This window comes from Plecotus auritus (genome assembly GCF_963455305.1).
Source record: "Plecotus auritus genome assembly, chromosome: X".
Lineage (NCBI taxonomy): Eukaryota > Metazoa > Chordata > Mammalia > Chiroptera > Vespertilionidae > Plecotus > Plecotus auritus.
The window spans coordinates 77,614,427-77,685,498 of record NC_137784.1 but is presented as its reverse complement, the minus strand read 5'-3'; the positions used below and the strand labels follow the sequence as shown (position 1 = coordinate 77,685,498).

Sequence of the window (71,072 nt, the reverse complement as noted above, 5' to 3'; positions counted from 1 at the left end):
TTAATCTCAAATATAATCAGTAACTAAGCTTTTTTGCTGCAATCATTACTTTAATTCCCAAACATGCTACAAGATAATTTTAATTTTTCCTAGAAGTGTTTGGTAGTTCTGACAATAAGACTGAATGCTATAAGGCAGCTTACTGCTAGTTACCAAGTTATCACACCTATTTTCTTGGCTTGCTTTTCAGGAAGACAGCATTGAGGTATGGGAACGCCCTCTCTCGAATTTAGCCTGGGCTGTGGCTGTGGTAAACCTGCAGGAGATTGGTGGACCTCGTTCTTACACCATCAGTCTTGCTTCCCTGGGTCAAGGAGTGGCCTGTAATCCTGCTTGTCATATCACAGAGCTCCTCCCTATGAAGACAAAGCTTGGGTTTTATGAATGGACTTCATATGTAAAAACTCGAATAAATCCCACAGGCACCGTTTTGCTTCAGCTAAAAATAAGCCAGACTACATTTTAAAACTTCGTTAAAAACTTTTATTGATTTTTCTTAGAGGGATAGAAAAAGAAACATCAAGTTGTTGTTCCACTCAATTATGCATTCATTGGTTGATTCTGGGCATATGCCCTGATGGGGATCAAACCCACAACCTTGGCTTATCTGGATGATGCTCTAGCCAACTGAGCTACCCTGCCAGGGCAAAAAATGCTTCCTTAAAAAATCGTATTTTGTTGCCAATGACAACCACACATCTGTCCTTTTCTTCCATTCTCACTTCAGCTATTCTTTAATTTACCTGAATAAAATTTCACTACAGCCCTGGCCAGTGTGGCTTAGTTGGTTGGGCATCCTCCCATGCACCAAAAGGTTGCTGGTTGGATTCCTGGTCAAGGCACATGCCCAGGTAAAAAATTTTACTACAGAAACCAACGGTGAAAAAGGCCTAAAGTATGTTTTAACAATTCCTTTGCCCGCCAAGTGATTAAAGTTGGAAGACTGTCCTGGCCAATGGCTCAGTTGGAGCATGGTCCCACATACCGAGGTTGCTGTTCATATTCTGTATGTGGTCAGGGCACATACAGAATATAAACAATTCATGTTCTGTCACATCGGTTTCACTCTAGGATCAGTGAGCATATCCTCAGGTGAGGATTTAAAAAAACATTGAAATTCTAATCATTGTCAGCTGATAAAAATTGCAATGAAATTGGTGAACCGTGACTCAGTCATCCAGATACATAAATTTGGAAGCAGCCCTAGCCAGTTTGGCTCAGTGGATTGTTAGCCTGAGGACTGAAGGGTCCCTGGTTTGATTCTGGTCAAGGGCACATGCCTGGGTTGCAGGCTAGATCCCCAGTAGGGCTCATGCAGGAGGCAGCTGATCAGTGATTCTCTCATCATTGATATTTCTATGTCCCTCTCCCTTCCTCTCTGAAATCAATAAAAATATATTTTAAAAACAAATATATAAATTTGGAAGCATATTGCTCCATCTCACTTGAGATGCCCTTCCAGTTACCAAAGTATGTAGCATATTTTGTCATCCAGTTTTACTGCACAAGTAAAACTCAGTAAGCTTTATTCTTTATTAAGGTATCACATGTGTCCTTATCCCCCCACCCCCTCCCACTGATGCCCTCACCCCCGCCCCTGGTGTCTGTGTTCATTGGTTAGGCTTATATGCATGCATACAAGTGCTTTGGTTGATCTCCCCTTACCCCCACCCTCCCCTACTTTCCCTGAGGTTTGATGATCTGATCAATGCTTCTCTGTCTCTGGATATCCTTTATTACTAAGAGTGGAATCTCAGTAATACACAAAGATGAAAGGGATTTGAATTTCGAAACCGTCAGGCAATTTAAAAAATGGATTATCACTGCTAGGTTCCATTTAGGATTTTAATTCACTAGGAATCATGTCCTTTGCATCATGAAAAGAATTTGTATAAATTTGAGATGGGGGGTGTGTGGGGGCAGACAGCATGGCTCAATGATTGATTCCTGGTTAGGCCATATGCCCGGGTTGCAGGTTCAATCCTGTTGAGACATGCACCAGGCACTGATGATTCATAACTGATGTTTCTATCTCTCCCTCTGAAATCAATAAAAAAAAGTTTGAAGGGGGTGGGTGTATCAAAATGTTTGGGTGGTATGAATAGTCTGAAGACATGTAATGCCTAGAGAACAGGGCCCAAATTCTATACAGGAAGCAAGTGGTGTTTTTCCTCTGAAGATCAATAAAAACATCCAAGGATTAAAAAAATGATTGAACTCAAAGGTATGAGACAAATTATTTCACTCTTGGTAAGCTCAACATTCACTATGGATACCAGTAATAACAGCAAAAGGGATCCCATGAAGCCCCAAGTGACTAAAGTGCCATCACAACATCTGTTTTGAGTTCAACCAAATTCAATCCAAAATTAGTCAAGTACCCAAAACCATTAAGCTTAAATTTCCCCTTGTGGGACACTAGTTTACTGCCTTCGCAAATAGACCAATTGCAACCACATGAAGTGAACATATCAAGATTTTATTGTCATATAATAAAACAAAATATGACGCTCTAGAACTGGATCACTTGACCCTGCAATAGAAAAGGGGGGGGGGGGGGAAGTGAGTTTTTCTCTTGCAAAGAACCTCTGTTCCATCAAGTGTCTACTGATAATTCTCATTCTCCCCCTTCCCACTCTGGTGTGGCTCAGTGGTTCAACTCCAGTCAGGGTACATGCCGGGGTTGCAGGCTTGGCCCCCTACTAGAGGTCTTTCAGGAGGCAGCCAATCAATGATTCTCATCACTGATATTTCTCTCTCCCTCTTTGAAATCAATTTAAAGAATATTTTTAAAAAATCTTGTAAATCTCATTCTCCCCTTCTTACTCATGCCAAACACCAAAAACCTTACACCTTCAGCTATGGATCAAGTATTTTGAAGGGAGTGCTCCTGATCTTGATGCCACAGTAAATGAGTGGGCAGAAATACCTCTCCAAATATAATAAAGCTATATAGAAAAGATTGCACCTCCCACCCCAAATTGTATACCTTTCTCTTCTTATCTCCTCCCAGTTCAAAATGCTTGCATCTCTTAATAGCCAGCATTCTCTTAGATCTGCAGTTGGGCTCAACGCATTCAAGCCTCAGCACAATCTTCTTTGTAGTTTTAGCCTGGAAAAAAATGAAGTGATATTCCTCATAAATCACTGCAAAAAATCTTTCTTCAAAAATATGACTACATCGGGTTAAATACTACCTTAATTTGTCTTGGGCTATAGAGAGAAAACATAAATGTGAAAACCAATGTATTTAAGAGAAAATGTAATCGCAAAGGTGGAAAGTTATCTAATAATTGCCATCAAGTTCTCCATTCACATCAGGCATCTTAGAGGACTTCTTATCAAAGAGGCACTCATGCCACCTTGAACTTGTGGCTGTTCAACAGCTTTCCATAGTTAAGTATTCTGGACAATCAAAAACAGGTCATCCTAATTCATGCACTATTAAATAAAAAGAACTTTTGCAATTCTTTAAAAAGGGTTAACTGTTACGTAAGATCTATCAAGTCTTTGGAGAATACCTACAATTACATCTAGAATTTGTGTATTCAACTGTATTATTTAACTCAAAGTACACTCCCCATAAACACTCAACTTTTTAAGCCTGCTCCTGTAGTCAGAATTCTGTTGCTAGTTTTGCAGTTCTCAAAAATTCCAAAACCTAGCTAGAACCTCCCCATCTTCTAATCAAGTTACCTAAATGTGAAAAGGCAACATTCCTTTCATCACTTTGCTATCAAATCACTTACTGCACCTAAATGAACACTAAAGTCATTTCTTAATACTCTGGAACCAGGCTAAATGGAAGAGCAAAGTGCCAAAACACTGTTTGTGGGAATGCTGTTCTAGGCCAGTGGTCGGCAAACTCGGTCAATAGAGCGGCAAACCGCGGCTCGCGAGCTGCAGTTTGCCAACCACTGTTCTAGGCAGTGTGTACTTTAAGGAATAGCCAAATCACCTGGAGTAAAAACAGAACACATTCAGCCTCAGAATTCAGTGGGAGTTCTAAATGGCGCTTTTTAAGAGGCTTATGACTTCATGAGATAAATAGCACTCATTGCAGGCTTTTGAGCCGAGAAGCAAAAGAACATTCTTACTGCCAACAAGAACTGAGGATTCACTAGGACCTGATGACAGACAGAAACAGCAAAGGATTTACTGGTATACTCAAACTTCAGTCCTTAGAAGGGGAGAAAACTTGCCTTAACTTGATGTCTGCCTCTTCAAAAAGGGAAGGGCAAAAAATATAAACACTGTAGCCCTGATCTGATGATAGCTCAGTTGGTTAGCATGTGGCCAGGATATGCCACGGTCAGGCTGGATCCCTGGTCAGGGCACATACAAAAATCAACCAATGGCCCTAGGACTCTCGAGTCCAATAATTACAGGCTGCTGTTGTTCCTTGTGATTAAGCCCCTATCCCAGTGATCGGCAAACTCATTAGTCAACAGAGCAGCAAACCTCGGCTCGTGAGCCGCAGTTTGCCGACCACTGCCCTAGCTGGTTTGGCTCAGTGGATAGACCATCGGCATGCAGACTGAAGGATTCCAGTCAAGGGCACATGCCCAGATTGTGGACTTATCCCCAGTGGGGGGCGTGCAGGAGGCAGCCAATCAATGATTCTCTCACATCATTGATGTTTCTATCTCTCCCTCTCCCTTCCTCTCTGAAATCAATAAAATATATATTTTTGTTTCGTTTTTTAATCCTCACCCAAAGATATTTTTCCATTGTTTTTTTTTTGTTTGTTTGTTTTTGTTGTTTTTTTTTAAGAGAGTGGGAGAGAGAGGGAAAGACAGAGAAACACCGATGTGAGAGAAACACATACGCATTTGCTCCAACCAGAACCTGGGGCAGGGAACCAGAGGTACATGCCCTTGACTGGAATCGAACCCAGGGGCCTTCTGTCCACAGGCTAACGTTCTATCCACTGAGCCAAACCAGCTAGGGCAATAAAAATATGTATTTAAAAAAATCAACCAATGGATGCAAAAGTAAGTGGAAAAAATAGATGTTTCTCTATCTCGCTCTCGAATCAAGAAATAAAATATATATTGCAATGGTGCAGTATTTTAGACAAACCTTAAGTTGTTGCACTCCCAGCTCCACTGTCTAATAGGTATGTCACGGCAGATGACTGAGATAACTTCGCTGAAACTATGAAAACACATACCTATATTGTAGAGGTGTGTGGGCTAACAACAAATGCAAGGTCTTTACCATAGTCAGTGGGAAATATGTCAAATAGTAATTACTACTCACCTTTTTTCGGAAAATAGGCTTAGTCTGCCCACCATAGCCACTTTGCTTCCTGTCATAACGCCGCTTTCCTGAGAGAAGTTACTTGTTACAGTATGCCAAAGTTAATAATTCACAACAGTCACATAAAAAAGTCTTACGGCTTTATCTTAGGTTTTCCAAAAGAAATATCAATGCCCAAGCGCTGGGGAGAGGGGGGTCTGGGCTTCTGTATTTATACTACACAAATGCCACATTCAAACCAAATTCCGTGCAAAAGACCATCTTACCCTGCGCATACAGAGAATCCTTGCCTTTCTTGTACTGTGTGACTTTGTGGGGTTGATGCTTGCCACACTTCTTACAGAAAGTTCGGCGGGTTTTAGGAACGTTCACCTAGTAAACCGTTCAGAACGTGCTGTTATCAGACGCCAACGGCACAATGGCGACCCAGTTCACACTAAAGCAACCGACGAGGACTCGACTCTCAAATTCCTGGCTAATACACCACTCACTAGAAGGTGGTCCAGTCCCATGTGCTTCACATACAGCTGCCTCCCTCTGCCCCCCCCCCAACCCGCAACCCCCGCTACGTCTACTTTGATCCCATCACTTCAATTCCTGGCCCCAAAGCCTGGTCCCTTCGGGGATCGATCCCAGCAACACTGAGTTTCTTTGGTACGAGTCCACACAGAGACCTGGATCCACCCTGGGATGGCACCTTTGACAGTGGAGAGAAGATTAAACTGGATGTTTTTCTGCCCCAAACCCAAAGTCCTACCATGTTTGTGAGCGCTATCAGCAGTGAAAGGAAGACTATAGGCCGGAAACGGAAGTATATAGGAGGTTCCTGGTCGTGCTTCCTCATGGGAGAGACCATAGAGTCTAAGACTCTGTGCGTGGCGCCGTCTGGCGGCTGAGAGGACTCTAGTCGGAGCTGCGGAAGGGAGCTTAAGGAAGAGCTTCCCCTTCCTCCCGCCCCCTAGCTTTGAGACTTTTCTTAATCATTTTTGGCAGACGCTGATTCCGTGCAGAATTAAGTGAAGGAAGCAGTGCTCTTTCAGACACTCTGGCCTCCATCTCCCTATCCCCAATGAAAGCCAGGACTAGGGTCAAGTGGAGGGGTCCTTCCCGTGAATGTCCCATTTCTGTTCCACCTCAAGGACACTGTGACCATCTTTTGCAGCCAACTTCTGGTTCACTGAGGGCTTGAAGGGAACCAATGCTCGCGAGCTGCAGTTTGCCGACCACTGCTCTAGTTCATCCATTACATGGCCAGTTCCAATGCGTTGGGCACAACAAATAATCATGCTCATAAATGTATAATTACAAACTAAGTACCTTATAAAAAAATAAAAGGAAAAGTGATCAGCGTTAAAGCACCCCTTTTTATTGAGGGAGCAAGTTGGCTGCCCTAAATTCTGAAATGTTAGGATGAAATTGTTCAGCTCATGCAATAGCAATAATCAGGCCAGGAGATAGAAAATATCCAGCAGTTCTTCCCTTCCCTGTATACCTGTATGAACAAAAAAGAGGCCATATACTAAACCTGACAAGCTCAATAACCAAAAGTAACCACAGGATGGTCAGAACATAAAAATTCCTAACTGGACTAATTTAAGTTAGGGGGAAATGTTCAAAACACTATTACCTGGTTTCTCTGCAGACTTACTTCTTCCCCAGTGGCCCACCAATGATATCACTCCAAGTCTCTATGATCTAGCTGTGTTAGATTCTCTCTCCCTTTGTTGTTGTTTATTTTGTTTCGTTTTTTGTTTTTTGTTTTTTGTTTTTTACATGCAGCACTATTCGTGGTTTCATTTTAGTCTCAGGTAGAGTTAACTGCAATCAGATTGTAGTAACATTTATCTGAACAAGAGTTGCTAATTTTAGGATTGGTTAAATGCTATGCCACTCACTATGTCTGGCTGTGTCCCAGAAAAAAAATGTATATACACACTTTGAATAATTATAAAGGCAGTGTTTATTAAAATACATTTCATTTTCAAAATTGAGCTATCAGCTGTTAAAGTGTGCATACATTTTTTGAGTACACCCTGTATTTTGGGACTTTGGTACACTTATTAAATGGCTTCCAGGATCTCCTTTTAATGCATCCCTTTAAGTGGTACCTGGAAACATTGCTACCCATTTCCATCTTCTCTACCTCTTATTTGACAGAGGACAGAATAATTGGATATATGTTCACCTTTATGGCTGCAATTATAGCTTTAAGTTTCTTTGAGTGAAATTGTTTAAGAGTGAGTAACCTCATATGCCAAAATCATCCTCTAGGTGCTGTTCAAGGTGGCTAGCATCTGCCCCAGGATGTGCTCACCTAGCCATTAGAATTCCTGGAGCAAAAAGAGTAGAAAACTCAGGGCAGGCAAAGCCAAGAGGAGGAAGCTTTTTTAAAAAAAATAATGGGACATATGTAATACTTTCAACAATAAGAATTTTTAAAAAGTACAAATTAACAGGTACAGAATAGTCATGGGGATGTAAAGTACAGCATAGAAAACATAGTCAATAATCCTATATAGCCCTGGCCAGTTTGGCTCAGTGGATAGAGCATCAGCCTGCAGACTCAAGGGTCCCAGGTTCGATTCTGGTCAAGGGCATGTACCTTGGTTGTGGGCACATCCCCAGTAGGGAGTGTGTAGGAGGTAACTGATCGACGTTTCTAACTCTCTATCCCTCTCCCTTCCTCTCTGTAAAAAATTAATAAAATATATAATAAAAAAATAATCCTATATAACTAAGAGGTAATAGTCAAATTGACCATTATGCCATCACAAGATGGCTGCCTACGACCAGGCCGGCAGGGGGGTTAGTGAGGGACAACCAAAGGACTGAACAGCAGGCTGTGTGGGACGACCAGGCCAGCAGGGGGGCTGTGAGGGGCAAGCAGGCTGGCAGGGGGGCAGTTGAGGGTCCAGGCCAGCAGGGGGAGAAGTTGGGGGCAAGCAGGCTGGCAGGGGGGCAGTTAGGGGTGACCAGGCCAGTGGGGAGGGTGCAGTTGAAGGCAACCAGGCCAGCAGGGAGGGGGCAGTTGGGGGCGACCTGGATGTCAGGGGAGGTAGTGAGGGGTGACTAGGCCGGCGGGGAGGCAGTTGGGGGTGACCAGGTGGTAGGGGGGGCAGTTAGGGGCTACCAGGCTGGTGGGGGGCAGTTGGGAATGATTAGGCTGGCAGGGGGGCAGTAAGGGGCGACCAGGCCAGCGGGGGGGGGGCAGTTAGGGGCAATCAAGCTGGCACGCAGAGGCAGTGAGGGGCGATCATGACAGCAGGGGGGGCAGTTAGGGGTAACCAGGCAGGCAGGCAGGCAAGTGAACGATTAGGAGGCAGCAGTCCAGGATTGTGAGAGGGATGTCCAACTACTGGTTTAGGCCCAATCCCCGGGATTGGGCCTAAACCGGCAGTCGGACATCCCCCAAGGGGTCCTGGATTGGAGAGGGTGCAGGCTGGGTTGAGGGGACCCCCCTGCATGCACGAATTTCTTATAACAGGCCTCTAGTCTATATATATAAAAGCCTAATATGCAAAGTGTTTCCTTGGGAGTTTGACCAACCGGGAGTTGGATTGCTTGCTATGACATGCATTGACCACCAGGGGGTGGCGTGAAACAAAGGAAGCCCCCGGCCAGCAGCTGGCAGCTGCTAGGGACCCTGCCCATGCACGAATTTCATGCACTGGGGCTCTAGTATTATGTATGATGTTAGATGATACGAGATTTATTGGAATGACCACTTTGTAAATTATATATAAAAAAAGTATACTGTACCTCAACTCCAATTCAAAAATATAAAAAAAAATTTTTTTAAATCCTTATCATATATATACACACAAAAATATTTTTATTGATTTCAGAGAGGAAGGAAGAGGGAGAGAGAGATAGAAACATCAATGATGAGAGAGAATCATGGATCAGCTGCCTCCTGCATGTCCCCTACTGGGGATCAAGCTTGCAACCGGGTATGTGACCTGACTGGGAATGAAACTATGACGTCCTGGTTCATGGGTTGACACTGAGCCACACCAGCCAGGCAGAGGAAGCTTTTATGGAGAGTGAAACTTTATGCCAAAACCAAGTTTCAGGAAAATAACTCTAGTTATTAGTGACACTTAGTTAACTGTTTTTAGTGACACTTTCTTCTGTTAGGTCCTGTGAGTTGTTTCTGCCCTTTATCTGGCACTATTAAGCTTTTCAAGGAATCTTTCTAGACATGCTGGTGTTTTGCAATCTGTGGTCACAGGGCTGGGACACTACAGTGACTGCCTCCAGCACAGATCTCCTTAACCAGTCAGTACCAATGCTGGGGTAGTATCTGCATATAGAAGGGTTCAGGAATCTGGAGAAGGGGCTGCAACATAAATTAATAAAGAAGCTAGAGAAAAAATATGAACTTGGAAGGCATTTTGTGGGGAGCCAGGGAGGCTTAGCTTTAGTAACTAAGTTCTCTGAGTCTCTGTACCCAGGGCTTTTTATTTACACATTTTACCCTATAGAAAAACAGATATACATATCAAAGGTAAGGCTTGGTAAGCAGTTAAAGATTTCAGGTTGGGGGAACTGCCTTCAGCTGTCTGGCAGTTCTTTGAGTCTCCGTCTCCATTACTGTCTTCTGTGACATGATAGCAATGATATCTGGATGATGGACAAACGGTGAGCAATGCAGGTCCAACCTTCTTTGGCTTGGTCCTGGACAACCTGCAGCGATGCACAGCTGCTGACTGCTAGCATGGCAAGGCGTCTTCACTATCCCCATCTCTGGACTGTGTCTCCTTTGTCTCCTCAGCGTGTTGCTTGGGGCCACCACCATCTGTGGCTGCATTAGTCTGGTTAGTTCCTCTCTCAGATTGTTGCAGGAATCCACATGGGCTTGGAGGAGTTTTCTGGAAATATACAAGCATATTCTCGACCAAAGGTTAATAAAGGAATCCTTTCTATAAACTAGACATGGGATCTTTTCATTTTTCCAAACCATTTTCCTTTGGCGTATTCTGACACCATGTGTGTCTTGCCATCAGCATTACAAGTGAAAAATAAATTTAAAGTAAAAAATTTAAGTATTTAAGGCTTGATATAATTTACTTACATGATATTTCTCCACTACCCCTTTTTTTTAAAAAAATGAATCTTTATTCAGGTTATTAAAATTGTTTCTCCTTTTCCCCCCCATAGCTCCCCTTCACCCGGTTCCCACCCCACCTTCTGCCCTTACCTCCCCTCCACTGTCCTCATCCATAGGTGTAGGATTTTTGTCCAGTCTCTTCCTGAACCCACCCATACCCCTTTCCCCCTGAGAATTATCAGTCCACTCCCTTTCTATGCCCCTGATTCTATTATATTCACCAGATTATTCTGTTCCTCAGGTTTTTAATTCACTTGATTTTTAGGTTCATTTGTTGATAGATATGTATTTGTTGTTCATAATTTTTATCTTTACTTTTTTCTTCTTCCTCTTCTTTAAGAATACCTTTCAGCATTTCATATAATACTGGTTTGGTGGTGATGAAATCCTTTAGCTTTTTCTTATCTGTGAAGCTCTTTATCTGACCTTCAATTCTGAATGATAGCTTTGCTGGGTAGAGTAATCTTGGTTGTAGGTTCTTGCTGTTCATCACTTTGAAAATTTCTTGCCACTCCCATCTGACCTGCATCGTTTCTGTTGAGAAATCAGCTGACAATCGTATGGGTGCTCCCTTGTGGGTAATTAACTGTTTTTCTCTTGCTGCTTTTAATATTCTCTCTTTGTCTTTTGCTCTTGGCATTTTAATTATGATGTGTATTGGTGTGGTCCTCTTTGGATTCCTTTTGTTTGGGGTCCTGTGCGCTTCCTGGACTTGTAAGTCTATTTCTTTCACTAGGTGGGGGAAGTTTTCAGTCATTATTTCCTCAAATAGGTTTTCAGTATCTTGCTCTCTCTCTTCTTCTGGCACCCCCATAATTCTGATGTTGGTACGCTTGAAGTTGTCCCAGAGGCTTCTTACACTATCTTCAACTTTTTGGATTTTTTTTTCTTTTTGCTTTTTCGGTTGAGTGTTTTTTGCTTCTTTGTATTTCAATTCTTTGACTTGATTCTTGTGTTCCTCTAGTCTGTTGTTGGGTCTCTGTATAATATTTTTTATTTCAGTCAGTGTATGTTTAATTTCTAGTTGGTCCTTTTTCATATCTTCGAGGGTCTCGTTATATTTATCGGCCTTTTCTAGGATATTCTTGAAAAGCCTTATAACCGTGGTTTTGAATTCTATATCCAGTCGTTTGTTTTCCTCAATTTCTTTAGTTTGTGATCTGTTTCTTTGACGCCGCATTTTCACTGCTTCCTTGAGTTGGTAGGGTAGATTTGTGTGCTAGGTTTTCTATATGGCCCAGTGGGTTGGCCTCCCCAGTTAACCTGAGGTGGGTATTCTTGGTGCACCCCTTTGTGGACTGTGTGTACAGCCTTGTTGTAGTTAAGTCTTGATTGTTGTTGGTATCACTGGGAGGAATTGACCTCCAGGCCAGTTGGCTGTAAGGATCAGCTGTGTCTACGCTGGGAGAAGTTCGGTGCTGAAGACAGCCTTATAGGATTAGACTTGCCAAATTGCAATAGCCTCTGTGCTCAGCTTGGATGGGGTGGAGTCTCAGGGCTGAACAGACAGACTTGGCTTCCAGTCAGCCTTGCCCTTGCGCGCGTGTGCGCTCCTCCAGACCCCTGCTTTCCCCGGCTCCCGAGTCTCTGCCCGAGAGTCCAGATTTCCCCCACAAGAGCGTGGGTCCCCAGGGGCTCGCCTGGAACTGGGGTTCAGTGCAGTCAGAGCTGGGGCTCAGTGCAGTCAGGAGCTTCTGACTCCCTTCCACTAGGGAAAGCCTGTGGCAACCTCCACAGCCTTTGTGCGCACTGGCAAGTGCACGCCTCTAGACCTCTGCCTTCCCCGGCTCCCGAGTCTCCGCCCAAGAATCCAGACTCCCCCCCGTAAGAGCGTGGGTCCCCAGGGGCTCGCCTGGAACTGGGGTTCAGTGCAGTCAGAACTGGGGCTCAGTGCAGTCAGCAGCTTCTGACTCCCTTCTGCTAGGGAAAGCCTGTGGCAACCTCCGCAGCCTTTGTGCACACTGGCGCGTGCGCCTCCAGACCCCTGCCTGCCGGGGCTCCGCCGGGTCTCCCCTGGCTCTCCGAGTCTCCGGGTGCCTTTCTCTCTACCTGACAGTCCAGACTCCCCCTGTATGAGCCTGGGTCCACGGGGTTTCCCCCGGAACTGGGGTTCAGTGCAGTCAGAACTGGGGTTCAATGTGGTTGGGGGCTTCCTTCCCCCTTCCACCAGAGAAAGTCAGCCAGGCTCTCAGCTGCCCTTCCTCTCTGCGCGCACAAAGACCCTTTGCCGTACCTCCAATTCTCTGTGAGCTTTCCTCTTTCCTTCTAGTTGTAGAATTTCCACTCAGCCATCTTTCCTGTGGTTCTGGATGGTGTCCGTTCTGTCTTTTAGTTGTAGTTCTTTTTTGAAATTGTTGTGCAAGGCAGCAGTTTAGGTGCTTACCTATGCCGCCATCTTGATTTCTCCCACTATCCCTCTTTTTTGTTTTAAATAATATCAAGAGTCTTTTGAAAATCCTGCAATGCCGTCTTGATAGCTTTTAATTCAATTCTTTGCACAGAAATATGACTGGTTTGGATTCATTGCATGTTAAGCAGCTTTACTATGAGATGAACCATCAGTAAAAAATTAGTTAATGCTTCAAGAATAGGTTCCTGCCTAGAAAAACTAAGTTCTCCTGAATATTCATTTATTTCAATTTGCCAATTTAAATTAGTCTGAAATAAGTCTTATTTTCTAACTCCATTTTTCCTTGGGTGTTGACAGTAAATAACACTAATTGAATTTCTGCTATTAGTCTTAGAGTAATTTTACATAAGCTTTGTTTAAGGAGGTAAAATGCAAATTATTTACTTTTTCTTTTTGAGGCCTAATACATTGATTTTTAATTACAGTTTTCCAGACATTTGAAGGAAACCTCCCTTTATTTCTTCCCAGAGTAATTCCTAGGCCACCTCTAGAGAGTTTCTTTTAAAAACCTTTTTATTGGAGAGAATCCAAGATGGCGGCATAGGTAAACACCTGAACTTGCTGCCTCGCACAACCACTTCAAACCTACAACTAAAAGACAAAACGGGTATCATCCAGAACCATAGGAAGGCTGGCTGAGTGGAAATTATATGACTAGAAGGAAAGAGAAAAGCACACTGAGACTCGGAGGAGGGGCGGAGGTGCAGAAATGAAGTGCGGAGATACGGAAGTGCACGTGCGGAAAGGGCTGGCAACTGAGTACACTGTTGTCTTTTTCAATTGGGCGGGAGATACAAGCTCCTGACTGCTCTGAACTCCAGTTCCAGGCGAGACTCTGGGGACCCAGATTCATATGGGGAGAAACTGGACTGTCTGGCATCGGGCCGGAACACGAGGGCAGCTTTCTCTCAGAGGTGCTTGCAGTGATCATTGTTCCTGCATGGTGCCATGGGACCTCTTCCAGGTAGGGCTGATGGGCAGCCATTGCTATTTGCTCCACCCCGGTGATTCTCTGAGACCCCGCCCCACCCAATTTGCAACCCCACCCAAGCTGTGTGCAGAGGCTTTTGCATATGAATGGCCTGGCCCTTTGCAATCTGAAACCTAACATACTGCAGCTGGGTCAAAGAGCCCCAGAGCCTCCAAAAGAAGACCCAAGGCTTGACAGCAGCTGGCATTGCTTCACAGCTGGGCCTCATCTGGGCATCTCCAAACCCTAAACAAAGAGAAGGAATCTGCAGATCTCTCTGTAGCTCCTGCTGGGTGGTCTCTCTCCTTGGAGAACCAAGAGCCAGTGTACCCAGTGGTCAGAGAGAGATCATCCAGACTACAACTCTTCAGATCCATAAGAGACACACTCAGGGGGCAGACTGAGTGAGCACCAAAGCCCCACTGCAGCAAGTCTGGCCCCATAAGGGTGTCTCCAACACAGAAGTTCTCCCATCATAGACACAACTGATCCTTACAGCCAATTGGCCTGGAGGTCAATTCCTCCCAGTGATACCAACAACAATCAAGGCTTAACTACAACAGGACTGTGCATACAGCCCACAAAGGGGTGCACCAAGAGTGTCCACCTCATGTAATTAGGGAGGCTGAGCCACTGGGCCCTATAGGACACCTAGCACACAAAACCACCCTATCAACACAGGTAAGCAACCAAAATGCAGAGACAAAGAAACAGGTCACAAATGAAAGAACTAGAGGAAAGCAAACTACTGGATACAGAGTTCAAAAGCACGGTTATAAGGTTACTCAAGAATCTTCTAGAAACCGCCGATAAATTTAGCGAGACCCTGGAGGATATGAAAAAGGACCAACTAGAAATTAAGCATACACTGACTGAGATAAAGAATAATATACAGAGATCCAACAGGACACTAGAGGATCCCAAGAATCAAGTCAAAGATTTGAAATATAAAGAAGCAAAAAACACCCAACCGGAAAAGCAAAAAGCAAAAAGAATCCAAAAATATGAAGATAATGTAAGGAGCCTCTGGGACAACTTCAAATGTACCAACATCCGAATTATGAGGGTGACAGAAGAAGAGAGAGAGCAAGATATTGAAAACCTATTTGAAGAAATAATGACAGAAAACTTCTACCTGGTGAAAGAAGTAGATTTACAAGTCCAGGAAGTGCACAGAACCCCAAACAAAAGGAATCCAAAGAGGACCACACCAAGACACACGATAATTAAAATGCCAAGGGCAAAAGACAAAGAGAGAATCTTGAAAGCAGCAAGAGAAGAAAAGTTAGTTACCTACAAGGGAGGACCCATACGACCTTCAGCTGATTTCTCAACAGAAACTATGCTGGTCAGATGGGAGTGGCAAGAAATATTCAAAGTGATGAACAGCAAGAACCTACAACCAAGATTACTCTACCCAGCAAAGCTATCATTCAGAATTGAAGGTCAGATAAAGAGCTTCACAGACAAGAAAAAGCTAAAGGAGTTCATCACCACCAAACCAGTATTATATGAAATGCTGAAGGGTATTCTTTAAGAAGAGGAAGAAGAAGAAAACGGTAAAGATAAAAATTATGAACAACAAAGTGACAACAAATACATATCTATCAACAAGTGAATCTAAAAATCAAGTGAATAAAAAATCCGATGAACAAAATAAACTGGTGAATATAATAGAATCAGGGGCATAGAAAGGAAGTGGACTGACAATACTTGGGGGGAAGGAGGTGTGAGTGGTGCAGGAAGAGATTGGACAAAAATCTTATACCAATGGATGAGGACAGTGGCGGGGGGTATGGGTATAGGGTGGGGTGGGAACCGGGGGAGGGGGGCAGGGCAGGGCAGAGGAGCATCTGTAATAATTTGAACAATAAAGATTTATTTAAAGAATAATTATAATAAAAATAAAAACCTTTTTCTTTCTTTTTTTTTCCTTTTTCTTTCTTTTTTTTTCTTTTAAATGCCAAGCAACCTACATGGCTGCTTTTTAGCTGCTGACTGATACTGCTGCCTACATATTAAGTGACTCACTTTATGTTCATGGTGACTTTATTTATGATCAGATTTAATGCTTGAATAATAACCTTCAGTTTACCCTGTAAATATTAGTGTAAGAGATTTTAAAATGTTAAAATTTATCCTTTTTATTAAGCTTAAAATTTACTTTTAAACAGCATTCCTTTTCACCAGTGCTCATTTGCATATACAGAGGGATTATGGGAGGTCTCAGGAATGCGAATTTTTATGTTGGTATTTGTTAAATCCAACTGCTTATAAAAACATTGGCTTCTCATTTAACCAAAATTATATGAGACCTTAATTATATTTTAAAAAACTAATTTATTAAGTAATTAAAGTAGGCATCTTTATTGAAAAAGCAAACTTACACATTTGACCTAGGACAGTGGTCGGCAAACTGCGTCTCATGAGCCACATGTGGCTCTTTGGCCCCTTGAGTGTGGCTCTTCCACAAAATACCATGGCCTGGGCGAGTCTATTTTGAAGAAGTGGCGTTAGAAGTTTAAGTTTAAAAAATTTGGCTCTCAAAAGAAATTTCATTCGTTGTACTGTTGATATTTGCCTCTGTTGACTAATGAGTTTACCAACCACTGGGAGGTACAAATTCCATCCCCTCCCCCCAGCCTGTCTGAAAGCAGGCTGCCTGGGGCTTTGTCTTTAAAGTTCCTTTGCTGAATCTTAACAAATATTTAGCTACTTTGTCTTGCCCTCCCTTAGAGGCCAAAACTCCCATGACATTTAAAATATATGTATATAAATAAAATATAGTCATTAATTTTTATTTGATAAAGCTTTCCATGTGATTTCAAGTATATTAGATTGGCCTAATTCAAAATTATTTCTTTTAAGAAGAGAGAATGAATCTTTGCATCACTCCAGGGCCTGTGAAATATTTCAAAGTTATCCCTTGATCAAAGTCTTGAAATTTAACTTGGAAAGACTATCAAATATATATATACTAGAGGCCTGGTGCATGAAAATTCATGCACTGGAGAGGGGTCCCTCAGCTCGGCCTGCCCCCTCTCACAGCCTGCCGCCCTGGTGGTGCTGAGGGGACAGGGCGCCACCATCTTGTGGCTGTGGGTGCTGCCTTCTTTGAGGGCGTGGCAGTCAATTAGCATATTCCCTCCTTATTGGCTGTGGGCGCCGTCATCTTTGCAATGGCATGAGGGTCAATTAGCATGTTCCCTCTTTATTAGATAGGATATATATATATATATATATATATATATCCCAAAGATTATATCATATACTTTTTATAATTATTCTAAAAGTTACCAATCAAATTTAAACTGTTTTTTTAAAAATATATTTTATTGATTTTTTACAGAGAGGAAGGGAGAGGGATAGAGAGTTAGAAATATCGATGAGAGCGAAACATCAATCAGCTGCCTCCTACGCACCCCTTACCGGGGATGTGCCTGCAACCAAGGTACATGCCCTTTACCGGAACCGAACCTGGGACCCATGAGTCCACAGGCCGATGCTCTCTCCACTGAGCCAAACTGGTTAGGGCTAAACTGGTTTTTATATTAAAAATTTGGTTGAGACCATAGAATTAATCCTATTTTTTAATTAGACCACATAAAATATTATATCTTAGGTTGAAATTTTACCACACTTGGTGCATCAATATATTTTATTTTATTTTTAATATATTTTATTGATTTTTTAAAGAGAGGAAGGGAGAAGGATAATTAGAAACATCGATCAGCTGCCTCCTGTACACTCCCTACTGGGTATGTGCCTGCAACCAAGGTACATGCCCTTGACCGGAATCGAACCTGGGACCCTTGAGTCCACAGGCCGACGCTCTATCCACTGAGCCAAACCAGTTAGGGCACATCAATATATTTTAAACTACTAATATCTCTAGAGAAAATACAAGAATTATTTTCTCAAAAATAAATTTCTATACTTTATGCATTTTGTTACCACAACTATATTATTTTTCCTAACTTAATTTGAACTTTAAACTCCCAGAAGCCTTAAAATTTAGCTGGAAAGTTAAATATTTAGCATTTCTGAGATTAATAATAACTTCACATTTTTTAAAAATACAAGACATGTTTAATTAATAGATTCAATTCTGTCCTCTAGATTTTTCTTTTTTTAAAATAAATCTTTATTGTTCAGATTATTATAATTGTTCCTCTTTTTTCCCCCCATAGCTCCCCTCCACCCAATTCCCACCCCACCCTCTGCCCTTACCTCCACCCCACTGTCCTCATCCACAGGTGTATGATTTTTGTCCAGTCTCTTCCTGAACCCCCCCATACCCCTTTCCCCCTGAGAATTATCAGTCCACTCCCTTTCTATGCCCCTGATTCTATTATATTCACCAGTTTATTCTGTTCATCAGATTTTTTATTCACTTGATTTTTAGATTCACTTGTTGATAGATATGTATTAGTTGTTCATAATTTTTATCTTTACCTTTTTCTTCTTCTTCCTCTTCTTAAAGAATACCTTTCAGCATTTCATATAATACTGGTTTGGTGGTGATGAACTCCTTTAGCTTTTTCTTGTCTGTGAAGCTCTTTACCTGACCTTCAATTCTGAATGATAGCTTTGCTGGGTAGAGTAATCTTGGTTGTAGGTTCTTGCTGTTCATCACTTTGAATATTTCTTGCCACTCCCATCTGACCTGCATAGTTTCTGTTGAGAAATCAGCTGACAATCATATGGGTGTTCCCTTGTAGGTAACTAACTGTTTTTCTCTTGCTGCTTTTAATATTCTCTCTTTGTCTTTTGCTCTTGGCATTTTAATTATGATGTGTCTTGGTGTGGTCCTCTTTGGATTCCTTTTATTTGGGGTTCTGTGCACTTCCTGGACTTGTAAGTCTATTTCTTTCACCAGGTGGGGGAAGTTTTTGGTCATTATTTCTTCAAATAGGTTTTCAGTATCTTGCTCTCTCTCTTCTTCTGGCACTCCCATAATTCTGATGTTGGTACGCTTGAAGTTTTACCACAGGCTCCTTACACTATCTTCAAAGTTTTGGAATCTTTTTGCTTTTTGCTTTTCCGGTTGGGTGTTTTTTGCTTCTTTGTATTTCAAATCTTTGACTTGATTCTTGTGGTCCTCTAGTCTGCTGTTATGTCTCTGTATAATATTTTTTATTTCAGTCAGTGTATGTTTAATTTCTAGTTGGTCCTTTTTCATATCCTCAAGGGTCTCGCTAAATTTATCAGCCTTTTCTAGGAGATTCTTCAGTAACCTTATAACCATGGTTTTGAACTCTATATCCAGTTGTTTGCTTTCCTCCATTTCTTTCATTTGTGATCTGTTTCTTCGTCTCCGCATTTTCTCTGCTTCCCTGAGTTGGTAGAGTAGCTTTGTGTGCGAGGTGTCCTATATGGCTCAGTGGCTCAGTGTCCCCAGTTACCTGAGGTGGACACTCTTGATGCACCCCTTTGTGGACTCTGTGTACAGCCTTGTTGTAGTTAAGTCTTGATTGTTGTTGGTATCACTGGGAGGAATTGACCTCCAGGCCAATTGGCTGTGAGGATCAGCTGTGTCTATGATGGGAGAACTTCTGTGCTGGAGACAGCCTTATGAGACAAGACTTGCAAAATTGCAAAAGCCTCTGTGCTCAGCTTGGATGGGGCGGAGTCTCAGGGCTGAGCAGACAGCCTTGGCTTCCCATCAGCTCTGCCCTATGAGGCCCCTGGGTCTCTGTGTCCCTCGGTAATCGCTGCAAGCACCTCTGAGAGAAAGTCACCTTAGAGTTTCACCCACTGCCAGACAGTCCAATTTCTCCCCCAATGAATCTGGATTCCCAGATTCTCTCCTGGAAATGGAGTTCAGCGCAGTTGGGAGCTTCCGTCTTCCTCTTGCTAGAGAAAGCCAGTGGCACACTTAGCAGTCAGTCCTCTCTGCACGCACTCGCGCACGCGCGCCTCCAGACCTCTGTCTTTCATGGCTCCCATGAGTTTCTGTGTGCTCCTCTCTTTTCCCGACAGTCCTGACTCCCCCTGTATGAGTCTGGGTCCCCAGGGTCTCACCTGGAACTGGGGTTCAGTGCAGTCTGAACTGGGGTTAAGTGCAGTTGGGAGCTTCGGTCTCTCTCCCACTAGAGAAAGCTAGCCAGGCACTCAGTTGCACATCCTCTCCACACACGTGTCTCCATACCTCAGCCTTTTACAGCTCCTCTGAGTCTCCATGTGCCCCTCTCTTTCCTTCTAGTTGTAGAATTTCCACTCAGCCAGCTATCCTGTGGTTCTGGATGATGTCCGTTCTGTCTTTTAGTTGTAGTTTTGAAATTGTTGTGCGAGGCAGCAGTTTAGGTGTTCACCTATGCCGCCATCTTGGTTTCCGCCTGTCCTCTAGATTTTTCATGTGAGGCAAACTCAGATTAATATTTCAGTATTTTGTTATTTCAAAATACCTATATATTCAACAAGTTTTTTATAATTTAATTCAGTAAACTTCCAAAGTTTTAAGTTGCCAACTAAAGTACTCTGGAAGCAAGCCCGTAGCCATTTAAGTGTAAAATAGCCTCATTCTTTCTGCTGAGTTGCTACCACGGGAAAGAATACCAGCTTTTTTTCTCTGTTAAAGAGCAAAGCTAGTTTCCCCCGGGGTGACTGGACCTTCATAATTAATATATTATTTATCTATGTTTCAACCATTTTGAGATTCTAAAGCCAGTTATTATTATTTTTTAAAATATATTTTATTGATTTTTTAGAGAGGAAGGGAGAGGGATAGAGAGCCAGAAACATTGATGAGAGAGAAACATCAATCAGCTGCCTCCTGCACACCCCCCACCAGGGATGTGCCCGCAACCAAGGTACATGCCCTTGACCAGAATCGAACCTGGGACTCCTGAGTCCGCAGGCCGACTAAAGCCAGTTATTATTATCCAAGGCATTTACTTTGGTAAATTCTGTAACAGAGATAATTTACTGACTTTTTAGTGGCCTTAATGTTAACTTTGGAATGTGGTCCATTATTATCTAAAAACTACCCTTTATTATGGAAACACCAATCTTGTTGCTTAGAACCAGCCTGTATCTTTTTCTTCTTGGGTTATTTCTGCCATCTTTCTTTTTGAGAAAAAACTGTCTTGGGTTTTTCTATATGATCCACAAAGAGAGTTAAACTTAGCCTAAAACTATCTAAAATCCGAAATCAGATGGTGCATGCATTTGTCTTAAGCCAGCTTTCTCTCTTTATAAGTACAGATATCCCAGACGCATTCCTGAATTTTGAAAAATTTTTAAATGACGGACCGGGAAAAAACATGGCGGATATGAGATTTTTCTAATAGCACTCTTGGGAGTGGGCATCCATTTTACAGGATCACCACGTGTCTCCCTTCCCCCACAACCTATTTCCTCTGGGGAAATTCAGTAAATGATCTGGCCACACTTCTTTTCTTATTGAATTAAAAGCATGCTTAATAGGCTAACAATAAATACATTAAATCAAACAAAATGATAGATAAAACTACATTCAACGAATAACATATAGCCTTAATAAATCACAGTTCTTTTCCTGAATCTCTTCCTATTCTGCTCTCCACAGCATTGACTGGCCTTTAAAGTTATTTTTGCCAAATTCTGCCTGTCCCAAGGCGTCCTAAGGTAATTTTTAGACAAGGCATTAGAGAGTCTCGGTGAGAGAGCTGACAGCTTTAATCTCTTTAGCTGCCAAGTCTCTCTACTCCAGAGGCAGAGGATCGGGCGGCTTTTTAGAAATTACAGACTTTCAATCCCCAATATGAATTAGGAATTTTGCAATTTGAACAAGAAGCCACATAGTTAAAAATGACAATGGCACTCTTTTTCCTAGAGCCTGATTTAAAAGAGTACCTTTCGACATTTTAATTTCTTTATCCTTGAGCATGGAAGCTAAAAATTTACAATGATAGTTTTACCTTTAAACCGAATTCTTCCCCATTATAGTCTGACTTAAAACAAAAGACTTTCCCGCCCATTCTGGTTTGCAAAATCCAAAGTTTGGTACAGGCTTTATGCGCAGTGACCCCACCTTTACCGGTGATTAACTTCTTTTCTTCACTCAGGTGAAATCTTCTCCAGATGTCCTTGTCTTGGGCACCATTAATGCTGGGGTAGTATCCACATCTAGAAGGGTTCAGGAATCTGGAGAAGGGATTGTGACATAAATTAATAAAGAGGCTAGAGAAAAATACGAATTTGGAAGGCATTTTTGGGGGAAGCCAGGGAGGCTTAGCTTTAGTAACTAAGTTCTCTGAGTCTCTGTACCCAGGGCTTTTTATTTACACATTTTTCCCTATAGCAAGGCAGATATACACATCAAAGGTAAGGTTTGGTAAGCAGTTAAAGATTTCAGGTTGGGGGAACTGCCTTCAGCTGTCTGGCAGCAGGCAATAATATATGCAGATTTTCAGCCCTGCTGAATCCCCAAGTTCCATCAACCTTTTGATGAACTTCTTACATTTATGACCTGCTGGAATTAGCCTCCAGCATACCAACATCATTCTTTATCCAGAAGACTAAAGGCACTGCACCTTTAAACATTTCAGTCTGTTTACTGAGGCACCTGCAAGTCCCAGGGCTAACACAGAACCTTCCCTAGAGGGATTACTGGAGTTAGCTGGGTATGAAGGTGGGTCAAAGGAAGTATCAGTGAGTGGGTGGAAGAATGAACAAAATGGCAGTGCTTCTTTGGCTCAGACTCCTAGGTTGCTTTACAGGACAGAGTTTTGGGAAAGAACATCATCTCATCATAGTTACTTTATTCACTTTTGTTATATATGTATTTATTAGATCATTTGAGTATTGGTACCTTTTATTAAAAGTGTCAATGTGGTGTTTTGCTGTTGGAAAGAAAAGTTCCTAACTGAGCAGGTCATGGGGAGTAGTCATGTCACAGACATATAGCTTCCTCAGTAAAGGTCAGTCTTTAACTTAAGCAAGCCCTGTCCATTGTTCTTCTGCATCTAGGATAACATAAATCTGAAATATCAGAGTAATTTTCTTTTCTTTTTTTTTTTTCAAATTTTTATTAAGGTATTATAAAATTTTCTTTTCTAGATGCCTTGAAGGCACAGCCACAAGCACCAGAGCACAAGACCACTAAAGCATGAACAGAACCCTTAATTGTTATCTTATTCCCTAAATACCATCTCTATGTGCTATAAATTTTAATTAACTATCCTGTAACCACCAATGTAAAAGAAGTATGTGTTTCTCCATTTTGCTTTTTTAAAAATTATTTTTATTGATTTCAGAGAGGAAAGGAGAGGTAGAAAGAGATAGAAACATCAATGATGAGAGAGAATCGTGATCGGCTGTATCCCCCTACTGGGGATTGAGCCACCAGCCTGGGGATGTGCACTGACCGGGAATCGAACTGTGACCACTTGGTTCCTAGGTTGATGCTCAACCACTGAGCCATGCCAGCTGGCTGGACTCTCCATTTTGCTTTTTATCCAATCCTAGAAATTTCCCCACTTTGCTTTCTCCCACCTCCTTATCAACCACCATGTACCTTCCTTACGTTCTCTCCTTTGATTCTAAATGCGTAAAAAGAAATGCAAAACTGCTATTCTCTGGAGCATTTTCTTAATCCATTGACATCTTGCTTCTACACATGTCCTCAAAATTATAGCTCAAATAACTCTTATGAAACTTTCATATGGGTTTGGACATTCTTTTGTTGACACCTGGAAACAGGCATGTGCTAGGTTTCAAAAAAGTAAGTCCAGACCGGCTGGTGTGGCTCAGTAATTGAGCATCAACCCATGCACCAGGAAGTCACTGGGTTTGATTCCCAGTCAGGGCACATCCCCAGGCTGGGGGCTCAATCCCCAGCAGGGGGCATGCAGGAGGCAGCAGATGGATGTTGATGTTTTTCTCTCATCAATGTTTCTATCTCTCCCTCTCTCTCTAAAATCAATAAAAAGACATATTTTTTTAAAGTGAGTCCAGTAGAAAAAGACTTCAGGGTACTTAAAATGGATTGTCTCATAAAATTCTGATTTTAGGAGGTAGGCATTACTATTTTTCTCATTGTACAGATGAGGAAATTGAGGCAATAGGCTGTTTTGTTTTGTTATGTTTTGTTTTGTTTTTTAACTGAATCTGTTGGGATGACATTGGTTCTCAAGCCATGGCTGTATTTTTTTTTAATTTAATTTAATTTTGTATTGATTTTAGAGATAGATGAAGGGAAAGGGAGAGAGAGAAACATCAATGAGAAACATAAATTGGCTGACTCCCACATGTCCCCCAACCCCCCACTGGGGAATGAGCCTACAACCCAGGCATCTGCCCTGACTGGGAATTGAATGGGCAACCTCTCAGTGCATCATGGCTGTTTTTAAAAATTGCCAAATGTTAACATATTTAGTGGAGCCAGGATACAAGCACAGGTGATCTGACTCCAGAGTCTGGGTTTCCTTGCTATTCATTATACAATTAGACTGTTGTGGCTTGGTAATTGTAACAGCTAACAATTATTGAGCATTTATTATATACCAGGCATTTTCCTAACCACCTTATATACTACTTCTTTTAATCCTAACAGCCCACACACTTTATACCATTATTATTCTTTAACAGGTCAGGAACCTGAGGCACAAGTGATATTAAATTTGCTTACCCAAGGTCACACACATGGTTATTTTGTAGATCTGGAATTTGACTCCAGGTAGTCTAATACCACAGCCTTGCAATTAATCACAATATCACACAGGGGAAGCAGGGGCATCTGCAGGGTAGAGGAGGATGAGGAGAGAGAATTGGGCAGCATGCAGGAGGAAGTGCCAGAGTATTAGGGGCTGAGGAACTATGAGAGCCTATGGTTTCCTGCTTACACAACCCTCCAAGAATATCCATGGGTCTTGAGCTGACTCTCTGATCATCCCATCCCCTTTTTGTTGGATGGTCTCTGGGAATAAGATAATAAAACTTCTTTAAAGTTTCTTTGCCATAGAACCAGACTGTAGTCTCACATTTTCTTCTCTCAGTCTCTTCTTAGGCAGTATCACTGTACTTTGATGAGTTTCTAGAGGTTTTTGATATTAATAACATGGAAATATGAAGACAGTGAACATGACTTCCTTTAGTTCTTTTTATCACACCTTGTGTGACATGGCTTTTGGTTTTTATTCCCTTCACTAACCCTGGTCTGTTTTGGACATGCTCCTGCTCATTAATTTTCCCTAAGATGAGGCACTCAAAACTGATCACAGGACTCTAGATATGGCCTGGCTTTGCAGAGTAGGTGGTCTGTTCATGTTCTTCTGTCTTACTTCTTCAAGAAAGCCTGATATCACTTTGTAATTTCTGGCAGCCATATTATTGGCATGGCATTTCTCTTAATTACGATCAGCAAAAACCTCTGAACCATTTTCACTAGTGCTACTGCTGTCCCACTTTCACTTGAGTGATTTGAAGTTCAATGTCGGTGCCCAATTATGGGACATGACCCTTAGCCCTGGTAAAATACATTTTGGTGAATTTGGCTTATCATATCAAGTAATCAAAATCTTTTGGGAAACTCTGCTATGGTTTTCTCATCCTATCTAGCTCACAACAACGTCACTTCATTCACTAATTAGCTAGGCTACTTTCTATAGAATCCTCAAAAGTAATTAATAAAATGTTGAACATGTCCGGCTGGTGTGGGTTGAGCGTTGACCTATGAACCAGGAGGTCATGGTTCAATACCCAGTCAGGGCATATGCTGGGGTTGCGGGCTCGAGACCTAGTGTGAGATGTGCAGGAGGCAGCCAGTCAATAATTTTCTCTCATCATTAATGTTTCTATCTTTCCCCCTTTCTCTTCCTCTCTGAAATAAATACAAATATATATTTAAATAAATAAATAAATAAATAAATAAATAAATAAATAAATAAATAAATAAATAAAAATGTTGAACATGATAGCACCAAGCACAGATTCTATATTACATTTAGAATCTTTTGAGGTGACACTAGGCCACTTATTTGCACTGTTTGGGTGCAGTCCTTCTGTCTATCTAATTTAGTTAAACCCTATCTAGTCAAGTGTGTTAGAAGAGTGCTTGTGGGCAGAAGGTAAAGAAGCACTTAGGTTGCCCTAGCCAGTTTGGCTCAGTGGATAGAGCATCGGCGTGCAGACCAAAGGATCCTGGGTTCGATTCCAAGCAAGGGCATGTACCTCGGTTGCAGGCTCCTTCCCGGCCCGGGCCCTGGTTACTCTCACATTGCTGTTTCTCTCTGTCTTTCCCTCTCTTTTCCACTCTCTCTCTAGAAGAAGAAGAAGAAGAAGAAGAAGAAGAAGAAGAAGAAGAAGAAGAAGAAGAAGCAGCAGCAGCAGCAGCAGCTAGGTTTACTTTCCCCATTCCCTTGTCCTGCTCTCCCTTGTCCAGACCCCCCATTGTATGCCTATCAATCCCAAGTCTTCACCCCAAGATGCACCTTGAGAAGGGACAGGGCATATGACAACAAATAGAATCTGACTGAAGAAAAGGGGAGAAAGGCAAATGTCTGTGACCAACTCTCAGGCAGGTGACTGGAGCAGCTGTTTGGAGGTGACTAGTTCAAAGGATATAAATTGTCAATAAAATAGGAAGATCATACAACATTTTCACCTGTCTATTTTATGCAGGTGTGAGGATTAACTACTGTACTATCCTACAAATGCTTTTTTAAAAGAAGTCCTGTTGCTTTAAAAATACTGACGGACTTCTAGTGGGATCTGTGATCTGTTTTTACATTAGGATACCACACCTGGGTTTAGTACATATAGCAGTGCCTGATGTGTCAAGGTGGGCGATTAGATCAGTCACCAGGGGCTCTGCTGCCACCCCAGTCTGCAGCCATTACTCGCTAAATTCCTTAGGATAATCCTCTGGAAGAAGACTTCTGCTGGAACATAGGATAGGAAGTGGCTGAAGGTACATTCAGGTTTACTGGCAAGTAACACACATAAAATACCTAATCTGATTTATCACTTAATAGTATTAATGACACAGGTATAAACTAGGAGTTAATCCCTGAGGCTGGTTCATTAAGGGAGAAAAATCAACATCCACATTAAATGGGGAAGGTCACAAGTCTTTGTGTGGGCTTACATTTGGACATTTTTATCTGCAGAAAAAATGCTTTCTTAGAAAATGACTCAGCAGGAGGAAGTCTTGTCTCTCATTCTGTCAGGCTCTGTACTTTGGGGTCCCTTTGTGAGCACTTTCCATCCTTCATTGTCAGATTTAACTGTGTGACCCAAGTCTCCTCTGCCTTGGAGGACATGAAACTCTAAAGGCACTCTTCCCCTTTAGTCCCTTTGTTTTGTCTTTGTGGGTCCGCATTTCTCCTCTTTCCTGTAAGTCTCCACTCCCTCTGCTGACCAGCCCCACAGTCCTTTAGTTATGTTGTCTCTTTACCTTAAGGAGGTAGGCCTGATGACCTGTCTGCTCAAGTGAGCCCCACTAGAGTCTGTGGCTCCAGGAATGTTGAGGAGGGTTCTTTCAGAGGGGACTGAAGATAGAAGTGTCAGAGGTCCCAAGCAAATGAAGGGCGGAAACAGCTGGGGAGGGGAGTGTAGAATAGGGACAGCAGCAGGGAGCCAGATACCATGCTGCTGAGAAGAAGAAAAAAAAAAGGCATTGGTTTAAGTCAGGAAACAAAAAAAGGGAACTGAGTGGCTATGAAAGGGTGGGGTTTGCTCAGACTGTCCTTCCTCTCTGGACTGTAAGAATATGTCTCCAGGACCAGTGTCTTCTGAGATCGAGTCCTACCTTCAAAGTCCTGGCATCTCAATGCATCTGGGAAGCTACCTGCATTAAGTCAGGACTGAGGTGGGTCTGGGGCATGGCAGGGGCTGGGTAGCAGCAGCAAGTGCCTTTTTGGGGACCTCTGAAGGCCAGAGAGAAAGCATGGCTGGTGCCGATATAGTAGGTTGGCGGAGGAGGCTGACTGAGAGGGTGAGAATGTCATCAGTGTAGGCCCTGGTAGTCCCTTCCGATGATCAGAACAGGCTGTAAAGGGTCTTTTCTGAGGAGGGTTGTGGGGGAACAGTAAGAGAAAAAAGTGACATGAGGTGATCATCTGAACAGGTATCAAATGTTGTAAAGGGGCACCTATGCAAAACTTGGCTGAAAAGTAATATTGTCAGTGGCAGTAGGATAAAAATAAGTCCTTTGTTCAAATATTGCTTGAAGATCCAAAACATGTACTTGTGGCACTGAGACCCATAGAAGAAAAACACTTAAGATATAGATTGTCTGACAAAACAGTAAAAGCTCACATACCACAATAGGCCATTGACTTTTGTAAGATGGGGAAAAGCACCAGCTAAACCAAGGTTTGGTAGGCTACCTGCCTCAGGCTGTGTTGGGCCAATGTTACCAGGATCAGAGCTGGCTTGTTGGAAGGGTTGTGTGCACCAACCTCGTGGTAATAGTGGGTAAGAAATTGGGCCCAAAGAAAGCAGCCTCAGCCTCAGCCCAGGCTGTGTGGCCAACCCCTGAGGTTTTTCCTATTACCATTGCCTGCCATGTGCACGGCTTTCTTTTTGTCTTGTCTTAATCATTTCTTCTCTCCTTTCTGCTCCCCTCCTCCTCTTCATCCCCCTTTTCCCCTTCTCCTCCTTTCTCTTACCAGTAGCCCCTCTTCTTTATTCCCTCCTTTATTTTGTTCATTACCACATCCCCTGAAACAGAGTCAGTGCTTAATAAGTAATTGTTGAATTGCTTTTCTTGCCCCTTTCCTCCCCTCTGCTCTTTTCCTTGTTCCTTTCCCCCTTACTTTCTTTTTATTCTTTTTCCCCTTACTTTCCTAATACTTTCCCCATAGGATTATTGAGATCAATAAGCATGTTAAAACACGTAAAGCAGTTAAAACAGGGTCTGGCAATAGTAAGTGCTAATATCTCAGTGTTTTCTATGATTTTTATTCTGCCTGAAACTTGCCAGTGTCCCCAGAGGGCATGCCTAGAGCAAATGGTGTGGTATTTGGAACAAAGGGGATTGCTGATTCTGACCAAGACATCTTTGGATGTGCTGCTGGACCTCCAAAAGGAATCCTGGTCCATTTTCCAGGTCAGCTCTCCAACCTCCAAATCACATGCTGTGCATTCCCAGAGGCAGGGCAGCAGCAAAGCTCAGAGGCAGGGGTCTACCAGCTCAAGGGCTGTCCTCTGTGCTGTTAGTTGTGTGCTGGTTCTGCTCCTTCCCACATTTTGCATGCCAAGCCTCTGAACCAAGGGTGCTAGAGCCATTTTTGGAGTCTCAGTTATTTGATAAAACAATGTTACCCTCCACATAAGCCACAAAATGCAAATACTCATGGAACCTAAAGCATTCTACCAAAACAGTATCCCTTACTGCTAGCCCTATCTGCTCTAACCTGACCCCTTTTATATTCAGGCTATTTAAACTAGTTGCTTGTGTTAAAGCCCAAATTCCTGTTGCTTATGTCTAGTGATGTGTTTGCTTAGAATCCTTTGTAAACTCCTTTTGGTGAGAACTGGTACAACTTTCCATTCATTTCTAGGGTCTTGGAGCAATTTTAAATGAACATTACTATGATTTCTATGATTTACTATTTCCATTAGAGCAAATTTCCTACAGAGTTTCCTTTCAGTGGACTAGATCTGTACCAGGAAGTGACTTAGGTATAAGGAGAAGATATGGCTTTTGAAAACCAGTTTGGGTGTTTTCCACATAGTCCATAGATATCTGCTGCTTTTCACCCAAAGATGCCAAGATCTGATTTCTAACTCCTGGGAATAAGGGGGAGCTAGAATTTTCAGTGAAGCAGTGCTCAACAAGAAGCTAGAGACCGACCTTGAACTAATTCATTCCAAAGCTGCTTGATTATGCAAATGAAGCTATCAGAGGAGGGAGAGAGAGAACGCCTCTGAGGACCGTGAAACAAATGGGCCACGTGTGACTTTCAGTTTCTATGGAGGTTCATGTGCACTAACTTAGGGTGTTCAGAGAGCATTGGAAACACAAACCTTTAGGCTTTCTTTCTTACTCTCTGAGAGCCATCACTAGATGTCCATAGGGTTAATGTTGGTCATCTGGACCTCAAGGAGTTAGTTGCTCCTCTTACTGACTTGCCTCCCTGAAAGGAAATGAACTATAGTCTATTAGCTCATCCCTAGAAGAAGAAAATTCTAGGGAATCAAGATAAGTTAAATTTTAGACAAGTTGTAGGTTGGAATATAATGGAGTTCAAGATCATTGTCTCAATGAGAAAGCAGATTAGCCTGCAATAAAAACAGAATAAAAATGATTAGAAATTGAGTAGAAAAGAGGTAAAAGTAGGGGGAAAGCAGGCTCTTAAAAACTGCTAATGGGAATGGAAATTGGTACAATGTTTCTGGGAACAATTTTGTCAATATATTTCAAAATGCAAAATGCACATACTTTTGACTTGGTAAATTATTCTTATTTAGAGATCCTAGCATCATGGGAAAATAATCAGGAGTAATGTTACACAAGAACTTTAGATATTTTTGTATTGGATGGATGGATGAATAGGTAATGTGCAATATGACCTCAAATATAATAAAAATGCACAGAAAAAAGAAAAGTAATATGTCCACATAATAATGCCTCTGGATAATGAGCTTATTGTTGATGTTTTATTCTTAATATTCCTGTAACTGAAACATTTTCTATAATGAATATATGTTACTTTGATATCAAATAAAAATAAAAATGTTTAAACCAGGGAAAACAAAAACTGACAAAAAAGCCAAAGGAGCACACAAGTCCAGAGTGAAAGATGGACACTCCAGCAGTCATCCTCAATGTGATGCTGAGTGTAAATTCGCGAATTAGCTCTCCTTTCCTCATCACTTGGCCAGAATCTACTGTCTCTGGGGCAGGGCAGAAGACATGATGGATTCCAGAGACCCAGAAGTTTCCAAAACCATACAAGAAAATGCAAAATGTTAATGTGAAATGCTGAAGAAGAACCAGACCCCTAAAACCTCTTGGAAATTACTACAGCAGATGAGAATTTTCCTGGTTAGCATGCAGCCTAAAAGCTGATTCTGCTTGGAAATCCTCACCATAAATTTGGTTACCTGTAGTCTGACCCTGAAGCTTTTCATAAAATAATTATGTTTCACTAGAGTGTGAATAGAGCTTTTTGAGAACTTAACAAAAGTAATTAAGTTTCTTTGTTGCTATGGTTATGATATTTTAAAGAAGACTTCTCTTCTGATTCTCAGGCCAGGACATTCTTTTTTTTTTTTAAACATTTGTTTTTTATTGTTTAAAATATTACATATATCTCCTTTTTTCCCCCATAGACCTTTTCCCCATTCCCCAGCCTCCCCTACCCCCTGTCGCATGCCCTCATCCCACCCTCACAGTGTTTTGTGTCCATTGGTGTGCTTATATGCATGCATACAAGTCCTTTGGTTGATCTATTTCCCACCCTCCCCAACACTCCCCAGCCTTCCTGCTGTAATTTGACAGTCTGTTCGGTGCTTTTCTGCCTCTGTATCTATCTTTTTATTCATCAGGTTATAATGTTCTTTATTTTCCATAAATGTATGAGATCATGTGGTATTTTTCTTTCATTGCCTGGCTTATTTCACTTAACATAATGCTCTCCAGGTCCATCCATGCTGCTGCGAAAGGCCAGGACATTCTTAATCTAAATCTCGACCAGAACCTGAGAGATGTTTCTTGGGATTGAGAAGAGAATTTTCATAGGCAAAATTTAGCTCATTGATTATACTCTAATTAGAGAAGATGACAGATAATTCTTTTAGATTTCATAGTAAAGCATCAGTAAGATAGGAATGAAGAAGGAAAAAGAAATAACACAGATAAGCCGGACTTGGGTTTACCACTTTGTCTGAATAAGTGAGAATTCATTTTGAGTGTGGAAAGCTATCTCACATGTATAAGAATGTTTGTGGCAGCTTTACTTACTAGTATAATTGAAAACTAATAACTTCCATATTCACTAGTAGGAGAATGGAAAAATGAAGTATGACATAGTCATCATATCATATAGAATATTTTCCACATATAAAAGTGAATTAAAATGGATGAAAAAGGTGAAAGGATTAAGAGAAAAAATATATATGACACATAGACACAGACAACAGTATGGTGATAGCCAAAGGGAAAGAGGGGCAGGGAAAGGTAGAAGAAGGCAAAGTGGGGATAAATGGGGATGGAAACAGACTTGACTTTGGGTGGTGAGCACATGATGCAGTGTGCAGATTATACATTATTGAGTTGTAGACTTGAAACATATATGGTTTTATTAACCAATGTCACCCCAATAAATTCAATAAAAATAAAAGTAAAAATGTATGAACTAGAGCTACCAAGACAAATAAATCTTAAAACATTACATTGAGAAAGAAAGTTGTTAAAGAATATGTACCACTTATATAAAAATGTAGAACATGCAAACCAATACTAAATATCTTTTATGAATACTTACATATATAGTAATAATATAAAAACATGCCCACGAATGACAAACACCAAAGTCAAAATACTGCTAACCTCTAAGGAAGAAGGGATGGATTGTGGAGGACACAAGAAGGTTTTTACTCTATGGATGGTATTGCATTTCTTTTTTTAAAAAATATTTTTTTATTGATTTCAGAGAGGAAGGGAGAGGAAGAGAGAGATAGAAACATCAATGATGAGAGAGAATCATTGGCCGCCTCCTGCATGCCCCTTACTGGGGATCGAGCCTGCAACCTGGGCATGTGCCCTTGACCAGAATCGAACCTGGGACCCTTCAGTCCTCAGGCCGACGCTCTATCCGCTGAGTCAAACTAACTAGGGCACATTTATTTCTTTTTCTTTTCTTTTTTTTAAAAATGAATTCATTGGGGTGACATTGGTTAATAAAACCATACAGATTTCAAGTGTAAAACTCCATAAAACATTATCTGCACACTGCCTACATGTGCCCATCGCCCCAAGCAAAATCTCTTTCTGTGCCATTACCACCACCACCACCACCCCCCCACCCCCCCCGCCGCTTTGTCCACCTCTGGAAGCAATTATGGCACAAAGTTAGGACTCTGTAGAGCTAAGTGGTGAGTACATGAGCATAATGTTATTCTTTGTACTTTTGTCTATTTGCAATATTTCATATTATAAAAGAAAGTTCATTCAATCAAAGTTTTACATCCATAATAAGCAATAGCAACCCAGGGGACAAAAAAGTGAGCATTCCACCTAACCCCTGAGCTTTTATCCCATCAACAATGAAAAGGAAACAGTGAGTGATTCTAGGAATCCGCCAGTTAGGATCTCCTTGTGGAAGATTTAAAGGAAAATGTAAGAAAAGCTGGCAGGACTTCATGTGGGAAAGAATCTTCATGTGGAAAAAGGTACTGTGGACAGTTAACAAGGAAAATAATCTTTTCCAGCCTGGAAGAATATTGTAGAGGAAAGTGCTCCACAATCCTCTTATCCCCTGTATTTACCACCATTTCCTCTTAAGCAGAATGTTCCTGGAAGATGAATAGGAGTCTGTCCCAACTACTGTTTGATAATAGCCATGGGAAATGACAGGATGCTGAGGTAGATGGCATCACACCTCACTGAAAGAAAGAAAAACCCTCTGGGAGGCAATGAAGTACTAAAGAAACAGTAAGGGTTGTGGAGTCCAGATGGATGAGGTTGGCCAATCACATAATCTCCCTGAGCCTCATTTCCTTCATCTGTTTTTTTTTGTGATAAATAAATAAAATATGCATGTAAAATGCCTGACAGGTAGACTGCATTGAAACAAGAGTTCTCTTCCATTTCCCGGGGGAGAAAAAGAAATAGCCAGAATCTTGCTGAGAAACTAAGTAATGCTTTAAAGGAGAAATAAGGAGAACACACTGCTTCTTGGGGATATTCTGGTTAAGTAGTTATTTGAACTATGAATGACTGGATAAATATATATATATATATATATATATATATATATATATATATATATATGATTTTTTACAGAGAGGAAGGGAGAGGGATAGAGAGTTAGAAACATCGATGAGAGAGAAACATCCATCAGCTGCCTCCTGCACACCTCCTACTGGGGATGTACCCGCAACCAAGGTACATGCCCTTGACTGGAATCGAACCCGGGACCCTTCAGTCTGCAGGCCGATGCTCTATCCACTGAGCCAAACCGGTCAGGGCATGACTGGTTATTTCTAATTAGCATCTTCTGGATTCTTCCCAATCATAGGCAGGCTATGAAGTTTTCTGAATTTTGTTCTGGTGTTGTCCCTAATAGTGTTTTATATTAACTTGAGTAAAGATAGGAGCCAAGGGTGGTTTAGATTACTGATTCTGCAAGTGCTATATATATTAATTTATTGGTATAGTCCAGTCTGTAAGATGGCTGAACTATTTCTTATTAAACTCCAAATCTTTGCTTTTTAGTTTAATAAAGAGAACATTATGTTGCAATTCTGTACTTTAAACAGAGAGTTCTGTGTCTTTCTATTACTTTTCCTCCTCCTCTTTCTTTATATGAACAACTGTGTGTGTGTGTGTGTGTGTGTGTGTGTGTGTGTGTGTGTGTGTGTGACATTCATGCCACTTCCATTTCCACCCTCTGAGTGAAGTGTATGGTCAGTTCTTATGGTGCATGTTTGTCGTCAAATCAACTCTGTAGACTTCTGAAATTGTTAGGAAAAAAATTAGTACCTGCTATAATACATACCCAAAGAAACTGCAAGTGCTCTCTAACACACAATGTTCATTACATAGCAACCTTCAGGAAGACAAAAAGATGGATACCTCTCCTTTCACATTATTGCTGGATGGACCAGTGGTGACTAAGGAAAAACTGCCACATTTTCAGGCTGCAATTCCAGACTGGATCACAAGGAAATTGGAGAAGCGCAGTCAAAGAAGGGATGTCCAGGCTATGGAAATGCCAGTAATCCTCCAGCTTAATGATCTAGACTAGGGTAGAGGCCATTTCACCGCTTGCTCCCAGGGGTTTTGGCTAGTGAGAGGCTTACTTACTTCCTCATACTTAGACCAACACTAAACCCTACCCCAACACAGACACTTGAAAGAGAGGAAGGCTCCCTCTTGTACAAACTGGATTTGTTCTAAAAATGAAAAAGAGCAGAGGCAGCTTCCAGAAGGACCTGTCTTATAGGAAATAGGAACAGAGACCAAGACTGAAGCAGATGTTGAGTCTGAGCAGGGAGTATATCTACCAAGAGTTTGCAACAAAACCAAAGACAAAATGCTGGATGTGCTTTACTCAGCTAAAGAAAAAAAAAAAGCATAGCGAGACATGGTTTATTGGGAAGCTTCAGATCCAATTTTCTGGTTTTGCTACTCAGTTTCTTTAGGATTTTATTTTGTCTAATGTAATTTGAGTCTTTGATTGTGAAGAGGTACTTAATTAGAATTCACCATGGGAACAAAGGTGATATTATTACATGGATCTCCATGAGTTGGCAGTTCCTGAGAAAAGAGTATTATTAGTTGGTTACCACTATTTCTGTTTAAATGAATAACTTTAATGTCAAAAGAATCTCTTTGGGATTTTAGCTGAATCTAAATATAAGAAAGGACTCTCATTGGTTGTAAACTCTTAAGAGTTTGTCATTCCCATTTAAACCAATGAATTAAGGAAGAGAGCTGTGTGGCAGGGTGTGGGGAAAGGTTTGCTCCTTTGCCCAATTTTTTCTTGAAAGATTATTTATAAACCATGAACTAATCCACCCCCAGAAGACAATGTCATCCACATAGCAGATCATTCTGAACATCTCTGCTGTTCCTTTAACCTATTTTTCCCCTCCAGTATAATAATAGGCACTTCTACATCACAGAAAAGAGTAATATAACAGTGTGGATAGACTCAGGCTTCAATAAAAACCACTCCCTTGCTTTCCTGGTGTGAGCAATAATCTGTGCTTCACAAGCAGTGAAAAACCTACTGCCTTTATTTTGCTTCCTAGTGCCACCAAAAGCATAAGGAGTTTAGTTTAAAAGCTAAATCCCCACCCCAGGAAAAAACCCACCACAAACAAAAATTGAGAGGGAATGATGATTTTTTTCAGGATTTATTTAGGGTTCTGTTTTTGTGACAGTATTTATATTTTCGCCTTATAGTTCTAATAAAGGTTTGGAATTCATAATATAAGATCATGCATAGCCCTAACTGTTTTGGCTCAGTGGATAGAGCATCGGCCTGCAGACTGAAGGGTCCAAGGTTCGATTCCAGTCAAGGGCATGTACCTTGGTTGCGGGCACATCCCCAGTAGAGGGTGTGCAGGAGGCAGATGATCGATGTTTCTTTCTCATCGATGTTTCTAACTCTCTATCCCTCTCCCTTCCTCTCTGTAAAAAATCAATAAAATATATTAAAAAAAAGATCATGCATAAACTTTAAGTGTATAACTGATATGAAGTGTTGTTTGTGTTAATAAAAAATGGTGACTCTGTGTAACTTCCTTTGCCTTTCTGTATTTCAGTTACCTAAACTAAATCTTTCTGGGGTACTATAAGTTTGGAGAGTGCCTAAATGAGTTACTTTTTATAAATGATCAGAGATGGCATCCATAAGAGTAAGATGACTGTATCATTTTTGCATGATGCTGTTTAAGAACTAATCTAAGTAAAAAGGTGGGGAAAAGCCAAAAATCAAAAACAACTCCTTTCCCCCAAATTCTTTTTTTTTTTTAATTTTAGAACAAAGCTTCAATCATTTGTAGCTCTATCAATGGGTGATGGGCAAAATCAGTTGGGCGGCAGTTAGTATTCACCCATAATTGCAGGTGCACACTCCATATCCTTATTAGACCCCTTGTACAGACCCCAGTGGGACAATGTTTGAAAAATTACACTCACCATCTAGGAAACTGGGAACTGAAAGTCCAATATCGGCCTCAGTGGAGTTCTGGCACCTGCATTATCTCTGTTGGGGATATCAGAGTCAACAGCTGCACAGAGACTTTTGCTATTCACAGATTCTGCACTTGTCATCATAAAAGGGCGGTTAGTATAAATTTGCCTCTAGACATTACCAAGCACACAGGTACATGTAATTTGACATCCAGAGCATTTCATTGCCTTATACAAGACCTTCGTTTATGTGAGGTTACAATGTAGAACCAATCCACCCTATTCAATGTACATCCATTATACCTGAAAACTGACAGAGATGGGGACTGTGGAAGAAGGATGTTGAGGTAAGAAGGTCTTTTGTTAGCTTTACACATTTCTGTTCCATTTGAAACTAGGTGGCTAGGCTGAGGGGGTACCAGGGGTGATTAGAATTAATGTGATGGGTTGTTCATTATCAACAGCACACAAGTGAGCTCCAGAAAGACGAAGCTATGGCTGCAGTAATACTGGAGAGCATCTTTCTGAAGCGATCCCAGCAGAAAAAGAAAACATCACCTTTAAACTTCAAGAAGCGCCTGTTTCTTTTGACCGTGCACAAACTTTCCTACTATGAGTATGATTTTGAACGTGGGGTAAGTTTCTCTGCTGTGATACCTGAGTATCAATGACTTGGCCTTAGATCTTCATTGGGGAGGAGTTAGAGGCTTTTTGGTTGGAGGAGAAAGGTGGAAGGGACTTAAGTACATTTTAAACTCAGCAAAATGTTTCCTAGACTAGAATCTGCTACAGCCACGTAGGAGCCAAAATTCAGGGGTGCTAAGAAACCGTGAGGGAAATCATGCCATGGAATTTTGCCATTGGTGAGCATTCATTAAATGATTGTTGAGAATGAAATCCAAGACTTGAAAATTGCTTCCTTATTTTTTGTTATAAAGACACACAGTCATCCACTCTTTTATAGTGCTTACCCTCCATCTGGTAGTCAAAAAAGGATGGCTCAGTGGATAGAGCATCGGCAGTGAAAGATATTAGATGTGGAAGTTGTTGTTGTTGTTGTTTTCTTTTTCAAAATGAAAGGTCCTGATAATAGATCATTGGTGTCACCTCACTATGTTGAATGAGTAGATAACAATCTAATCATCCAGTTGCTTAATCACTCTTTTTTTTCCTTTTTATTGAATTTATTGGGGTGACACTGGTTAATACAATTATACAAGTTTCATGTGTGCAATTCCACAACACATCGTCTATATTCTTTCTCTATTTTCTTCCTCACTCTCTTTCTCAGAGAAGAGGCAGTAAGAAGGGTTCAATAGATGTTGAGAAGATCACCTGTGTTGAAACAGTGGTTCCTGAAAAAAATCCTCCCCCTGAAAGGCAGATTCCGGTAAGAAGAGACCATTGACAGAACAGGGGTGGGGGTAGGTGATAGGGGAGCAGATAAGAATCTTAGAACACTTCAATTCTTTGTAAATAAACTGGTTGGTGATGCTGTACAATGTGGAACACACAAAAAAGCTTTATAAAATTCTTCACTCTGTCATGTACTGATTCTACCAAGTCTCAGCATTTTCCCTCAGATTCAGAACAACTCATTTACTTAGGAAAATTTGTAACACAGATTTCAAGATGGCATCATATCAACTTTTCAAACTAATCAGAGATGGTTGGTTTTACTCCCTCAGTTACCAGGGTCAGATTTACAAGGTAGAGTTGGTTTTAAAGCCAGTATCCCAGGGCTCTGAATAATATGAATTTTTTTTAAATAGCTCATTTATTCTCCTCTCATTTCCCATAGCCTCTCCTGGGCATACCGCTTACTGAGTTAATTTTTAAATATAATTTTTTTCAGATTACAAGAGAAATGAATATTTATTATAGAAACTTGCAAAAATATAAAAAAGCACAAGAAAAGATAAAATCACATATAAACACATCATCTAGCTAAAACACTATTAACATGTTGGTGTATGTTTTTTTCCCACTAGCAACACATATTCCCACACTAATATGTGTTATATATTTAAAACATAGAATCATACTACACATCTTGCTTTGCAACCTACATTTTCAATATATGAAAACTTTACCCCATGACAATAGGTACTCATTAATAATATGAGTTTCATGGCTGCATAGTATTCCTTACCATGGATATACTATTCTGTAATTTGTTTAACCAGTTCCCTATTACTGCACATTTAAGTTGTCTCCAACTACTTGACATTATAAACCATGTTGGAGGAACATCCTTGCATACATATTTATGTACTTTTGTTAGTCTTTTTCTTCAATAACTTCCTAGAAGTAAAATTTTTCTTCTGTTTTTGAAATCTGTGCACTTTGGTTCTTTTTATCTTTTTTTTTCTATTTTGTTTACTAGATGTGGAATTTGAATTTAATACACTCCTACAAATTATGCATGAGAATATCTATTTTTCTACATTTTTTCAATGCCAGATATTATAGCCCTGGATGGGTTTGGCTCAGTGGATAGAACATCAGCCCTTGGATGAAAGTTCCCAGGTTCGATTCTGGTCAAGGACCAGTTGCAGGCTCAATCCCCAACCCTGATCTGGGCGCGTGCAGGAGGCAACCAATCGATGTGTCTCTCTCATATTGACGTTTCTCTCTCTCTGTCTCTTCCCCTCCCTTCCACTCTCTCTAAAAATCAATGGAAAAATATCCTCAGGTGAGGATTAACAAAACAAAAAATACCAGATATTGTAAATGTTTGTTAAGTTGGCAGCCAAGAAAAATGGTATTTAATTGCTGCCTTATTTTGCAATTATTATTATTTTTGTTGTTATGGATTTTAAAGTCTATGTCATCAAATTAATTCACCTTCTTCTTAATGATTTAAAATTTTACCACTAGAAAGCTCTTATCTCCCACAAAATTATACCATCAGTTGTTTTTTTCTCAGTCATTCGGTTTCATTTTTTAAAAATATATTTTTATTGATTTCAGAGAGGAATGGAGAGAAAGAGAGCTAGAAACATCAATGATGAGAGAGAACCATTGATCGGCTGCCTCCTGCATGCCCCCTACTGGAGATCAAGCCCACAACCTGGGCATGTGTCCTTGACTGGAATTGAACCTGGGACCCTTCAGTCCGCAGGCTGACGCTCTATCCACTGAGCCAAACCAGCTAGGGCTCAGTTTCATTTTTTACATTAAGCTCTTGAATCCATCCAGAATTTACTTTGGTATATGGTGTGAAATAGCTACCTAACTCCTTCCCCTACCACCAATATTAGTGATTAAATGTCCCAGTACCATTTATTGAGTAAACTCAATTTCTGCAATGATTTGAGATGTCTGAGGCTTTTTTTAAAAAATGAATATGTGATGGTTCCTATGGATATGTGTCCTTACTGGGTTATAGGAAGCAGTCACTAAGAATCTGCCTAGTCTGTGCAGGAGAGCCTTCTTGACCTACTACAAAGAACTCACAAAACCAAAGGAAATCCAGGAAAGAACAATGCATCAACCAATAACCATGATTTTTCTTCTTTCATTGCAGAGAAGGGGTGAGGAGTCTGGTGAAATGGAACAGATCTCAATCATTGAAAGGTTCCCTTACCCTTTCCAGGTGAGGTATTTTCTCTCACCAGCTCTCAGAGGAACCTGTAATGTAATCATTAAGGATGGGATGTGGGGCAAAGGGCAGGATACTAAGTCCCAAGAAACAAAAGTTGAGATGGACAAGGAGACTGGACTGAGAAATGAGACTGGTATGATCTAAGAGTGTTTACTGTTCTATTTTCCCAATCTCACATAGTTTCTTTTAGTCTGTACACCTCAAAGAGTCCCTATAATGTCATTAATTTTATTGTGGTGTGTCTTGTATATGATAACTGCATTGAGAAAGATGTGCTGTTTGTCGAGTGAGCATTTCACTTCCTTCTGATTCTGAATATCTGTCCAACGGTGGTCATGTGGGTTGAAAAGTCAGAAAAGGGGAGGGGAGAAGTATTAGGAAGTTTGGTATGAAGAAGGCTTATTAGACTTATACATAAACCTAAATTCTATTCTAGTCTGGGATGACTGGAGAGCCACATAGACATATGTTTGGTAGATGCATTGTAAGCCATAAAGGAGAACAAGAAATTCAATTCGTCTTGCTTATGTCCTGAGAACTCTGTAGGCCACTTGTTGTGAATATAGAAGCCCCTGCAACAGTGAAAGCCAGAAAAGGAAGTGGAATGTCTCAGGGGAGGGGGCTTTCTGTCATGGATTGATGAGCACAGCGAGACTAACAAGCAAAAAGAAAAATGTAAAAGGATCTTGCTCATGTCCTTGACTGTATCAAAGTTTACAAAACGTTTGAAGGAGGGGTGTTTTAGACATAGTTTTGCTACCATTGTGTTTCAACAAGGTGACGTTGTTTGTCTGGGCTAGTAGAAAAAGCTAAGCAGCATATAATTCAAAATTAATTTACATTTGACTTTAGAATCCACTATGTGAGGTTTATTAAATCTGTAAAACATCTAATATCTTTTACACACCTCTACAACACCTAGCACAGTGCCTTGTACTTGTGAGGTGTTAAAAATATTGACTGTTTGATTTGATAATAGTGCTTAACATATACTTTACTCATTTTGGAGTGGATGTGTGTCCATGTTTGGTTTACTTTGGCTAATACTGGCAAGTGGAGGCCACTGGGCTGTGAGGGGAAAATTAGCCATGAGTTAAAATTTGGCTCCATATTATCCAAGTGAATAATTCATATGTAGTAACCAAGACTTCAGTTATATAAATCATTACTTCAATTCTCTATACAAACTCATAGTTTAATAGGATTATAAAATAGCCTTTGTTGAATAAACAAAAGTCCTGTCTCCACCGTGGGCTGAGGGAAACATTATGAACTAAATTTACACACAAATTGAAACATAAGTCAGTAGAACCTAGTATTCAGTAAGCTAAGACCTTCTAAGTCCTACATACCTGGATATGAATTGCTTAGGAATTCTGCAGATAGCTCACATGACCCTGGCCCAGATGTTGACTAAAGACCCTGCGTGTTTTGTTTTCCCCTATGAATAGAAAAAGTTGTGACTTAAGATTATTTACATCAAGATCTTTCTCCTTTTATTCTGAATCCTATCTTCTAAAGTTTGTGTGTCCATTGTCCCAGGTTGTATATGATGAAGGCCCTCTCTATGTCTTCTCCCCAACAGAAGAATTGAGGAAGCGTTGGATTCATCAGCTCAAAAATGGTGAGAATTATTTGGAAAACAAAGAGAATTAATTTCCATAGAAAAGAAAGGAGGGAGGAAGTAAGAGGAATGGAGGAAGATGGAGAGGGAGAAAGAAAGACCGAAGAGAGGAAGACAGAAGAGAGAAATAAAAGAGAGGGGTGAAGGTGAAAAAGAGAGAGGAAAAGATAGATGGAAGGAGGGAAGTGAAAGAAAAAATAAAGAGAGGTGGAAGGGAAGGAGGAAGAGAGAGAAAGGAGGGAAGGAAGAAAGGAGATAGGAAGAGGAAGAGAAAAAATGAATTTTTCCAATATTAGTGATGCAGTTGAGTTTAATCTTCCCTCATATGAAAAAGATATCACACACTAGACTAAAAATTTCAACCCAGTTCACCACTATGTCTGTAGTGCAATGTTGTAATTGTAGGTGTCTTCATTTCTCTATTTATAAAAATGTCTCATTCTTTACACTGTTTATAAGGGTGGTGTGGTATGGCATTCAATGGTTATTACAATATTTTGAATCCTAAGTATGCAATACCTAGTTCAAAAAAAACCAGATGTTTATAAGAGTGCTTGAAGTCAATGTAGAAAACCTGGTTCCAAGCCCTCTTCCATCACTAATAAGCAAAGTAACCTCTGGCAAGTAGGCTAATAAGCTTCTTTGTGGCTTGGTTTCTTCTGAATTTGGAGTAATATGCATGCCATACCTACCTCCAAGTTTGTCTTAAGGATTAAATGATGCTATATATGTGAAAGCATGTGGAAAACAGTAAAAGCACTGTACAAGAAAGCACTATACATATCTTCATTGTGGATAAATACTTTCCAAGGAATTATTTTATGTTCCTAGCTTTATGAAGATCTAAACTTGAACATAATTTCAGCATTTCATATACACCATATGGTGTGCTCAGATAAACTTGACAGTAAATGCTTGTAGCACAGGATGCATGAACACATATTTGTGTGTATATATAGCCACACGTCAAGTGACTGAGAGATTAACTGGTTGAGTTGACATCAGGAAAGGCTGCCTAGAGAAACAGGAAGGATGGTAGACTGATAACAGCATGGTTGGGTTATTGCATGACAGCCTTTTGTCTCAATAACATTTAGATTCTGATACTCGGTTGCTGGCTACACCAGCTTTTTCCACTCCCTTGAACACAAGTTAATTGGTTAAAATAAAAATTACCAGATTTTTCAAGCTGAAAGAGGAGAGGAGTAAGGAAGAGAGGGGTCATTTGTTGAAGTTTTGCTATGTACCAGACACTGAGCTAAATACCATATATTTAATTTCTCATTTAATTCTTATAGAAACCTTGGGCAAACAACAACAACAATAACCAATGTTTAATGAGCACTTACAAGCTACCAGGCTCTGGGCCAAGTACTTCAAATGTACAATTTCATTAAATTCTCACAATAAGCTTATGAAGTGTGTATCATTTGTCCATTTACAGAGAAGGGACTGAGGCTCAAAGAGGTTAAGTAACTTGCTCAAGGGCACACAGCTAGTGAGTGGGGAAGACTGGATTCTTACCACATCCCAGAAACTAAGCTCAAAATATAGTTTCATGCTATTTGGTTCTCTAGCCCAGAAATTGCACCTATAGTTGGTGTTAAGATACAGTCATGTGCTGCATAATGACATTTTGGTCAACAAAAGACTGCATATACTGGTATGACAGTGATCCCATCCTATATAATAAAAGGGTAATATCCAAATTGACCCAAACGGTGGAATGACCTGGAATGACTGGTTGCTATGACACTCACTGACCACCAGGGGGCAGATGCTCAATGCAGGAGCTGCCCCCTGGTGGTCAGTGTGCTCCCACAGGGGGAGCTCTGCTCAGTTACAAGCTGGGCTCACAGCTGTGAGCCTCAGCCGTCAGTTGGACATCCCCCGAGGGCTCCCAGGCTGCCAGAGGGATGTTTGACTGCCAGCTTAGGCCCGATTCCCCAGGAAGCGGGCCTAACCCGGCAGGTGGACATCTCCCAAGGGGTCCTGAACTGTGAGAAGGCACAGGCCGGGCTGAGGGACGCCCCCAAGTACATGAATTTTCGTGCACCGGGCCTCTAGTCCTATATAATAAAAGGCTAATATGCAAATTGTTCCCTTGACTGGGATTTTGATCCAGAGTTCAACTGGGAGTTTGACCAGGGGGCAGGGCCAATGGCCAACTGACTGCGGCCCCTCCCCCCAGCTGACCCCACCCCCAATCAGCCCCCCACCCTGATCAAGGGTGGGGCTGGCTGGCCAACTGCCTGCAGCCCCTCCCCCAAGCCAGCCTGGCCCGAGCCCCGATCAGGGTGGGCCAGCCGGACTCCACCTGTGCATGAATTCGTGCACCAGGCCTCTAGTAAGATTATAAAGGAGCTGAAGAATTCCGATCATATTAGTGTAATAAGCCTACTGAGCTACCAGTCATATAAAAGTACAGCAATATGATTATGTACAGTACATAAGACTTGATATGAGAATAAATGACAATGTTATTGCTTATGTTACCAGTCATATAAAAGTACAGCAATATGATTATGTACAGTACATAAGACTTGATATGATAATAAATGACAATGTTATTGCTTATGTATTTATTATACTATACCTTTATTGTTATTTTAGAGCATATTTTTTCTACATATAAAAAAAGTTTGCTGTGAAACAGTATGCCATTTTACACCAGCAGCAACTTCATACATATTGTGTTTACCACGGCTCTTGATTGCATCATTTTATCTTGTGCTTGATTTAATCTTGTGTAGTTTTGTACAGTACCATGCTATACAGGCTTGTAGCCTAGGATCAATAAGCTATACCATAAGGCTAGGTGTGTAGTAGGCTATATCATCTAGGTTTGTGTAAGTATACTCTATCATGTTCACACAACAATTTACAAGCCAAAACAAACAAACAAACACAACCACTTCAGTTGTGTCATTAGTGTGAGTATGTGCAATTCTACCTTCTTTTCCCTTATGTTGTACCGAAGGCATTTTTTATCCAGTTGTTCCAGACCTAGGTGTATGTCCTGTTGAACCTGCTTGGGCTGACAACATGAGTCAAAAAGCAGGTGTCTTGCAACAAAGATCATAGTTACTGGAAGATTCAGATGCAAGTTCTAACAATCCCAGGACAGACTGAGGTGCTAGTAATATCAATAGTGAGATAGTTTAGGAGCCATAAAATCCCACCTAGTTAATGTTATCTCACTTTAGAGTAAAATGCACCAATTGAAAATCACTAACACGCCCTGGCCAGTGTGGCTCAGTTGGTTGGGCATTGTCCCATGCACCAAAAGGTTGCTAGGTTGATTCTCGGTCAGGGAATATGCCAGGGTTGCAGGCTCGATGCCCAATAGGGACCATGCAGGAGGCCACCAATAGATGTTTGTCCCTCATGGATGTTTCGCTTCCTTTCTCCCTCTCCTTTCCTTTCTCTCAAAAAATCAGTAAAAATATTTTTAAAAATCACTAACATGAAAAGGGGACTTCATCAGAATCCTGGCTGCCTCTACTGTGAAGAGGCATGAGGGATCCTTCTCAGGTGCTAAATCTAAGTGTGGTTAAGTGGTTGTAGACAAATGTGGTTAGCTGTATACCTTAGATCTTTGTACTTTACTTTATGATATGTAAATTATACCTCCATTTAAAAAGTAGAGACTCAAGTACCTCTTATCCAGCTGCTATGTTTGTTTTTTACTTCAGTGGCACTTTCCATGCAAAGTTGTATGCCTGAGGACTTAGCCTTGGGCTTTCTTCTTCCACTTTCTTGAACATGACAGCAGACACTTCTATGTTATAGCACCACAGTTATTTGGCTATATTCACTCTAGAATCTGTTTACTCAAGCTCAATAGAGGCTATCCTAATTGCAATTTCAAAAATAAGACCTCAGCAAAATGAATGAAAGAGTGGCATTGGCAAAACTCCAACAACCAGTATGAGGAAGAATACTTCATTCATTCCTGAAACAGAATTTTAGACATTGTCTTGATAACTATGGATATGAAACACTAGTCCATCAAGTACTAGGAGAATGTGCACCAACCACTAGCGCTTCCCAGATAGGGCTGGCCCTATGAATTGGTGAAGTAAGCAGTTTCTCCTAGCCTTCCCACTTGAACACTGTCTTAGCTCAGGCTGTCATAACAAAATACCTTAGCCTGGGTGGCTTAAACAACACATATTTACTTCTCATAGTTCTGGAAGCTGGGGAGTCCAAGATCAAGGTGTCTCTGATTTGGTTCCTGGTGAGAATTCTCTGCCTGGCTTGCAGACTGGCCACTTTCTCACTGTGTCCTCACATGGCAGAGATAAAAAAAGAATCTCTCTCTTGAGTCTTTTCTTATAAGGGCACTAATTCCATCACGAGGTCTCCACTCTCATGACCTAATTCCAAAGGCCCTCTCCTAATACCATTACATTGGGAGGCTTCATAATATGAATTTTGTGGGGACACAAATATTCAGTCCATAACAGACCCTCTGTTTTTACAATTCTCTCCTAAGTATCTGGAAATACCAGCTCTGAATTAGCTAACAAAAAAGGGCTACCATTTTAAAGGAACCTCTTAAGAGGCAGACATTATTTGGTAATGTAGGGTGTGTTCTTAATGTGTGTGCTGGAGGTGGGGAGGGCAGGAAGCTTTATGTCCCTTCATTAGCATATTAGTATAGCTTAATTTATCATAGTAATTAGTTGTTAAGAATTCTTGGCATATCTACTAGTGCCCAGGCTTACACATAGGGTCTTCAAGAGTAGTGTCATGGGAAGAGGAGTAGAGGGTGGCAGTGATGGAAGCAATCAGTTCTTGCTGAGAGGAGTATATGTAATGTTGTTCAGAATTGCCAGTGCCTGGTAATAATAAAAGTCAGACAGATGTTTGGTTGGCTTTACTATTATTTAAAAACTAGAGGCTCGGTGCACAAATTTGTGCATGGGTGGGGCCCAGCCAGCCCACCCCAATGGGGTGTTGGAGGCCAATTGTGGGTGGGGCTGGCTGGGGGGTGGGGCCGTGGTGGTTGGCCAGCTGACCTCACCTCCAATTGGGGTGTTGGGAGCTGATCAGGGGCTGGGCTGACCGGGGGGCGGGGGCCGATTGGGACTTATATCAGGCTGGTTTGCTGCCGCAGTGCGTGTCATAGCTACTGGTCATTCTGGTCATTCTGGTTGTTCCACCATTCTGGTCGCTGGGCTTTTATATATATAGATTCTTTATGGGTGATGCAGCCCCTTATAGCCTACACTGAATCTGAATAGCTCTCACCATCCTGCACTTGGTGCAATGGTGAAGGGGAATGTTGAAAAAGTGAGGGGTGAGGGTGGGCATGCTAAAGTGGTTAGAAATTTTCAAATCCATGCTTAGAAAAACATCAAGATAGCACTTTAAAAAAAGACAGCACTTTTGTTCTTTTATACCTGGCCATCAGAAGTTTCCATGCCCCCCCACCCCCACCAAACCTTAAGTGAGTGGAGTATGACTAACAAGCTCTTAAGGACTGGAGTTGGTCTCTATAGAGGAAAGTTTTGTTTTGTTATCTGTTTTAAATATATATTTTTATTTATTTCAGAGAGGGAGAGGTAGAAACATCAATGATGAGGGAGAATCATTGATCAGCTGCCTCCCACATACGCCCTACTGGGGATCAAGCCCACAACCCGGGCATGTGCCCTGACTGGGTATCAAACTGTGACCTCCTAGTTCATAGGTCGACATTCAATCACTGAACAACACTGGCTGGGCTTGCTATCTTAAAAAAAAAAGTTACACAGGGTTTCTTCTTAGCAGTTAAAGCTGAAATGTGTATGTCCTCAAATGCTTAGACCAGCCTAGGTCTTAGACCAGCCTAGATCTTTGCCCCAATATCAAGCTAGTGTCAGTTATTTCAGTTGTCTTTGATTCTCTGTTATCTAACATGATCCCAGGAAGACTTACCTAACTGACTCCATGTGAAGGTTCTTGAGATGACACAGTATTAAAAACCATAATACCAGTTCCTCCTATCTGCAAAGTACTCTGTTCTTTGCAAAGTACTTTAGCTTCGGGGAGATCTTCTGAGCCTCACAACCCTGGAACGGAAATAGAGCTCCAGCGTTTATCTCCTGCAATGTGCTCAACCCACATTGGTGGTCCTAGAAGATTAAAACCAGGTTTATTCTAGAGAGAATCTAGAGGCAGAATCACCTTAATTTTCCCCTAAGCTCACTCTGTTGATTAGAATATGAACACAGAAAGCCTGGGTGCAGAAATTCTCACTAAGGCAAATATCTCTAAAATATATTTAGAGATATATCAACTCAGGGAGCTGGGATGCTGGTATATTGAAAGCTGAAGTGAGAGTTTGGCTTGGACAAATTGTGTCCCTTATCTGGAAAAAAACATCATAATCAACAGCTGCCTTACAAGAAGATTATAATGGCCACATGGGAGAACACAGATAACATATTTTTGTTCTTGGGCTCTGGAGACATCAGATAGTCTTATCATGTTGGTCAGGAGACAGTTATCATGACTGACCACTGAAAAAACTATACAGAACCTCTCAGGGGCTGGGCATGGGAGCCAACTGGCCTTGCTGTCTGCTTCTCTCCAGGGTGGCTGATGTTTGAAGCTCACCACTAAGCTTAGTTGAAGAGAAAAACATGCAAATAGTTGATTCTCCTGCATATCAGATGTGAGCTTTCTCTCTCTTCTCTCCTGTTACAGTAATCCGGTATAACAGTGATCTGGTACAGAAATACCACCCTTGCTTCTGGATTGACGGGCAGTATCTCTGCTGCTCTCAGACAGCCAAAAATGCTATGGGCTGCCAAATTTTGGAAAACAGGAATGGAAGTAAGAGATCTGATCAATATCATTTCTCCCTCCTTTGACTCTATCATGCACTCTCTCAAGGGTCTATCAAACCCAGGTTTGTACATTTTGGCCATTGCACAAAGGGGCCTGGGAGAGGGTGGGTGCTGAAATCCAGCTAGTGCTCTGTTCTCCAAGCTGTGCAACCTGCCATGGGACTGTATCCACCCAGACTTTTTCTAACTTGCCTAAGGGCACTGCAGAGGAGAGAGGGCAAACTCTCTGACCAAACCAGTCTCCAAGCCATTTCCTAAGATGCATTCTGTATCATCACTGGTATCTTATTTTGCAGGCTTAAAACCTGGGAGTTCTCACCGGAAGACAAAAAAGCCTCTTCCTCCCACACCTGAGGAAGACCAGGTATACAGGAAAATTGGGTGCTGCTATTGCTCAAATAGAAACTTACAATTACCACAGAAAACACACCAGAGTCTTAGAATTTTTCTGGGACTTGGTACTGTTAATTGATATTCTTTCTAAGACAAGGAATTTGTCCTTCTAATTAGGACTTCAGTGGAAAGATAGAGGGCTATTTGGAAGCTCTTGGCAACCATTTAATCCAATCACCTGTTTAAAACAAAACAGATCCTGATTTTTTTAAATAAAAATATTTTCAAACATAAATTTAAAAGAATTTAATAGTAAACACCCAATACTTTCATCCTATCACTAATATATTACTTCAAACTTGCTTATTTGGTTACTTTTTGAGATCTAGAAAGCTCTTCCTCAAATACAGGCATAGTTTAGAGATATTGTGGGTTTGGTTTCAGATCACTGAAATAAACCGAACCATAATCTTTTGCTGGTGGAGGGTCTTCAATTTCTAAAACAAACAAACAAACAAAAACAAAACAAAATAAAACAAAAACTGCAACATCTGTGAGGCACAATAAAGCAGGGCAGAAATTATGCTCATTTTACAAACAAGAAAACTGAGACTCAAAGCCACTTAGTAGATCCATGTACCCCCTGTGCCAAATAGGTTTCCTGATTGTGTGCACATGGTTTTTGTCTGGAAGCTTTAAAAATACTGACATCAGGGTCCTATCCCCAAAGATTTTGATGTAATTGGTCTGGGAAACTGTCTAGGTGTCAGGATTGTTAAATAAATGCTCCCTACATGATTCTGATGTGCACTCCAAGCTGAGAACCTCTGCATAAGTGCTTAAAAATGGGTGCTGAATAAACCATCTTACTATGCCTGATTTGGATTAGAATAGTGTTTCTAGTAAACCAGAGAGTTGGGAGAGAAGAGAGTACTTGATGTCTAGCCAAACCACCCTACTTTTTTCTCCTACCTACACAGATCTTGAAAAAGCCACTGCCCCCTGAGCCAACAGCAGCACCAGTTTCCACAAGTGAACTGAAAAAGGTTGTGGCCCTTTATGATTACATGCCAATGAATGCAAATGACCTACAGCTACAGAAGGGTGATGAATATTTTATACTGGAAGAAAGCAACTTACCCTGGTGGCGAGCAAGAGATAAAAATGGGTGAGTCCAAAAAAATAAAATAAAAATAAAAATGGGTGAGTTCAAGCCAGCCCTTCCTGAGCCTTGTGACCACCCACTTCACACACGTGCAACATAATTTCCTTACTCAGTATCCCAATCAGAAATTGTTCTCCCCACACCAAGGTGAATAGGCTGCCCCTCTACATGTGGCCACCTCTCTGAGCCTGTAGGTTCTGGCCCACATATTGTAGTGCACAAATAATTGATGCCACATGTGCAGAAGCCACACATTTCACGAGCCAAGCCATGCATCTGTTACATGATCCTCCTTGAGGGAGGGACATGGTTTATATACCTCCATTTGAGATTGGTCTCAGGGGTATGGGCCTATGAATCTGTTTCTTCCCCGGGGAACGGGAATGCTGGATTATCTACCACAATGTCTCCTCTACAGGCAGGAAGGCTACATCCCTAGTAACTATGTCACTGAAGCGGAAGACTCCATAGAAATGTATGAGTAAGTATGCTTATGATTCCAGCACGCAATCTTCCAGGAGGAATAGAATATAGTATATATGTTTTTGTAGTTTCAACAAAGTTTTGATTTCAAGATACTTATTAAAATCACTGCTAACTAGGTCAAATGATGCCACCACCCCAAGTTAGTGCCTATGTCTTACCCTCACCACAAATACTATCTGCTTATGAGAGGTGGGGAGATCACCACACCCTCAAAATCCAGAAGAACCACACTCTAAGAAAGAGTTGACAGTCCGATAGGACACATTTGAAAGGGTGAAAATGTCAAACTTCTGCCATTATCCTTTCTCCCTAATTATAGAAATGGATTGTCCTTGAGTGTCCTGTCCCTGATCCCTTCCCTGCAACCCTCTGTCACCTGCCTTTGTCCTCTACTCTCCATTTCCATGAATTTTCAGTACCAGCTGGGTTTTGGGAAAATTATGCAGTTGTGCTTTGCATATGATAGGCACTCAGTAAATAGGGGTTGAATGGATTGACTGAATCACTAGGGTGGACATTCTGATCTCGGAATCAATTACACCATGGTCTAGGACAGTGGTCAGCAAACCTCGGCTCGTGAGCCACATGCGGCTCTTTGGCCCCTTGAATGTGGCTCTTCCACAAAATACCACAGCCTGGGCGAGTCTATTTTGAAGAAGTGGCATTAGAAGAAGTTTAAGTTTAAAAAATTTGGCTCTTAAAAGAAATTTCAATCGTTGTACTGTTGATATTTGGCTCTGTTGACTAATGAGTTTGCCGACCACTGGTCTAGGAGCCACTCAAGCACTGTCCCTTTACAGGTGGTATTCCAAACACATGACTCGGAGTCAAGCTGAAGAACTGCTAAAGCAAGAGGTAAGTGTGTGACCACAGGTAAATGGCATTCTCCTTGCACAAAACGTGAGGATCCTGAATTGAGGGCTTGCTGCTGCCCGCCAGGCAAGGCAGTGTCAAGATCATGATTTTTATCGGGTCCCAATTATACTTTTCAGTATCAAAAGCAATGAGGTTACAGGTGAATCATGGAACTTGGCATTGAAAGCAGGGATTCTATTTTCTCCCAGGTTTGGGCAAATGGGATGCAGGTGTGAGCACCACTTCCTCCTTAGAGTAAGCTTATTTTTTTGTTGTTTCAGGGGAAGGAAGGAGGTTTCATTGTCAGAGACTCCAGCAAAGCTGGAAAATATACTGTGTCTGTATTTGCTAAATCTACAGGGTGAGTGCTACTCTTCCAAGGCCCTGGGGACAAAGGACAGGGATGCCCACCCAACAGCTCCTTAATGGTGTGTCTCTCGTATTTCCTCTGTCCCTTAAACTCAAAACTCATCTCACTTCACTTCTTGGGTCCTGCATGACCCTTGTTCCCAAGTTGCTGACTTAGAATCTACTTCTTCAGGGACCCTCAAGGGGTGATACGCCATTATGTTGTGTGTTCCACACCTCAGAGCCAATATTACCTGGCTGAGAAGCACCTTTTCAGCACCATCCCTGAGCTCATTAACTACCATCAGCATAATTCTGCAGGTGAGTACCAGGGGCACCAAAGAAGGGTGTGCCAAGCCCCAGAAGAAGCAATTCAGAACAAGGTGATAAGGGAATGAATAAGCCTCACAGGGCAGTCAATGCAATTAGCTGTAAAAGTCAACCCCTATGATGCTCAGTGGAGGTCAACTAAAGAGGTAGTCAAAGACAGACCTTATACCCGTAGGGACTGGCTTCCTATTTGGTGATTTATGCTCAGTGCTAAGGAAAGACATAGAAGAGACTGGTGATTAATCAGTCAGCAAGTATTCATTGAGTTACTACTGTGTACTCAGCAATTTCCTTGGTACTAGAGGAAAAATGCAGAAAATTATTAACAAAGGTCCTTGCCCTCAAAGAATATAAAGTTAGAAAACATCAGAAAATGGCTTGTAAGTACAGTAAGTTCTCACTTAATATCACCAATAGGTTCTGGGACTTTAAGCAAAATGATGTATAACAAAACCAATTTTAACATAGTCTAATTGATATAAACAAGTGTTAAGTTCCTATGGCAGCTCATCAACATTATAATGAAAACGTTATTTGAGGATCTACTGTAGCATAGACATTCTAAAAACTGGAAAATTGGTAAGGGAAAAAGCTTCATGGAGAAGACAGAATGTGAGTTAAGCTTGGGCTGGGAGGTGGGGATATATTTAATTGGGTAGTTCATTTTAATTAGTATTTTCTATTTTTTGTACCTAAAACTTTTTTATGAGAGGAATAACTTCCAGAAAATGTTGGGTTCATGAAGATCTTCTGGGATTCAAAATGTACTAGAAAGATGAACATCATAAGTGTGAGGTTTTAAGTGAGGGTGTGTCAGGTATCTCATCCCTACACTGCACCAAAAACATGACGCCCTCTGTATGTTTCAGGACTCATATCTAGGCTCAAGTATCCAGTGTCTCAACAAAACAAGAATGCACCTTCTACTGCAGGCCTGGGCTACGGTAACTGTTTATTTTTCTAGGGTAGGGTAGACTAGCCAGTTGCAAGGACTACCTTTGGCCGACCCAATTAGACTTTGCCTTGCCCTGACCAATGTGACTCAGTGGTTAGAGTGTTGGCCCAAGCACCAAAGGTCTTGAGTTTGATTCCCGGTCAAGGGCATGTAACTGGGTTGCAGGTTTGATCCCTGGCCCTGGTGGGGGCGCATACAGGAGGCAACCAGTCAATGTGTCTCTCTCACATAGATGTTTCTCTCTCTGTCTCTCCCTCTCCCCCTCCCTCCCTCCCTTCAACCCTCTCTGAAAAGCAGTGGAAAAAATATCCTCTGGTGAGGATTAACAACAACAATGAAAAAAGACCTTGCCTCATGAGTGTTCTAGCAACACACTGTTCTGCACCAGCTGCCTCAAGGAAGGTTAAGACAGAGCTAAACAAGTTATTTAATGATCCCTCCCCCTCTGGTGGCTCCTACTGGGACTGCAAAATATAAATTCATAAAGTGATTATTTTTTAAATTATGGTAAAAAAAACACATAATCACAAACATAAAGGGTTTTAAGATGTCTAGTCTATCTTCTTCCCTTATAGCTGACTTGCACCTAAAATTCCAAGATTCCTCCAACCAGTAATCTCTTGTCCCTGAGATTTACCTGAGCAAAGGTGGATTAGTACCCCTGCAAATTTCTCTTTTACTGATTGCCTATTTCTATTTCCAGTAGGAGTTCTTAACTATTGTAGGAATTATATGTACATGACTCCCAAAGACTCACACTAAGGCTTTGTTGTTATAGGATCATGGGAAATTGATCCAAAGGACCTGACCTTCTTGAAGGAGCTGGGGACTGGACAATTTGGGGTAGTGAAGTATGGGAAATGGAGAGGCCAGTATGATGTGGCCATCAAGATGATCAAAGAAGGCTCCATGTCTGAGGATGAGTTCATTGAAGAAGCCAAAGTCATGATGTGAGTTACAGCCCAAACTCAATTCTCAATCCAGTTGCTGGAGTCTAGGAATTACCAGGACAATCCATTGTGGTTTAAGGTGACTTTAGTGAGAGAGATTTGGACCAGGTCAACCTTTGATTGGTAGGAGTCCTAACTTCTAAGGTAATCATTTATCTGCCTTAGATATTGGTTGAAATTAGTGTTGATCATGGGTACTTACCATCTAAGTATCATTTCGAATGGTTGTGGAATAGAAAACTTTCAAGAGGAAGACTGATTCTGATTTAGCCTTAGTGTTCATTTATTCCTTGATTTGCTTCTTATTCTATTGATAAGCCCCAAGTCCCTGCTCACTCTCACATATTGGGTACTGTTGGGATTAAGGGTGGGAAGGAGGGGTCAACTTGCTATTGTGTTCCCTTATCTGACACTCTAATCCCAGGCCAACCCCTTTCTACTCCAGCCCTTTTCTGACTGGTATGCAGAGCCAGAAGGGGAAGACTGGTTCATTGCCTCTCCTGTAGGAATCTTTCCCATGAGAAGCTGGTGCAGTTGTACGGTGTCTGCACCAAGCAGCGCCCCATCTTTATCATCACTGAGTACATGGCCAATGGCTGCCTCCTGAACTACCTGAGGGAGATGCGCCACCACTTCCAGAATCAGCAGCTGCTGGAGATGTGCAAGGATGTCTGCGAAGCCATGGAATACCTGGAGTCAAAGCAATTCCTTCACAGAGACCTGGTGGGACCTCAGAAGGATTAGCCTGGGATCAAGGGCTCAGGGGGTGGAAGTAGCAGAGAAAGACATATCGTACATGGATGAGGAGGGTTGCTGAAGCTATCATTTCAGTTTTATCTAGAAAACACTGAAAGTTAGGTGAGCCTCTGCCCCAGTGATCAGACTGTCAAGGATCTCCAGCCTCAATACCATGAGTTCTGCCGTGGTGGGAAATAAAGCAGTCACTTACTCCCAGCCCTGTACCATGCCAAGGAAATGGTGGGCTCCTTCAGGGGCAGAAGAGCAACCCTGCTTCCCAAAGGGGCTGCTCCTGACACAGAGCCATCATTGCTTACATCAGAGTCACAAACTGGGGGCCTGTGGGTGCATGTTATTTAAAAAATGTTATATATAGCAAACACTTAAAAATAAACATTTCATATTTTTTAAAAAACTGAATTTCCAGCTTCTCTCGAAAGTCTAGACCATCTTGTAACACCAGGTCCACAATCTCACAGGCCATGCTGGAGCTGAGGAGCAGCTGCCTCCTTTAGACAAGCTGCATGCTCTCCACTTTCCTGCAATCTTCATCCACCCACTTCACTCTATCAGTTTGCCTGCATGGCCTCTGGAGGCATGAGTTTGTGCCCCCATCAATTTCAGCCAGGTCAAGACTCAAAGGGCCCTAGTCCCACTGGCAGAAAAGCAGAAAACAAATCACTTGCCTTCTGTTCTCCCTTAATTCTCACAGCATTTCAGTGCAGGAAGGGATGTTGTGGAATTGCCAATGTCAATGAAATCATTCTGCATGTGCTCAGTGTTTCACTTATGAAACAGGTCACTTTACATGTGGTGAAAATGCATAAATGTTTCTCAGTGGCATCAACTAACTCCTGTTAGGTGGGAAGGTTTTCTAGTTGAAGGAGATGAGGCTGCCTTTGCTTCACTCCCCTGGTGGGCAGAAGCTTTATGCCTTTAACCTTTAGCCAGGAATGGATTCTCACTGCTATCTGTTGCACTACAGGCGGCTCGAAACTGTTTGGTAAATGATCAAGGAGTTGTTAAAGTATCTGACTTCGGCCTGTCCAGGTGAGGGTGCCTCTTTCATCTTTCTCCCTAAAAGTAAAAATAGCACAGTACAAATATGAGGAGACATCATAGTTTTCAATCTTTTCTCTTTCTTTTTTTCTCATTCTAGTCTTTTCTAACATCTTTCTACACTTTTTCTTTGAAATGATTTGTCACTTCTTTCATTCTTTGTTTTATTGTTATATCCCTTTCTTCTCCTATTTCCTTCCCTTTTAAAAATCTTTATTGATTTCAGAGAGGAAGGGAGAGATAGAAACATCAATGATGAGAGAGAATCATTGATCAGTGCATGCCCCACATGCCCCCCGGGATCAAGCCCGAAACCTGAGCATATGCCCTGACAGGGAATCAAACCACTGAGCCAGGCCGGCCAGGCTCCCTCCCTCTTTTTTTAATTAAATTTTTCCAATACCTTATCTTGATCTGTTAATCCTGTTGACTCTACTCCATCTCTTCTTTCTTTCTTTCTTTCTTTCTTTCTTTCTTTCTTTCTTTCTTTCTTTCTTGCTTGCTTTCTTTCTTTCTCCCCACCCAAGAATATTTTTCCATTGATTTTTTTTTAGAGAGAATGGGAAGAGAGGGGGAGAGACAGAGAGAAACATTGATGTGAGAAAGACACATCGATTGGTTGCCTCCCGTATGTGCCCTGACTGGGGGCTGGGCATCGAGCCTGCAACCGAGGTTCGTGCCCTTGACTGCAATCGAACCCGGGACCCTTCTGTCCATGGGCTCTCTAACCACTGAAGAAAACTAGCCAGGGCTCTCCTTTCCTAATCAGTCTAAGTTCCACTGGCAACTGCAGAATAGATGGAAGGGAAGGAGAAGAAAATAGAAAGGAACGATATAGAGAAGAGAAAGGGAGTACCTATTAGATCTTATTTCATTTCATCCTTGCTGTAACTATATGTATTGTCAATCAGGAAAGCTAAATCAGATATGAGAACAAGAATATGTTAAAAATAACATTTTTAGAAGACACTGGATGGCCTGTGGGCATGTATGTGTGCAACTCTTGTTATTATGCTAAGAAAACGTAAGTAAATACCAAGCTCTCCAAATCCTAACACTAACAAGTCCTGAATTCTTTGCAGGTATGTTCTGGATGATGAATACACAAGCTCAGTAGGCTCCAAATTTCCAGTCCGGTGGTCTCCACCAGAAGTACTTATGTACAGCAAGTTCAGCAGCAAATCTGACATTTGGGCTTTTGGTGAGTGATTAAGATTATAAATGCAATGGGTAAACTGAGACTTTGCAAACTGCACAGAGATTATTTGTTCTTGCTTTCGTTCATCTAATCCTAGGGAGCTTACTATGTCTGGCATCACAACATTTCTGGGGATAAAACCAGTAAACTTGCCGAAACCGGTTTGGCTCAGTGGATAGAGCGTCGGCCTGCGGACTGAAGGGTCCCGGGTTCGATTCCGGTCAAAGGCATGTACTTTGGTTGTGGGCACATCCCCAGTGGGAGGTGTGCAGGAGGCAGCTGATCGATGTTTCTCTCTCATTGATGTTTCTGGCTCTCTGTCCCTCTCCCTTCCTCTCTGTAAAATATCAATAAAATATATTTAAAAAAAACCCCACAAAAACAGTAAATTAGACACAATCCCTGCCTACTTAGAACTTAAAAAATATTGAGGGGAACAAACAATTCATCCAGTATTTGACAGCTTCTGAAAACTGATTATATACTAGGGACTGTGCCAGACTCTATAACCACAAATACAAAAAGATGCTGTCTCTATCCTGAAGGCCTTAATGGTCCACTGCAACTCCAATTAGCCTCCAATGTAGTCAGTACTGTAGTGGAAATTTGGACAAAACGCAAGAAGCACAGAGGGGCAGATCAACTGAATCTAATCTTTGAGGTTAATCTAGAGAGAGTAGGATCCCGGCTACCTGAAAAGATTGAAAAATGACTTAGTACACTTTTTTTTTCCATTTTCTAGGGGTTTTGATGTGGGAAATTTACTCTCTGGGGAAGATGCCATATGAGAGATTTACTAACAGTGAAACTGCTGAACATATTGCCCAAGGCCTACGTCTCTACAGGCCTCATCTAGCTTCAGAAAGGGTATATACCATCATGTACAGTTGTTGGCATGAGGTAAGTGTTTTATTGGGACCTCTTAAATTATTTCCCTGAACCTACTTTCTCATTTAGCCAGCCAGGCACTCAGTCCCCACTCTCCCTGGTTACATGGAGCTACATACATTCTAGGATCCCAACCAGCACACTAATCCTTTGATAGCCAGAGGCTTTCCCAGGCCACTCCAATCCTCACTAGAGTATTATTTGCAGACTCCAATACCAACTCAGCTTTAGGGAGAGGGGGTGAGGCCATGTCACCTAGTATACACAGGAAGCCAAAGGCACTCAGACAACTATATGGGCATTTTAAAAAGTCATTAAAATTTGTGCTTATTCTCTTGGGAGTCATTGGTCCTTTCTTCTACTTTACCTCAGGGGCTTGTGGACCATGACAATAGTCTAGAGACAAGACAGTAGGTCCCAGGTGCTCAGGATCCCTGCCCAGTGATGGAGTCCATGGTTTTGAAATGTTAAAATTCCTTGTTACTTTTGACTTATGAGATGATAGAAATAGTGTTTGAAATCAAACTAAAAATTACCAAAGCTTATAGGATTTTAGTTCTGTCAACCACTTAAATTTGTTTGGTAACAATTTTTTCAGTTGAGGATACAAAATAAGAATGCACTGGTGTATAATTATGTAATGAATTTGCCCTGTTTTAATCAATATGTTAGTTTGATTTGCAAATTGACCTCATCACATTAATAACCCAAGTTACTAAAGATGGAAAATGCACAAGTATTTTATAGAGTGCTATTATTTTTTCCTTTTTTTTTGTCTCGACAGGGTATATTTCTAGGCAGATAGTATATACTTAAACATTTGCTGCACACTCATTGCATTTCCCTTGAATTCTGGACTTTAACCCACTATAATACTTTACTTTTTATTTGGTTTTAGAAAGCAGATGAACGTCCCACTTTCAAAGTTCTTCTGAGCAACATTCTAGATGTCATGGATGAAGAATCCTGAGCTCACCAATAAGCGTCCTAGTTCTACTCTCCTCCACAAACTCCAATTTCACTTTCTTGAGGCAAACCAAAGCTACAGGCCCTGGAGCCTTTGTGCTCTGGCTGAATACACAAAGGCCCCTCTCTACATCTAGGGCTGCCTCCCTTCTTTGATTCCCTGGGATAGTACTTCTGAACAAAGGCCAAGGAATTATGGTGCCTGGTACTGTCCCCCAGAGAAGAAATTTCCCAAGAGTATTAAGACAGACTGAATTTGGGATGGAAACAGTTTTGGGGAGGGAAGGGTGTAAATAGCCTCACGAGGGTTCCAACAGCTCTTTTGGGTATGCGTTAGAGCTTGCTGGGAGGGAGGCCGAATTTGGCAAGAATAAAACGGTGTCATAAGGGAGGGGAGGGTGTTTTCATATAATAAAATTACTGGAAAGCATGAAGGTTTCTTGATCTATTAGTCATGCAGCCTCCCTGAAACACCCTATCTCAGTGTCGCAGAAAACTATTGTGCAGCATTGGTTTGTCATAGTCCTACCTTGAGAATTCGACAGGATCCTAGGCATTTAACCCCTCTGGCTGTTGGAAAATTCTGACTCTGAATCAAACTAACAAGCTAAAAATTACAGTGCCTTTAACACAGTAGGCATGTAATGTTATCGGGATAAAGCCTACAATTGGAGATTAATTCTCCTGGAACCTTTTTTCCCTAAGTCAGGAGGGGGAAACCATCAAAGAATTATAGCCGGGGCCCAGGACGGCTATTAGTAAGAGTTGGGCCGAGCAATCCCTGCCGGGCACTAACAAGGCAGTTGGGAAAGCCGGGGCCAATTTGGAAGCAGGCGTGGTTGTAGGCCTGAAACAGGCCAGGTGGTCTGCAGTAACTTCCTTTTCTACTTTTCTTTTTCTTTTCGGAATAACATCCGCACAGCGCGGTGGCGCTGGGATACAAGACCTGGGACCTCAGTCAGCAGGCGGGGCAGAAGGGCGCAAAGGCGACCGGAAGCAGGAGGGGAGAGAACGGGAGGGGCATGGGCGGCGTGAGCAGCCGGGAGGAGTGCCTAGAGAGGGCGGAGGACAGAGAACGGGGATGAGTTCGTCCTTAGGAACGGGCCTAGCGGACCGGAGTGGAGCACACTGGCAGCGCGTGCAAGGGGGTAGGGGGAAGCCAACTAGAGTGGGGCGCTGGGGTTGCTTGGAGGAACGCCCTGTATGGGGCGAGGCCCGCGAGGAGAGCTCGCGCAAGCGCAGTGCGCTCACATGGGAAGGTTGTCCCCAAGTCAGCGGGTTGTGGTTCCGGTTCCGTCGCGGAGACACGTGAAGGTCGGCGAGTTGGTGCGGAGTTCGTCTCGGCGCGCGTGGCGGGTCTGGGATGGATTCCTCCTCGAATTCCTCCGCGGCGGGTTTGGGCTCAGTGGACCCGCAGTTGCAGCATTTCATCGAGGTGGAGACTCAGAAGCAGCGCTTCCAGCAGCTGGTGCACCAGATGACGGAACTTTGTTGGGTGAGGAGCCTGGGGCTGGGACCTGGCCACCTTACCTGCTTTCCCCTTGTCCTTGCCCCGTGGGACTCGCCACGATGTCCGGAATTCGGGGAGGGGGAGCACTCGACAGCACCCTTGGTTTCTTTAGATTACACGGGCCGAGCCGGATGGGAGAAAAAGTGACTCCACTTCTTAGGGGACTGTCACTCCGGACCTAGGCTTTGTTGGTGCAAAGAACCGGGGATCATTGAAGACTTATGAATTCCCAACCAGCACTTTAGGCCAGCAAGACTGATGACAGCCCCTCCATACTGGTGTCTTGTTTCTGGAACCTCGAGTCCTGTTCCTGGACTCTTCAGGGTGTACCTTGATTACCCAGTTTCTCTAAACGTCCTCTGTGAGAAATGAATGACTCTAGCCCACTAACTGTAAAAGTGGTGTAATCTCTCCACACTTACTTTCCCATTTTCTTGCATTGTTGTGTAATACCAAGCCGTTTTGGGTCTGAAGGTTGAGGAATTGAATATGCCCTGTGAGGGTGAAGGCATTTGCGCCTTGGGATCAAAGTGTTCTTTGGCTGCCAACAACAGCATAACTGACCAGCCCTGACATACAAAATCCATAGACTTCAGAGGCTAAGGGTAATTTTTTTTGAAAGCAGAGGTTTTGAGGCTTGTGTACAAAGCATAGAATAATGACCAAAATTCATTTGAACTGCTTAACTTGAACTATATACAGTCAACCGTTTCCGTAGTCCTTTTCCCATAAACTTGTGGTATTGCTGGACTCTGACCCTTAACAAATGCTTACTTAACTCCTGTCTGCCTTGGAGCAGTGCTTTGATTCTTTAAAAAAAATGTGATTCATTGTATTTGGTCCAGTGTTGGGTATGATTAAGTACTCCTCTAAGAATCTGTAAGCGTTAGGAAAATTAATGCAATTTCCCATTCATATTGGATTCAAGAACCTCTGGCTTAAGTAGACAAGGTTACAGAATCTCAGGTCATAGATCTTTTTTTTTTTTCCTTTGGTAGATTTTTTTACGGTGTCTTGCTGCAATGATTTATCCTCTTACCCTTTTATTCTGCAGTAAATTTAAAGGCATTTAATACAGTTGGCATTGTGGAGTTGTAACCAAATTCAGTGAAGGATTAATTAACTTATGTTTTGCCATTTTTCTTGTTTTGTAATATCTCAGCTCCACAATTTTATGGTACTATGACATTAGGCAAAGTATCTCTGTGCCACAGTTCCCCTCTTTATAAAACGAGGATTAATAATAGTACATATTCTGTAGGGTTATAAGAATTTGATGTAAGGCTGTAGAAAATTTCTCACCACAAAGTAAGCTGCTGCCAAATGTGAACTATTATTAACACATCAGATACTGTTTTAGATGACATGTTTCCTTTAAACAACAAGAAGTTAATCCCCTTTCCTTTTTTTCCAAGTTCCCTTTGTGATTCTTATCTTGTCCTCCTGACCAGGAGAAGTGCATGGACAAGCCTGGGCCAAAGTTGGACAGTCGGGCTGAGGCCTGTTTTGTGAACTGCGTTGAACGCTTCATTGATACAAGCCAATTCATCTTGAATCGACTGGAACAGACCCAGAAATCCAAGCCAGTCTTCTCAGAAAGCCTTTCTGACTGATTTCAGCATTACCTTTTTGGAAAAGGAAGGTAGTTCAAGAATGGTTGAAGAAAAGGCTACAGGGGGATTGGCTCCCACCTTTGGCACTCTGGAAGTATCTGGTCATCTGAGAATGAACAAAGACCAATATTTTTGTGTGTTTGGGGCTTGAGGGTCATATGTGTATTTGGTTATGCTTTTTTAATGTTAATCTTGTGAAAACAATTGGCAGATGAATGGAAAACCTTAGATGCATATTACTGTATATGGGACTATGTTTTTCTGAACATCCCATTAACTACTTCCTATAATTTGGATAGTGGAACTGCTTTTTGTAATTTGATAGTGGGACCACATGGATAAAATCTGTCTTTTGTGGATTCATTTCAGATGCCTACCGACATTGATACACATCTTGGTGTCTGAGAAAGGGTGGCAATGGGGGAAGAGTTATTTGGTACTTAACTATTGTTTTGACCATCAGTGCTGGGAAAAAAATCTATAGAATATTCACATAATACAATTCAGCTTTCTAAATTATCTCCCTTCCTTATACTGTGATTTACTTAAGTATCTATATAAAGTATGGTCTCGAGGTAGTACAGGCAGCCTGAGTATCTAGAGGCATTTAGTTATAAAGGAATCTAGCCACTGAACATAATTCTCATTACTAAAGTGCCATGAGGAAGAATTTAACTTATCCTGTATATCAGGGTCAAAGAAATTCAAAGATGGGCCTAAATAAGTTGTAAAGATTTAGGCCTGTCAAAAACTAACAGCAGTTTCATGTAGAGGTGCATGTCTAATGTCAATCAGTCAGTATAGATTCTATTTACTGCAGTTTTTTGATCATTGAAATAAAAGCTTCTACAAGATTCAACTGTGTGATTGAGAAGGCTTTCTATTCTGGTTCTCACCTGCACCCTGGAGAGATTCAGTATGCACTGGTTCCAAGGCTGAAATGTCAGTCTGGGTACCTGCTCTGTATAAGTTATAGCACAGTATTCCAGGTATCCCTGACCTTTTTGTGGAAAAAAAAAAGAGAGAGAACCTTGAGGTGAGATGGGGAGGAAAAGAATTCAGTGCTGACAGTCAATTCCCTGAGCGTAGTAGAAGAGGTTATATTGATTGGATTCCCCTCCTCTTACTTCAAATCCTAGTAGATTGGAGTCTAGTTGGAACTACTTGTTTGGTGCCTCTAGTGCAAATCCATGAAAGTTGGGGAAATAATATATTTCTAGAAGCTTCAAGTCCTTTTAGCTTTCCTGCTTATAGGCATAAAAAGGAATTTGAAAAATTTCTGATTAAAACAATTCAATAGCCCTAAACAGTTTGGCTCAGTGGATAGAGCGTTGGCCTGTGGACTAAAAGGTCCCAGGTTCGATTCTGGTCAAGGGCATGTACCTTGGTTGCGGGCACATCCCCAGTAGGAGGTGTGCAGGAGGCAGCTGATTGATGTTTCTCATCCATGTTTCTAACTCTAACCTTTTCCCTTCCTCTATGTAAAAAATCAATAAAATATATTAAAAAACACAATTCAACAAACTGAAGTGCTTACTTTGTGCCTAGGTATTTAGCAGTGCACAAAAGTAAAGTCCCTGTCCATGTGGAACTTATGTTCTAGTGAGGGGAGATAGGCAATAAACACATAAATATATCAATATATTGAGTGCTATGGAGAAAAAGCAGAGTAAGGGTGTTGGGGAATGTCCATGGGAAGTTATTTGAGATAAGATGGTCAGAGAAAGCCTCATTGGGACAATGGCATTTCAGCAGAGACTTGCATGAATTAGGTGTCCAAGCCATGTAGGCTTCTAGGAGAAAAACATTTTAGGTAGAAGTGATGCAAGTCCAAAAGCCCCAGGGTGGGAGCAGCATGCTGTGAAGCTAAGATAGAACAGTGGTCATTATGGCTGGAGTGAAGTAAGGAGAAAGGTAAGAAAATCTGAGAAATATGCTTGAAATGGATTGGGGCTGGGGGGTTGGGCAGGGATGTGCAGTGATCATGTAGGGTATTGTAGGCCCTTGCAAGGACTTGGATTTTACCCAGCAAGATGGGGAACCATTTGAGGATTTTAAGCAAACAAGAGATGTGATTTAACTTAAGATTTAGGAGGGTCTGGCTGCTGTGTGGAGAACACGTACATGGGAAAGAAATAGCAGCAGCAAAGTAGTAAGAATAATGACATTTTGAGGTCCAGAAAAAATCAGGTTTTTAGGGTAGTTATCTGGCATACACCTTGTGTCAATACGCTCCTACAAAATTTAGTGTGTTCATGTAAAACCTCAGGTCATAAAGAAAAGGTCCTTTGGCTTATTTCCTTCTTATTCTTCCTTATTCTTTTTATTATAGTAGAGGCCCGGTGCATGAAATTTGTACACTCTGGAGAGGTCCCTCAGCTTGGCCCACACCCTCTCACAGTCCGGGAGCCCTCGAGGGATGTCCAACTGATGGCAGTCTGACATCCTTAGTGCTGCCGCAGAGTTGGGAGAGGCTCCCGCCACCGTTGCTGCACTGAGCCTGGCTTCTGGCTGAGCAGCGCTCCCCCTGTGGGAGTGCACTGACCACCAGGGGGCAGCTCCTGTATTGAGCGTCTGCCCCCTGGTGGTCAGTGTGCATCATAGCGACTGGTCCTTCCGCTGTTCAGTCGATTTGCATACTAGGGTTTTATTATATAGGACTAGAGGCCCAGTGCACAAAATTCGTGCATGGGGGTGTGTGTCCCTCAGCCCAGCCTGCACCCTCTCCAATCTGGGACCCCTCAAGGGATGTCCGACTGCCCGTTTAGGCCCGATCCTACCAGATCGGGCCTAAACGGGCAGTCGGACATCCCTCTCACAATCCAGGACTGCTGGCTCCCAACTGCTCGCCTGCCTGCCTGCCTGATTGCCCCGAACCGCTTCTGCCTGCCAGCCTGATCACCCCCTAACCACTCCCCTGCCAGCCTGATTGATGCCTAACTGCTCCCCTGCCAGCCTGTTTGCCCCTAACTGCCCTCCCCTGCAGGCCTGGTCACCCCTAACTGCCCTCTCCTACAGGCCTGGTCCCTCCCAACTGCTCTTCCCTGCAGGCCTGGGTCCCCCACAACTGCCCTTCCCTGCAGGCCCAGTCGCCCTCAACTTCCCTCCTCTGCCGACCTAGTCACCCCTAACTGCCCTCCCCTGCAGGCTTGATTGCCCCCAACTGCCCTCCCTTGCAGGCCTGGTCCCTCCCAACTGCCCTCCCCTGCTGGCCATCTTGTGGTGGCCATCTTGTGTCCACATGGGGGCAGCCTTCTTGTGTGTTGGAGTGATGGTCAATTTGCATATTACTTTTTTATTAGATAGGATAGAGGCCTGGTGCATGGGTGGGGCCAGCTGATTTGCCCTGAAGGGTGACTCGGATCAGGGTGGGGGTTTCCTTGGGGCATGGGGCAGCCTGGGCGAGGGGCCTGTGGTGTTTTGCAGGCTGGCCATGCCCCCCAGCGACCCAAGTGGAGGCTCTGGTATATGGGATTTATTTATCTTCTATAGTTGAAACTTTGTAGCCTTGAATGGAGGCCTGGGCCTGCCAGGGTGTGCGAAAAGCTTGGCTTCCTCCATTGCCGGGGAAACCCAAGCCTCCTACTCACTCCGTGGCCGCAGCCATCTTGGTTGGGTTAATTTGCATACTTGCTCCTGATTGGCTGGTGGGCATGGCTTGTGGGTGTAGCAGAGTGATGGTTAATTTGCATATTACTCTTTTATTAGATAGGATATGCATTGAGTTGTGAAGGGGCAGGGTGGGAATTGGGTGGTGGGGGCAAGGGGGAGAAATACTATCAACAATAAAAATGATGTTTAAAAAAAGAATTTGGAGATGTATCAGCAATATGATAATAATTGGTTTGCTTTATTGAGAGTATGTACTAGTATACTATTTGCCATACTAATTATCTTACGTGGGCCATCTTTTTAAAAATTACGACTCTATGAGAGAGGAACTATTATTATCATGCCCATTTTATAGATTGCGAAGCCGAGACTCAGAGAAAGAAACTTATTCTAGGTTACACAGCTAATAAGTTGTAGGGTTGGAGTTTGAACCCAGGCAGTTGATTCCAGAGCTCATGGTCAGAGCTACTATACCAAATTGCCTCCTGATGTTTATTTAAAGACTAGAGGCCCGGTGCATGGGACTCATGCACTGGTGGGGGTCATGGCCTGCAGGGATCCTCCCGCTGTGGGAGTGCTGCTCATCCTGGTTAGCCAAGCAGCTGTGGACCCGACTCTGAGTGGCTGCTCTCTGGTCTGGCATTTTCCGTGGAGTTGGAGCAATCGCCTCTCTAAGGGACCCAGTTGGGGCCGGGCCCAGGGACAATAGCACTGAGAGGCGGCAGAGTAGGCCTCAGTCCCGCAGTGGCCACAAACCCGCCTCCTAGCCTCTGGGGTCAGCTCTGCGATCCCTGTGGCAGCACTGCACAGCCTGTGGGCATCCAGAGGAGGCAGCAGGGAGCAAGGAGGAGGAGCCTGGAGCGAGGAGGCAACCATCGCAGCTCAGGTTCCTGCCCATTGGCCCAGGGTTTGCAGCGGGAGCAGCTGCTCATCCCGGTCAGCCAAATGGTACTCCCACTGTGGTAGCGCACTGACCACTGGGGGCAGCTCCTGCATTGCTCATCTGCCCCCTGGTGGTCAGTGCGCATCATAGCAACTGGTCGACTGGTCATTCTGATTGTTCCGCTGTTCCGTCGCTGGGCTTTTATTATATAGGATAGGAAGTAATGTTTCTTTAAAAGGTAGAGCTAGAAGACCAGAACATTTCATTCCAGAGATGGGATGGTATAGTGGAAAGAGTGTAAGTTTTAAAGCTAAGCAGAACTGGGTTCAAATTCTGACTCTGCCAACACCTATGTGACCTTAGGGAAGTCACTTAACCTCTTTGATCCTCAGTTTCTCTATAAAACCGAAATGTAATGCCTACCTTACACAGTTGAAAAATGAAACCACATGTAAAATGCTTGGCAGACTATATAGATGTTTTAATTGGTGCTATTATTATTCAGAACTGAGCATCTTTGATAACCCTGGCAGACTCATCTGGGAGAACAAGAGAAAAGCAAGAAGCCACTTAATGAAGCTGATTAATTGATGAAGTGGCACAGTTAATGGAGCAACCTATATAATAAAGAGGTAATATGCAAATTAACCCTCATGCCATCACAAGATGGCTGCTCCCACAGCGGAGGCGAGGTTCCCGTAACACAAGATGGCTGCGCCCACAGCAGAAGCAGGGTTCCTGTAACACAAGGTGGCTGCACCCACAGTGGAGGCGGGGTTCCTGTAACGAGTGATCAGCAGGGACCTGAGGCTGCGTGGCACCAGGCAGGGGCAGGGGACCTCAGGCCACGCCCCCCACCCTCGCACTGGGCTGAGAGACCTCAGGCCATGCCGCCCAGTGTGCGCCAGGGGACCTGAGGCTGTGCCCCCAACCTGGCGCCAGGCCGGGGGACCTGAGGCTGTGCCTCCTGCCTGGTGGGGCTTGACGGGGGACCTGAGGCTGCACCCCCTGCCCGGCGGGGCTTGACGGGGGTGGGGCCAGCCTGGTCTGGATCTTGCCCAATGTGGGTGGGGCTGGCCGGGTCTGGGTTTCGTGCTATTTCGAGGCACGCATGGGTTGGTGGGGACTTGACTCTGGGTCCCACGGCGCACCCTAGACTCTGACAGGAGGAAGATTTTCATATACATTTTACTAATTTTCTTTCATCTCGGACACTTCTATTATAGAGAAAGGGCAAATAGCAATATTAAAATATTTCCTCTAATTAATCCCCTTTTAATGTGCACAAATTTCATGCACTGGGCCACTAGTATAATAATAAGAATTTTGAGTTTTGCACTCTGGCTCAGTTGGATGGGCATCATCCCATGTACTGAGAGGTCGCTGGTTCGATTCCTGGTCAGGGTACATGCTCAGGTTGTGGGCTGTGTCCTCAGCAGGTGGCAGGCAATCAGTGTTTTTCTCTCTCTCCCTCTCCCTTCTTCTCTAAAATCAATAAAAACATATTTTTAAAAATAACTTTTAGTTTTATCTTAAAATCAATGGAAGCTATAGGAGGATTTTAAACAGTTGAGTGATGATGATATTTGCACTTTTTTAATGACAAAAATACTACACATGTTTTAAAACTTTCAAACAATATAGAATTGCTTAAATGCAATTCCCCCTTACCCTCAAACATACATCTAGAAAGATCACTTTTGCAGCTGGATAAAAGCAGAGAAATAATAGGAAGAATATTTCCCTAATTCAGGCAGGAGAGTATGGAGGATTCAGTTCAGATAGTGGAAGTGGAATGGACAGGAGGAGACATTAGGAATATGGGGGAGCTGTGAGAGAAATCTGGAATAAAGTGGAAAGGGAGTAAAACATGATAGGAAAGGAGGTAGGGTATAGAAAAATGTGCCAATGACAGGATAGTGTGGGATTCAAAGAGCAGCAAAGGTGACTGTAAGGAATTTAGCAGAACTAATCATGTTGAATGGGCTGCAGAGAGGGAATGACATAAATGGCTCTCCCCAGTTCTATAGCTCCAGTGTCTAGGTAACCCTTGGAATTGTTTGTTGTAGCCTAATTTAAGGAACATAAACATACCCCTAAGTCAGAAATACTTAAAGGATTACTCATAAATACAATGTTCTATAAGGTTTAATGGGAAGTTTTAGAAACAAGCCAAGAGGGAAACAAAAGATAAAATGTCACTTGAGTTTTAACACCCTACTTTAATAAGGAAAGGAGAAAAGAGTGGAAAGGAAAAAAGGAAACAGTGGGGGATCCAGGGACTCAGCAGTATTTGTTAAACTGTACTTCAGACCTATACTTAACTTCTTAAAGTTTAAACCATTTGCTACATAACATGACTGAACTCTGTACTAAACCAGTGTTGTTCAAATTAAAAGTCTAACATTACAATATTGCTAGATGTACCTTGTCACTACAAAGGAAACTACCAACACTGCCTAACTCTCTAAACAGCCATACTTCATCATTGTGTGGCTGGATATACCACCAGGCCCAAAGAGCTGATCCCTGTTTTTCAAGCACTTTCTTCTTTTTCTTTCCCTTAGAAAGGTCCTGAGATGCTTTCTTTTCTTCTTAAAGCTGCCAGCACTGTGGGGTTCTTCCCATTAGATTAACTATTATTCCTTACCCCATTCTTCCTATTTGAGACAAGCACATAGGCCTTTAGGATGTTTAGGGTTTTGGTTTGAATCACTATGTGAAAATAGACATGTGACAACACAGAATAAATATGAGGAAATTGCAAAAGTTACTTTTACAAAATTCTACAGTCAACTCTGATTCACATTCCCTTTCTCCCCGCTATGGTGATTACCAAGATCCCCCGGTCTTTATTCTAGAGTGGGCTTTCATTAAGCTCCCGACTTCCCATAAAACTCAGAAACCACAAAATAAAAGGTTCTTAATTTTGTCTACATAAAAAATCCTGGGAGAAACCAAGATGGCGGCATAGGTAAGCACCTAAACTGCTGCCTCGCACAACAATTTCAAAACTACAACTAAAAGACAGAACGGACACCATCCAGAAACACAGGAAAGCTGGCTGAGTGAAAATTCTAAAACTAGAAGGAAAGAGAAAAGCTCACAGAGAATTGGAGGTACGGCAAAGGGGCTTTGTGCGCGCAGAGAGGAAGGGCGGCTGAGAGCCTGGCTGACTTTCTCTGGCGGAAGGGGGAAGGAAGCCCCCGACCGCACTGAACCCCATTTCTGACTGCACTGAACCCCAGTTCCAGGCGAGCCCCTGGGGACCCACGCTCTTACGGGGGGAGTCTGGACTCTTGGGCGGAGACTCGGGAGCCGGGGAAGGCGGAGGACTGAAAGTGCGCACGTGCCAGTGCGCACAAAGGCTGCAGAGGTTGCCACAGGCTTTCCCTAGTGGAAGGGAGTCAGAGGCTCCTGAATGCACTGAGCTCCAGTTCTGACTGCAGTGAACCCCAGTTCCAGGCGAGCCCCTGGGGACCCACGCTCTTGTGGGGGGACTCTGGACTCTCAGGCAGAGACTCAGGAGCCAGGGAAGGTGGAGGTCTGAAGGCGCGCACGTGCGCTCAAGGGTAATGCTGACAGGAAGCCAAGACTGAGACTCCACCCCATCCAAGCTGAGCACAGAGGCTATTGCAATTTGGCAAGTCTAATCCTATAAGGCTGTCTCCAGCACCGAACTTCTCCCAGCATAGACACAGCTGATCCTTACAGCCAACTGGCCTGGAGGTCAATTCTTCCCAGTGATACCAACAACAATCAAGACTTAATTACAACAAGGCTGTACACACAGTCCACAAAGGGGTGCACCAAGAGTGTCCACCTCAGGTTAACTGGGGAGGCAGACCCACTGGGCCATATTGGAAACCTAGCACACAAATCTACCTTACCAATTCAGGGAAGCAGTGAAAATGCGGCGTCAAAGAATCAGATCACAAACGAAAGAAATGGAGGAAAACAAACGACTGTATATAGAATTCAAAACCACGGTTATAAGGCTTTTTAAGAATATCCTAGAAAAGGCCGATAAATATAATGAGACCCTTGAAGATATGAAAAAGGACCAACTAGAAATTAAACATACACTGACTGAAATAAAAAATATTATACAGAGACCCAAAAACAGACAAGAGGAACACAAGAATCAAGTCAAAGAATTGAAACACAAAGAAGCAAAAAACACTCAACCGAAAAAGCAAAAAGCAAAAAAAAAAAAAAAATCCAAAAAGTTGAAGATAGTGTAAGAAGACTCTGGGACAACTTCAAGCGTACCAACATCAGAATTATGGGGGTGCCAGAAGAAGAGAGAGAGCAAGATACTGAAAACCTATTTGAAGAAATAATGACTGAAAACTTCCCCCACCTGGTGAAAGAAATAGACTTACAAGTCCAGGAAGCGCACAGAACCCCAAACAAGAGGAATCCAAAGAGGACCACACCAAGACACATCATAATTAAAATGCCAAGAGCAAAAGACAAAGAGACAATATTAAAAGCAGCAAGAGAAAAACAGTTAATTACCTACAAGGGAGCACCCATACGACTGTCAGCTGATTTCTCAACAGA

At 42.2% G+C, this 71,072-nt stretch overlaps 4 protein-coding genes across 4 annotated transcripts in view; 3 read left to right on the top strand and 1 right to left on the bottom strand.

Annotated features, from left to right (window-relative positions):
• GLA (galactosidase alpha) overlaps positions 1–2,220 on the top strand; it is an 11,671-nt gene extending 9,451 nt beyond the window's left edge. The window contains exon 7 of the mRNA XM_080652855.1: positions 191–2,220. Coding sequence (XP_080508981.1) covers positions 191–466 — 276 coding nt within the window. The 3' untranslated portion in view covers positions 467–2,220. The remainder of the gene's footprint in view (positions 1–190) is intronic.
• A 243-nt stretch (positions 2,221–2,463) lies between these two features.
• RPL36A (ribosomal protein L36a) lies at positions 2,464–6,057 on the bottom strand. The gene is made up of 5 exons (XM_080653709.1): positions 6,020–6,057; positions 5,529–5,634; positions 5,263–5,330; positions 2,990–3,112; positions 2,464–2,533 (listed from the first exon to the last, which is right to left on the bottom strand). The coding sequence occupies exons 1-5, from the start codon at positions 6,020–6,022 to the stop codon at positions 2,513–2,515; spliced, it is 321 nt and encodes a 106-aa protein (XP_080509835.1). The 5' UTR covers positions 6,023–6,057; the 3' UTR covers positions 2,464–2,512.
• A 21,365-nt stretch (positions 6,058–27,422) lies between these two features.
• BTK (Bruton tyrosine kinase) lies at positions 27,423–59,320 on the top strand. The gene is made up of 19 exons (XM_080652840.1): positions 27,423–27,544; positions 37,012–37,182; positions 37,839–37,937; positions 40,077–40,145; positions 41,697–41,778; positions 48,475–48,603; positions 48,914–48,981; positions 49,931–50,118; positions 50,534–50,596; positions 51,402–51,456; positions 51,738–51,817; positions 51,998–52,125; positions 53,004–53,078; positions 53,868–54,039; positions 54,546–54,762; positions 55,763–55,827; positions 56,919–57,037; positions 57,777–57,934; positions 58,821–59,320. The coding sequence occupies exons 2-19, from the start codon at positions 37,042–37,044 to the stop codon at positions 58,890–58,892; spliced, it is 1,980 nt and encodes a 659-aa protein (XP_080508966.1). The 5' UTR covers positions 27,423–27,544; positions 37,012–37,041; the 3' UTR covers positions 58,893–59,320.
• An 833-nt stretch (positions 59,321–60,153) lies between these two features.
• On the top strand, positions 60,154–63,488 carry TIMM8A (translocase of inner mitochondrial membrane 8A). Its single transcript, XM_080652839.1, has 2 exons — positions 60,154–60,383; positions 61,850–63,488. Exons 1-2 carry the CDS (start codon positions 60,252–60,254, stop codon positions 62,009–62,011), a joined length of 294 nt encoding a protein of 97 aa, XP_080508965.1. The 5' UTR covers positions 60,154–60,251; the 3' UTR covers positions 62,012–63,488.
• The last annotated feature ends 7,584 nt before the right edge of the window (positions 63,489–71,072 follow it).

Excerpts from the sequence above, each read along its gene's own strand:
- BTK (XM_080652840.1), top strand. The coding sequence starts at position 37,042 with ATGGCTGCAGTAATACTGGAGAGCATCTTTCTGAAGCGATCCCAGCAG. Across the intron at positions 51,457-51,737 it reads AAGAACTGCTAAAGCAAGAG|GGGAAGGAAGGAGGTTTCAT; the intron begins GTAAGTGTGTGA and ends TTGTTGTTTCAG. Across the intron at positions 54,040-54,545 it reads GAAGAAGCCAAAGTCATGAT|GAATCTTTCCCATGAGAAGC; the intron begins GTGAGTTACAGC and ends CCTCTCCTGTAG.
- RPL36A (XM_080653709.1), bottom strand. Across the intron at positions 5,331-5,528 it reads GGATTCTCTGTATGCGCAGG|GAAAGCGGCGTTATGACAGG; the intron begins GTAAGATGGTCT and ends AACTTCTCTCAG. Across the intron at positions 3,113-5,262 it reads AGCCTATTTTCCGAAAAAAG|GCTAAAACTACAAAGAAGAT; the intron begins GTGAGTAGTAAT and ends ATTTTTTTCCAG.
- TIMM8A (XM_080652839.1), top strand. The coding sequence starts at position 60,252 with ATGGATTCCTCCTCGAATTCCTCCGCGGCGGGTTTGGGCTCAGTGGAC. Across the intron at positions 60,384-61,849 it reads AGATGACGGAACTTTGTTGG|GAGAAGTGCATGGACAAGCC; the intron begins GTGAGGAGCCTG and ends CCTCCTGACCAG.